General features: G+C 35.0%; 1 protein-coding gene across 1 annotated transcript; it reads right to left on the bottom strand.

Moving 5' to 3' along the window:
* Positions 1-23,841: 23,841 nt before the first annotated feature.
* On the bottom strand, positions 23,842-46,869 carry LOC149224519 (sugar transport protein 7-like). Its single transcript, XM_089388206.1, has 6 exons — positions 46,567-46,869; positions 27,446-27,577; positions 26,633-27,259; positions 26,192-26,200; positions 25,107-25,552; positions 23,842-24,466 (listed from the first exon to the last, which is right to left on the bottom strand). Exons 1-6 carry the CDS (start codon positions 46,867-46,869, stop codon positions 23,842-23,844), a joined length of 2,142 nt encoding a protein of 713 aa, XP_089244332.1.
* Between the last annotated feature and the right edge of the window lie 25,220 nt (positions 46,870-72,089).

A 72,089-nucleotide genomic window follows, 5' to 3' on the forward strand; every position in this document is an offset into this window, starting at 1 on the left:
TTATCACTTATATTCATGCCAATGCTGGGTAACTTTGGCTTTGAAGGAAATAGTTCTATGCCGTTTTATTGCTTAAGCATCACATTTTATCTGTTGTTGGTTTGACATGTTTAATGCTCGAGCAATATTTTCTAAAGTGTTGCTTGTCTTCATGTTTGTTGGAAGAAAACCCCGTCAGGCATGGAATGCTGCATTGTGATGCTGGTAATTACTGGTGTGGAAATGTGAATGCTGGACTGAGCGCTCCACACACACAGCTTGTTATTATTTAATTGGTAGAGTAAAGCTACAGATTTACAGGGGTGCCAGGTTTTGTTGGAACACAAAGTAAAACTTGGGTGTAAATTTAGTAATGAATTGAATCCCCTCTTGCTAAAAAAAGGTAATATTAATAACCCATATGCACTGGTTTCTATCAAACAACAATTTCTGTGGTGGTTTCTCTCATACACGAGTACTATTTGTGAACTTTGAATGTGAAACTACTTTGAAAGAACATTCAAAAAGATTTTATTTAATTTTTTATATTGTCTCTAGAGAGACAATAGTTTGAATTATGGACATTTATAGACAATTATGGACATTTATTTTTTTTAAAATAATTTTTTATATTGTCTCTAGAGAGACAATAGTTTTAATTATGGACATATTGTCTCTATAGAGACAATATGTTTTTAATCTCAGCTATTGTCTCTAAAAAGAAAAAAATGTAATTGTCTCTAAAGAGACACAAATGAAGTTGTCTCTAGAGAGACAAATGAAATTGTCTCTAGAGAGACAAATCAAATTGTCTCTTAATAGACAATAATTCTTGTCTTTATAGAGACAATAATAATATGTGTTCTATATTGTCTTTATAGAGACAAATTTTTGAGACATTATATTTTGCCACACCCGCTTAGAGACAATATTTAAGACAATACACAAGTTTCTTTTTGTCTTAAGTTAAGACAATTGACTCAAATATTGTCTTAAATATTGTCTTAAAACCCCTACATGTAGTAGTATATCTTCCATCATTTTAGTGAAAGCCAATTTTTACCTATGCTGTTTTTTTGGTAAAAATAATATTCAATAACATCGATCTTCCAATGTATTTTCACCATCGTCACCTGGTAACTAAAAAAAGAAAAAGACATCTATTACCTCCTCTTTCTATCAAGAGAAACCTAGTATCCTTAGTAAATCATCTATGCATTATCTCTGGACGATCTTCCAGCCAAACTTTTGCTACTAATGGAATAATTCGTGTAACGTTTACTGGGGTTTTGTGCGTTTTGTAAATATCCTAAATATTTCGTGTGAGCATGATATTTTTCTTTTGTTTTTCATCATTATGGATTTGTTGGATATCAAGTTAGGTAATGTGTGAATTTATGTAGTAGCAAATTTTAGTATCCAAACGAAGTTAACCACTAACTTTTCCTTATACATTTTAAATATATAAAATCTGAAATCATCACAGAATATCTTTTAAATATATAAAATCCGTAATTGTTATAAAATATTCTATATAGAATATCTAAAACAATTTTATAAATTCTTTAAACATGTCACTCTTTTGCATGTTTTTATGTTAATCTTAAAAACTAACACAATTATCTTTACCAATGTAATTGATATAAGTCCATAAATTTATATTAATTATACAAATAGTTATTAAATATATCTTATTAAAGACTAATTATTTAACATTATTAATAACTATATACATAATAACAACTATATTGTTGTATATTTATATATTTATGATTATTATATTAATAGTTATATTTTAACCTATAATATAATTAACATATAACATAATAATAGCATTGGGTTATTATTAATAATACTTGTTTATTTCTCACCATTATGTTATATAGTCAATAACTATTATATTTTTATTAATACAATTGTTTATATATATATATATATATATATGAATGACAGAAGAGGTTCTTTCTAATGACAAGGATGGAGTGGATGCATGTGATTCGAACCTGCACTAAGGTAGGTTAGGGTTTTTCTATTGCATACTCTGTACCGACTACACCGGTGCTCTTCTCGTGAACACCCTGGGATTCCTCATTCCTCTCTGCATTTGTTCCTATCTGGTAGATAGCACGGCCCTTGCTATTACATCACGGTTTGTCAACTAGTCAGCATTATGGATGTCAATCTAGTGGATTATACAGAGGACCCGTTTACCTCAATCCCCATCTAGACGACCACGCCTCCATCGATATTATAAATGTCATTGTCTATGCCCCCTGCATCCTTTTACGGTTATTCTTCATTAGTTACCATGTTGTTTCAGGTGAATCCTAGCTCCTCATGCTTGTTTAACCCTCTGCCTGATGTCTCCCTCCCCTGGCCAGATTCAGACCACCCTCCTCCCTCTCTAGAAACCCTACACTTTTTGGTTACTTGCATCGAATCTGCCTCTCCTATTAACCTGTCGAGTTATACCCTCCCCCTCTTTGCTATTGATTCCCATCTCCCCTCTGTGTCGGCTACCCTACCTCCTGTCTTATCCTCCAGGCAATCTATCGAACAATCGGATAGCCAGCACATTCTAACTGGTGAACTTTCCTTTGGGTTTTTTGAAGGGGTGTCGATTAACTCGGCAGAAGGAGATACATACTAGTGGGCGGATGAACATGACCCTCCTCCCGAACCCTCATCGGTCCCTCGGAATGGCAAGCAAGTGAAGAAAACTAAGAGTGTAAAGGAAAAAAAACAAGGACATTTTGCTCTGCATTGGGGAAGGTATCCAGATGGGGGAAGTAGTGGACACTGTGGACCGAGTTCTGCTAGGGCGGGTTTGAGGTTGTACCTATTCGACAGTTAGACTTTGACAATGGGTTACTGAGATTGGGGGCATATTCTTTCTGAGTTTCCATCTGTTACTACCATTGCATGAGGTTGGTTTGCTCTTTGATTCCATTATATAAACTACACATCGTGGGCTCTCTCCAAATATTGGCATATTGAGCTCACCCCTATCCTGCTCAAGCAATGGAGCCCTATGTTTGATCCAGACTGGGAGAAATTAGGGGTTGGCCCTCTTTGGGTGCGACTCCCTGGTCTACCAATACATTTTTGGTCCGATGACATCTTCAAGCATATTGGCAACATGCTGGGTACCTACCTTGATCATGACAAATCCTACATTATCTCTGGCAACATGTTTCTGGCTTGAATTCTAGTTCACCTGGACACTAAGGAAGGGTTGGAGGAGCAGATAACCCTATACTGGAAACACTTCACCCACATTCAAATTATGGATTATGAAGGGGTGCCTTTGATGTGTCAACTTTGTCATAAGGTGGGGCACTTATATAATGACTACCCATTGGTTAAGCACTCTAACCCTCTTGAAGAATAGAAATAGACTCAGGAGAATGTCTCGGGCCATCATGATCATAGCACTCCTACTAGCTCTACTCACTTAACATCGGCGAAGGCTCGTGAGAAGAAGCGTAGCACCATTCCGATCTGACCTCCCTCGCCTCCTCTCACCAAGTCTCGGGCGGTGGTGGCTACTATGCTCTCTTCAGGTAATCGTCACCCTTGCTCCAATGTTAATTCTTTTTCTATTTCTACATCTTTGATGTTATCCTCATCTTTGCATTGCAACCCTGCATTTATATCTTCATCCACCTCCCTTACTTTTCACTTAACTCGACCCTTCCCTATTTTCTCCAATACCCGTCCCTCTGTTCAAGACCTCCCTCTATCGTCTCCTCTTTCAGAGGCCTCAGATTCCTCCCGTCCCTCTCACTCCTACAATCTTTGATCCTTGGATCAAGCATCAATTAAGGATCCTTGTGGTATTGGAATCATTTTCCCCCATCTTCCCCCTAAGCCTTCCCCGGGTCGCCCATCATCCATTTCCAAAGGCATTCATCAAGTTGGTTTAGCTTTCGTAGCAGGTCGACAACTAGCAATCAATCGGGTTCTTAGAGCACATAATACCCTTGATCCCTCTCCCCCATGAAGTGGCTTTCCCTTAGTTTCCATGGGTTAGCTTGTCCCACTAAAAATCTAGCATTTGGAAGACTCCTGGAAGCTAAGTGAGTGGATGTTATTTTTCTACAAGAGACCCTTGGTTTTATTGCTTAGATTATACCTACATTAGAATCTCTGGTGACTGGATGGAATTTTCATGCCCTTGATGTGTGAGGGAGATGGGGTATTTCTTGTGGATATAACCCTAGATTGGTTAAACTATCAACTATTGGGGGAGGATATGGCTACATTGAGGTTGATATCTTCTCTTCTTAATTGTGCTTAGATATTCGGTTGATTAATGTTTATGGTCCCTGCCATAATAGGATTGCCTTCTGGGAATACCTCCTAAAATTTGGGCCTCTACAAGCTGATAATATCATCTTGGGTGGTGATCTGAACTTCTCCATTGGACACATTGAATCTTGGGGGCATAATGCCCAAATTGATCCCTTATCTGATACATTTGAATCCCTTCTTGAGGAGCACCAATTCATTGACATCCCCATCGCTCGACTTCAACCCACTTGGAGGAACAGAAGGATAGGAGAGGCAATGTTGGCTTGCAGGTTGGATCATTTCCTAATTAAGGAGTGACTCATTGGAAACATCTATAATTATAGACAGTGGGTTGGATGAGGGGGACTATTCAATCACTCACCCATTTATCTTGAGATCTGTGGACTTGAACGTAACTAAAAGCACCCTTCAAATTCAATGCTACTTGGTTGAAGGATCCTAACTATCTTCATTTAGTCTTTGACTATTGGAAGGCACATCCTCTTGTTATGGGTTGCTCTATCTCGGAAGGGTTCTCCGTCAATCTTACTAATCTCAAGTGAATATCTATGGGATGGGACCATAGTAAGCAACTGCAGGATGAAAACACCCTTCATTATATTGAGACTGAGATTGCCAACCTTGAGGATGAAAATGGTAGGGGATACCTGTCTGATGATGCAAAGTCACACCTCATCACCTTAGAGATTGAACGGGATAGAATTTTAAAGGATAAAGAGGAATCTTGGAGGCTACAAAGAAGAGCTATTTTGTTGAAAGAGGGAGGTGATAACACCAAATTCTATCACAAATTTGCAAATGGGAGTCGTGCAATCAACACCATTTGGCAGATGACCAATGATCAAGGTGAGAGAGTACATACTTTTCAACACTTAGCCTCTCTAGGCTCATCTCATTGTAGAAATCTTTATAGAGCTCCTCAAGAAGCATCATTGGTAGAAATTATAAGGGTGGCAAACTTATTTCCTTGCTATGTGGAACAGGAGGATGTTGTGGATCTTCTTAAGCCAATCTCGATGGGGGAGCTAGAGAATACACTTAAATTGTTTAAGAAGGACAAAAGTCATGGTCCAGATGGCTGGCTGATTGAGTTCTATTTAGTTTTCTTTGACATATTGGAGGAGGATTTACTTCGTATCATTGAGAATTATCGTACCATTACACGCATGTATGAGGCCTTCAACTCCACTTTCATTGCTCTCATCCCAAAGTCTGACTTCCCTAAATCTTTCAATGATTTTGACCTATCTCCCTCTGCAACTGCATCTAAAAAATCATTACCAAGATCATTGCCAATCGACTCTGACCCATTCTCTTTGCTCACATATCTCCTGAACAATTCGCCTTCCTTAATAATCTCCAGATTCACAATGTTATTGGTATGGCCCAAGAAGTGCTTCACTCTATCAAATCTAAGAAATTGAAAGGTATGATCCTCAGGATAGATCTTGCAAAGGCTTTAGTTGTGAATGTTATTAACACATTTGGGATTTCCTCTAGAATTTATTAATTGGATCATGTGTTGCATCACTAAGGTCTCCTTCAGTGTTCTCATCAATGGATCAGCATCTCCCTTTTTTCATGCTGAAAGGGGACTTCGATAGGGTTGTCCCCTCTCTCCCCTAATGTTCCTGCTTATTATGGAAGGCCTTAGTCACCTCATCTTTGAAGAGCGCAAATTAGGACGGCTACAGGGCATCAAGATTACCAATAATTGTATCTTAACTCATTTAATATTTTTTGATGATGTCCTTATTTTCCTTAATGGAGGTATTGGGGACCTAACAGATCTACACTCTGTTATGCTTCTTTTTTGAACATCACCTGGAATGGAGTGCAATTCTTGAAAACCTACCATCACTACTTCTGGATGTTCACCTAATGAGATGCAATATGCTCTCCATAGATTCCCTTGTAGTCTCCTATCCTTGGGTGATGGCCTTATGTACCTTTGAGTCAGGTTTAAGCCCCTCCATTACAGGATTGCTAGACTTGGTTGGTTGCAAAGATTGAATGTAGACTCAACATCTAGCATCATAAATACCTTAATTATTACAATATTTTCCTATATTCGTGTTTTAAATAGAATATGTAGCCTTGATTATTACAAATGGTATGAAAGAAGTCACTTTCAAACCTTTTTAAAGATAATATATAACCTTGATGATTGCAAATTATACCAAAGTAGCCATGTATGTGTCCTTTCATATAATATGACATGCATGTCATTAGATATGTCATATCAAAGTAAGAATCTTTGACCTAATTTGTCCCAAAATCTTCTGTCTATAGCAAGTTATTTACCAAAATCTTCTTTCTATAACAAATGGTCTACACCACTCACTATCTTGAAAGATCTATAAAGTAAATGCCTAATAAACTAGGTTTCAGTAGAATCATCACTGCCATCTAACTGGAACTGAATCACAGGATTAAATATTCACTCTATATTCAAGACTTTTGGCCCATATATGTGCATAGGTATCGCTATAAATATATAGCTAGGTGATTAGGGTATATATAGATATATGTGATTAGGTGATGAAATAGATCCAGGTTGGATTCTTGTGTTTTGTCCACGATTCCGATGACCATTGAAGCTCATCATGCTCATGCATTCCATTACCATTTAAAAAAACGGGAGAAGTGAAAAGAAAAAATATAAGAGATATGAATATAGACGATGATGGCGGTCATAGCAGCAATCTCTACTGCTATGAAAAATGTGCGCGCAGAAGGGAACAAAACTAATAAGAAAGAATTGAAAATAACATTACATCTAATTTATTGAAAAAAAATAATCAAATCCTTGCATGAAAAGTAGCAGAACCAAATTTGGAGCAGTTTCAAAGGAGTTTGTTTCCTATTTATTAGTGAGCCCATAGAAAATAGTAACATAGCTGGAGCTAATAAAATAAACTACATGCTTGAGCCAGCAGGTTAGGACGAAGCTAGAATGCAAAAAATTTAACCTTTAACAACATGAAGACAACTATTAAAATAATAAATGGTTACAGCTTTTGATCGAAGTCCAAAAAGAGTCGATCCAGAGGTAAACAACTTGAATGGTATCTAACGCTGTCATAATTGTATTTTGATAACGCTGTCATAGTTTTATTCAACATCTATTTTTATTTTGTTATTTAATATTTAGTTTATTGAATGTCTATGGCTCACATTTTAAGCCACTACTCGCTAGGCTACAATATCTTCCATTGTTTCAATGAAGGCCAATTTCTATCTATGTTATCTTCCATTCACATCAAATGATTCTTGTAACATTTATTTGGGTTTTGTAAATATCCTCAATAGGTTGTGTGACTTTGATAGCATGTTTGTGTTTTTTTTTTTTTTTAATTTAATTATTATGAATTTAGAATATCAATATATGTAATTTATGAATTTATGTTGATGGTAAATTTTAGTATTTGATAAATAATTTTAATTTAACTATTTTATATTTTTGGAGGTTTTTTAAAAGGAAGATTGTCTCAATTTTTATCAGAAAATTTGTTAAAATTACGAATTTGATCCGTAAATTTTACATAATCTTAATATTTTAGAAAATTTTCAATACATTAAATTTATTTATACATTCAAAAATAAATTTTAAATAACTAAAATATAAATCTGATTAAAAATTATTTTCCCAATTCTAATATAAAAAACTACACTGCAAAATTTAAAATAATTAAACAACTAAATATAAAACAAAATTCACAATTAACATTATTTCATACACTTTAAATATGAATATTCTATATATAACATTTAGAGGATTTCTATAAATCCCTAACCAGGCCAGTTGTAGTACTTGGGAATCCAAGCATTGGTAAGAATGGTCCTCCAATTGTAGGACACTTACGATTGCATATACAGACCTAGCAGTTGGTCACCCTTTGACCAGGGTATCTGTCACTACATACTGCATCCTCGTATTTCGTTGTGGCCACACAGTTGTCTTTCTGCATTCTAGCGTATTTTTTAATGAAGTCTATCTTGCAGTCATTGCTAAATAGGGTTTTGCCTGATCCAGCTAGCCCAATGGTGCTTCAACTTTTTAAACATGTTTCCACCACAGGATAAGCAAACACAAGGAATTCCGATGGTGAGTAGAGGGGTGAATTGTTTGATGTTTCCTGATAATAATAATCAGATTCCGGGATATTGTTCAGGGATTCCAAGCTATATTTAAAAGTAAGTTACCATTCATGACTTTGCCATGTATGACTGGTGCATAGCTTGCATAAGGTTCCATGAAGTCGTCATCGGTGATGTTCATTTCCTTGTATACTGCTTACCCGTTAATGTTTTCTTTTCCTTGGGTTTCAAACCAGGGAAATGCATTTTAATGGCAGGCAGATTCCGGTATCCCTCCAAAAAAAACGTCGCTGTTGCTCCTGATATTCTTTTATATAAATTTGTAATCTGACTCTCTGATGGCGACTCAAATTCCTGGGCGGTGGGTTAGAGATGCAAGGCACTGACTGCCTAGTGAGTCAAACCAATGGAAAGTTTTGTTCGTCGTATATAAATGCCTCTCCGAAAATCCTTCAACTTAAATAATTTTCGATGATAAGTTCTCGCCGAATTTTATTTGAACTTTAACGCTTTGGCCACCGTTTCTATGTTCATTAAAATATACGTTAACTAGCATTTGCACCACATGTTGCAAAGGAAACGACGTAAGGCATAAAGTGCGGAAATCCATTATTCATGTAGTGTATGCATTATTCAACAAGGTGGATCTCTCTAAATTTGTTGCAAACATTTATGTTGTTGCATTGCTAATTTATTTAGAATCTACTACTACCTCCTCTTCTTGGAATATTAAATTTCTTATCACAATCCCTCTGATTATTGGCATCACAATTTTTTCCACTTTAGTGGCTTTACCTTCAACCTAAAGAAACATGAATTTGAGTCACTCAATTAAAAAGCAATTGCTATATCTCTATATGAGCTCATTCCTTCTGCCATCAGCTGCCAAAACATGGCTCCTCCACCTACTCTTCCCATGCTAGCAGAAGCATATATTTGTTTATAAACCATATGAAATAAATTGTCTCTCTAGTCGATGCCGAATCCTGGATCTTTAGAGGATTTCCCAAAATCTACAAACATAATTGGTTTCTTCAATATTCTGCTTCCATCTTCTAGATGGTTCTTTATCCAACCTAACCAAACAGTTAATAAATAAGGGCAAACTGCTCTTTGTATTCAGACTGATGCCCTTCCAAATGAACTTGCTTTGTGTACAGAGATATGCAGTGAATAATTAGGAATATGTTAATAAAACAATTTATTTCCCAAAGCTATAAGAAAATAAGGGCAAACTCACTTCAGAAATTCTTAATGCTACCGTTCCATCTTCACTTAGATTGTGGTGGAAATAGGAAGCTTTCACGAAGGATTGTAGGAAGAAAATGAGACAGCATTAAGAAATTCAGTTGAATTTGGAGGAGATGAATGTGATGGCAAGGCAAATCTGTTAAACTTCAATGATCAAATATGTTGAATAAATCTGCCACCATTGGAAGAGGAACATTTAATCCCATGAAGCCACTGATGCGTTGGGCTGAAGGTCCCTCACCAATTTGAAGAATATATGGCTCTCTAATGATATTGCTCAAAGGAAACCAAGAAAACAATGTTCTGACACCACAGGGCATTTATTATTAGCTCCATATTTGCTAAAATTTGCATTTTCTGTTTCTGAAGCTAAGTTGTCTTCTTGCATAGATGCAGACGAACAATTTGCAAATGATGAGAATTAGGGATTTAAAAATATAAATTTGCATGCCTGCTAGTTCCTAAAGAATATCCCAATAACTCTAGCACATATAAAGAGCAAATTCTTTGTAGGAAAAGAAAAGGCAAATCTGTTAAACTTAAATGATCAAATATGTTGCATAAATCTGCCACCAACGACGCTGAAACAATACATTTATATTAGTCTCACGAAGAAGCATGAACCTGCGAAGTTCCAACACTAAAATATTTTTTAAAACATATATATGGAAATGTGTTCATCTCTTTATTGGATGCGTTGTGCATTTGATATTCATAAGTTCTTTTCCTGGGCGCACTTAGTCTTTCTTGGCACGCACTTGTGTTTGATTCTTGGTGACATGCTTGGTTTTTTCAACACATGGATATTTGCTTGTTGCCACTCCCAGTCTGCTGCTGAGATTTGAAAAGTGGGATGACAAAAACCAAAAGTGGAATTGGGTGGGCATGGTTCCCTGGTGGTGAGCTTCACCAATTCACAATCTACACCTAGTCGACTTGAAACCCAAATAAACCATACTCCAAATTAACTTGAACAAAATTTCATATTTCTGGCCATTTATGATCCTCTTAGGTTAGCCATTTTCTTGGCTATTTTCGAACTTAGTTTTTATTTGTGTCTCTTCCACTTTTCTCTGCAAACCATTGCACAAACCACTACCATTTAATGGCCCCTCAAACAGCAGATTCAATGAACCTTTTACCAAGCGAAATCATACCAATTTCCACGGCTAATTTGTGCTAAAATTTACTGTGTTTTGGTTGCTGCTTCCCCAACGAAATCGTGCCTCTGTGAACAGCATTTCATGGCCCTTCAATACAGCGATTTGATGGGTGCCTTGCCAACTAAAAATGTGCTCCCTTTTGTTGCGACTTGGTTGGTAAATTCTCAGCAAAATCATGGATCTAATCCTAGTGAATTCGTCCTCTTTTTATACTGCATTTTGGTCACCAAAACACCTAGCAAAAACGAACCTCTTGGCTCTGTCAACCGTGTCTGCAATTGTAAATTTCTGATATTATCTCTCTGACTTTGCATATTACATTTTTTTCAACCTTCACTAATTTCATCTTACTGGACCCTGGTTGTCCACACATCTGCCTTTGCTCACAACTTAGCCATATTTTCATTATTGGTTTGATCAAATATCACTGGTGATATGTTTCTCCCACTGTCATTGTTCATTGTAAGCAGATTTTTTGCATCTGCATTCAAATATTTGAAGGCAATGTCCTAGTTTATTGTAGAATCCATTGACAGAAAAGAGACACTTGCAGTCACTATAGGAAAAGCGTATCATCATTTGATATATTGATTGATCTAGATTCTATAAGAAGGGGAAGCTGGGTAGAATGTACCATATACATGAGCTCCAGCTTGAATTTCAGAGCCCCAATATCTCAATGCAGCATTAACATATATACAATTACTAAGGTTTGTGGATCTGCAAATCTCTTGATCCTTTCTATAACTTGTTGTCAAGCTTCTCAAAATTAAGCAAATTGAGACAAACAAATAACAAATGTGTCATCCTTTGATCCTTGCAATGTAACTAAGATGGCAGTCGGAATCATGATTGGCCTCTGGAAAATGCCCTTTCAACCAGTGAATTCAATACCAAAACTAAGGATTGTAAGAAGATCCATCCTTGAGTTCTCTCCACTGGTGAATGACTAATTAATTAGAAGTATAGAATATCTACTTCTATTTGGCAATAAAACATATTCCTAGGAGATCTTTGATATGACCAATGAGGAAGTTTAATCTAGTTTCCATTGACAATATCACAATCATAAAACGAAGTGCAAATAGAATATTGCTTGCCCATCCATTCACTGTTCCATCTCATTTCTATGAACATATATGCCTCACATTCATTACAGAACCCTGGCATTGTTATGACTACAATTCAATGACTTTTGTTGGTGCAATTAAAAACATTGTGTGATAGATGCAACAAAAGGTGATAATGCCAGTCATAGTACTAACACTAAGGTATGCCATTGATAATCGTTGAGTAATACAACCCTATAATATCTTGAATACAGCTCGACTGTGATGCAAAGAATATAGTGAAAAAATCTTTGGGCCATATACCAATTGTTATGAGAATAAGAATAGCCAATAAAGCTGGTGGATTTCTGGAAAAGCTAAAAAAATTTAACTGTATTATTTTGCCAAGAAAATGTTACGACATCCCCAATCCAATAAGTCATTCATGGGAGTTTAAAAACCCTAAGTAGCTAGAAGCTTCCATCTTTGACCTGCTTCTCCAATCCATGAATGCCTTGATAAGCATTTCTTCTAGGGCTTCATCTTCCTCAACTTCTTTGGGGAAACTCTATGTTCCGCTCCTTATTACTCACATAATGAATATATGTTGCATCACCAATTCCCTACATCCAGAAGCTTCTTTCAATGGTGCATGCAGAATTGCTACCAAAGGACAGGCTAGATATGTGTTCAACAAAATAGCAACAAAGACTTCATTGGCATGTATGCAGAGGATCTTTAGTACAGATAATGAGGAAGACGAACCCTTCATTATGGCCTTCTCCTTAAGAATGTGTATGTCCAAGCTACGTTGTCTTTTGATTTGGAAACCTTTTCAAGCGCATGACATTCTCACAATAAATACCATCCAAAGGATTACTACACATTCAAAGTCGTTATAGCCATCCACTCATCCTCCATAGCTTATATCTTTATGGGGAGAAGAAAAGATGATACCTCCCAAAAACGAAATCAAGAGTTGTTCCAGCCTTGTACATTAAGAGCAGCTACTGGATCTTCAACATTGTTGCCAAATACAATAGAATTATTACACTGACCATCATCGACAACGACTTCATGACTTCCCACAACCGCATTCAATCTGAAGAAACAGAGTTGAATATCTCGAACAAATGCATTAAATCATCAAACTGGGTGTAAAAATGGTTCCATTATGACATAAATTAAATTGTGTAATTTGTAGGGATTCAAGACTAATTTCCAATTAGCATGAGGCCTTATTATGAATGTAACATCAACACTTTTCAAGTATAAATTTCTATGATAAAATAGTGACTGCCATTCAGGGTACAAATAGATCTGCTGGGAAACTTGACCAGAAATCACTATTAGCAAATTTCACATGAGTGTTGTGCATAAGAAAACTATTAAGTATCTTAACAACACGATTACAAATAGCACGGGAAGGTAAGGAATACATCAGCTGAATAAGATATTTCCCTTGATATCATGCAAACAACATATCCATACTCTGCCATTGCAGAAACAAGTGTTCAATTTTTCTTTCTTTTCTAAAAATGCAAAGAATGTTACCTCATTTTTAAGAGCTGAGTCACATTTTGTAAATGCCAGACCTGGGATCGATAACACTGCAGAGAGCTCTGTTGAAAGCAATAATCACAAATGTATCAATGACATTCCTTTCTTCTGCCTACAAAGATGAGCACCCCAATCACACCTGTATGAAGCCACTGATGCGTTGGGTTAAAGGTCCCTCACCAATATACAGCTCTCTAATGCTATTGCTCAAAAGAAACCCAAGAAAACATTGTTTTGACACCACAGGGCATTTATTATTACCTCCATATTTGCTAAAATTTGCATTTTCTGTCTTACAAACGTTTTGAAGCTAAGTTGTCTTCTCTGAGCATAGATGCAGACGAACAATTTGCAAATGATGAGGAAAATTAGGGATTTAAAAATATAAATTTGCATGCCTGCTAGTTCCTAAAGAATATCCCAATAACTCCAGCACATATAAAGAGAAAATTCTTTGTAGGAAAAGAAAAGGCAAATCTGTTAAACTTAAATGATCAAATATGTTGCATAAATCTGCCACCAACGACGTTGAAACAGTACATTTATATTGGTCTCACGAAGAAGCATGAACCTGCCAAGTTCCAACACTAATTCCTACCAAAGGACAGCCTAGATATGTGTTCAACAAAATAACAACAAATTCTTCATTGGCATATCAAATGGAAACATTGCAAACCCCCAAACCATGAAATCCTGAAAACCATTAAATTAAGTCTGTTGAATTTTGATTGAACTTTAAAATTCTAGTTTCTCCATATGAAATCCAATGAGGTCGAAACCACTCTCAAACATCCTCAGTCTTTTCATAGGAATGTTAAAAATTTCAATAAAAGGATGAAAATGAAAAATAAAGGAAATGCCACTTTTACTTTAAGAATTTAACATTACCATTTGGCATTGATTGCTAGTGTTGCTAGGGTTGATATGTGTGAGGCAAATGAGGGGAGACATGCTTTCCTTAGATGAGTTGTTTTTGGAGGGAAACAACCCCAAATTTCCCTCAAAACAACATCAATACTCACAAATTGCATTTTGTGGGGTCCGTAGTTGGTTTGGCAATAAACCTACCATTTATGGAAAAAATTTGGACCAGTTTTTGTGGTTTTTCCAGTGAAATAGGCCCATAAACTAGGTTTTTTTGTTTGGTTTGACTCGATCGCCAATGAACAGGTTGGTTTGACCAGTTTTCGGCTCAAGCCGACTGGTTTGACCGGTTTTGAGGTCATTGCACACTGTACTCTATGCTGGAGCTCCCCTCAGCAAGGAGTCTGCAAAAGAATTTGTTTCTCGGTTCCCCACAGTCACGCTATCGCAGGTAACTCGTTATTTTCCTAGTTGCAGCAAATTTGAGGACATGTCTGTATGTTTACTTTAAAAAGTTGTCAGAGTTTAAAGAGGCTACAATTTTGTCTGGAAAATAATGGAATTCAATAAGATTCTGTAGAAATTTTTGGAAATCATGGTTATAGCTTTAATTTTTTAAGATTTCGGGTGCCCGATGTTCTTGATGGTGCTAAATTCATTACAATGGAAATTCAGCCAGATTTTGCAGATGTTTGGAAATACTGGTTATAGTTTTAAGCTTCTAAGATTTTGAGTGTCTGAAGTTTTTGATGGTGCTGAATCCATTTCTAACATAAAAAAACCTTTCAAACACTCTTAAAAATAGATTTTATGAAAAATATTCACCCGATTCTAGCGATTCTAGGGTCCAGGCAAAATTGTAGCGCTATAGACAGATGACAGGCGCCAAAGTGACATCCTAGGAGATTCACCGTCCTCTTCCAGAGTTCATATGTAAAACGAGGAATTGTCTAAAATAGGTCCAATTCTTAATACACAATCGCCCACCTAGCTAGACAGCATTGACACACATCATCTGCCAGACAGAAACGCTGTCTGGCAGTCACTGCCAGAAACCATGATGGGCAGGGCAGCAGGGGTGGAAACGACCATGATAGACGACCTCTGCCACATCATGGTTCCACCCTGCCTACAATAATGGGTTTCCTGTGCATCGTTGTTCCAGGTAGTCGATGCAAGTAAATGATGTTTCTGTTTGGAGATTAAGGTTTGTAGCGTCATCGGGCCTGGTCATACGATGCAGGACAGTCTAAACACATTTAACGGGCATGGTGTTTTTTCAGTTTTTTTGGGGTAGGAATCTGATTATCAATGTCAACAACTTATGACTACAATTCTTTTGTTTTTTTGGGCTGGATTTGGAATAAAACCAAGCAGAAGATCTACCTACAAAAGAACCAAAAAGTCACTTCATTAGATTACATCCATTCAATCTCTTCCTCTATCGTTGTCATCGTAAGCATTGACTCCCAACACTCAGATTAAATTGAAAAGAGGTTGGAGTTCCTTATTGCAATTAAGGCACTCCTTATGCCTCAACGTATGCAAATTTTTCACTATGCCATCTCAAGCATGCTGTTATAAGTTGTCGCTTTCTCACAACACAACACTAGTTGCTTTACACCGAGTAAAAGACCACCTAACTAGGCTCTTCACTCTTTTATGTGGCGCAATAGAGTATTGAATCTACCTTCAATGGTAAACAACCATTGTAACCACCATTGAAGTCCAGAATGAATCTTCTATATAATAAAAAAACAATAAAGTCAAGTGCAGCTTCCTTGGTTGGTGAAAGTGGGTAGTTAGTGGAAGCAAGTGGGTAGTTAATATAGCTTCCATTAGAGTTTAAAATCCCGCCCTTGACATGCTAGTGTTTGTGAATGTGCCTCCATCACACAATAGTCACAATAGTTGGGGTTAGGTGCAACTTTCAACCAACTTAGATGTAATATTACTATGATTAGCTCTAAGGTTATTTAAAATTTAAATAAATTGGCTTTTAACCTTGACCATGATGGACTGGTGATCAGCTTAGTGGTTCTCCAATGTTTCATAGATCTTGTGTGCGCATGCAGCATTGTCCATTGTTGCTTCTTGAACATTGTTGACAATTCTAGTATTCTTTCTTCACCTTGGGAATCCTTTCAATATGAACCCAATCACATATGAAACATTTCAGTGTTCTTTCATTTCAATATTCTTTTCCTCTTCCTTATGACTTTTTGTGTATTGTGTCCTACTTTGAGCAATTTGGTTTAGCTAGGGAGCATTGTAGGTATATAAAAAAAATAGAGCCTATAACCTTATTATTGCTTTTTTCCTACTTCCACTTCTTATAAAAATCATCCCAATTCTTTCATTGGTTCTCATAATACTTATCCGTTTGAATTGCCTCATCTACTATGTGGGGATCATTTTGATCTGATTCATGTATTAAAGTTGCAACCCATCAAGGAATCGGTTCACCTTCAACTAACATATTTCTTAAGTTCCCAGGGCAAGGAGGCTCATCCTTCGGGATTTATCTAAAGCAAGATAACCCATTGAATTTATTCATTGCCACTTCAAACCCACTCATTCATCATTCAACTCCATAGCCCTCACAAAAGGCAATAGTGAAAGGTTTGAAAGGTGTAGCCGTTGTGGTGGTAGTGGGCAGCACTGCTATGGGCCCTAGGGCTGCCTCAAATTGGTTCAAGGCTTAACACCTGAAGATGGTGGTTTTGAGAGGTAATAGGGCATTTACTTTATTTTATGGTTTATTGCTATTCAAACTCCCCAGAACCCTAATGTAACCATTCATTTGTAATAATTATTCATTTTATTATCAGATACAATATTATAGCATAACTTCTGGAAATCTTTTAACATCAAATTTGCACTCATGAGAGCTAATATCAACACAGGGTTTTACACCATAATTGTGGCTACTGGCCAGATTAAAAACTCTTGGTGTATCCTCACGCCCCTCCTGTTCATTCCCTCATGGTGGGTAGTTTGACTCTTCTTGTCTAAAATGGCGGTTCTGGTCTTTGGGACTACATTGTTGCATCTTGGATGATTGGGAATTTGAGATTCATAGACTTCATTCTTATTAAAGCAAAATTCTCTTGGATAAATCACATCAAGTTTTAGGATCGATGCGTTTTGAACTTCTACTAAGGTTCATCATCAGGAAAAAAATCTTATTGTGCATATGCCCATCGGGGTTTCCCAATCTAACATTGAATCAAACTGTAAGATAGGTCCTATCATCTTTACCCTTGCTATTCCTGGCATTAGAATCTAGACATAGTACCTAACTATTTTGGTGAGCTTACACCTACGTTATGCTCTTTCTTTAGTAATGTTGCAAGAAGTTTTGCAGGGCTATGGGCTCATGGAAACCACAGCAGTAGCAACATATTTAGATGGTGAAGAAGAAAGTAGGCGCTATGGATTAGTTGGCTTGTTGACTCCAAATACTGAAGCAAAAATAATTGATCCTGATTCTGGGACTCCTCTACCTCCAAACAATAGAGGAGAATTGTGGCTTCACGGTCCCATTGTTATGAAAGGTATGTGCTTCTTAAACATTATTTCCTTCATAAAATGAAAATTTGCTATCATGAAATGTATTTTACTATAAGATCAATGAAACAAACACATCCTTGGACCCAATATAAGTAGTAAAACTGCCATGGACCAAGAAGTAAACTATGCTATCAAAGATATTTACCCTATGGCATAAAACAAAATAGAGCTATAAAATGGGAAGCATCCAATCCTGTTCTATAGAAGTACTCAATTAAGTACTTTATTGTACCAGGAGTTCATGGCTCTGAAGAGGGCTGAGGTGTTAGAGAGGCACTACAGAATTTAAATCAGTAACCAGATCGGGACTAAATTTCACACACTGGCCAAATGCTCTACTACCTGAGACTAAATATTCAATTCGGTCTTTGTCATCATAAAATTAACGATTTTCATGATAGTCCGCATAATGAATTTTAGCATTAACCTTTTCTAGAGAAAACTCCACTCTGAAAAGATACACATTATTTAACTACCCACTATTCTAAAACAAACATGGTGATTTGAACTTATTCATCAATTTTGTATGCATAATATATGCCAAGATGGTGGTCTGTTCAGGCCTTTTTACTCAAACCCTCTATTCCCATTTCTCCCACAAAACTCTATGACCCCATTTATAGTTTCCTTCCTGTTTCCCCACTCTGGGTAACATATATACTTGAACTTAGCTTGATGTTCCTGAGAAAATTATTTCTTTTAGACCAGAAAACTTCTTGAAAATAAGGATTGTGGAGATGTGTTGTTTCCTTTTAATAACGAAATATTTAAGGGTGAGATGACACACCTTCAAAATCTGATTTTACTTTTGTTGCAGGGTTTCTGATAAATAAGTGAAACAACGGTATTTAGCATGATGAATAATTTACAATCTGATCCTTTCCTTTAGGGTTCATTATTCTACATTTTGACGCCGTCATTTATTTTACTGTAGGTTATTTGAACAATCCAGAAGCTACTACTTCTGCTCTGGATGTGGATGGCTGGCTACGAACAGGTGATCTTTGTTACATTGATGATGATGGTTACATCTTTGTAGTGGACAGATTGAAAGAGTTGTTCAAATATAACGGTTACCAGGTGTGACCTACATCTCTTTGAGAAGTCTTAACTTGTTAATATGTGTATTGTGCTAAACTTTTGCAAACAATTAGGTAAATTCTTCTTAAACTCAGCCGTAAGATAAACTTTTATGGTACATGGTATCGTAGGTTGCTCCTGCTGAATTAGAAGCAACAAATTCTTCATTGGCATGTATGCAGAGGATCTTTAATACAGATAATGAGGAAGACGAACCCTTCATTATGGCCTTCTCCTTAAGAATGTGTACATCCAATCTGCGTTGTCTTTTGATTTGGAAACCTTTTCAAGCGCATGACATTCTCACAATAAATACCATCCAGAGGATTACTACACATTCAAAGTCATTATAGCCATCCACTCATCCTCCATAGCTTATATCTTTATGGGGAGAAGAAAAGATGATACCTCCCAAAAACGAAATCAAGAGTTGTTCGAGCCTTGTACATTAAGAGCAGCTACTGGATCTTCAACATTGTTGCCAAATACAATAGAATTATTACATTGGCCATCATCGACAATGACTTCATGACTTCCCACAACCGCATTCAATCTGAAGAAACAGAGTTGAATATCTCGAACAGATGCATTAAATCATCAAACTGGGTGTAAAAATGGTTCCATTATGACATAAATTAAATTGTGTAATTTGTAGGGATTCAAGACTAATTTCCAATTAGCATGAGGCCTTATTATGAATGTAATATCAACACTTTTCAAGTATAAATTTCTATGATAAAAGAGTGACTGCCATTCAGGGTACAAATAGATCTGCTGGGAAACTTGACCAGAAATCACTATTAGCAAATTTCACACGAGTGTTGTGCATAAGAAAACTATTAAGTATCTTAACAACACGATTACAAATAGCACGGGAATGTAAGGAATACGTCAGCTGAATAAGATATTTCCCTTGATATCATGCAAACAACATATCCATACTCTGCCATTGCAAAAACAAGTGTTCAATTTTTCTTTCTTTTCTAAAAATGCAAAGAATGTTACCTCATTTTTAAAAGCTGAGTCACATTTTGTAAATGCCAGACCTAGGATCGATAACACTGCAGAGAGCTCTCTTGAAAGCAATAATCACAAATGTATCAATGACATTCCTTTCTTCTGCCTAGAAAGATGAGCAACTCCAATCACACCTATATGAAGCCACGGATGCGTTGGGTTAAAGGTCCCTCACCAATATACGGCTCTCTAATGCTATTGCTCAAAGAAAACATTGTTCTGACACCACAGGGCATTTATTATTACCTCCATATTTGCTAAAATTTGCATTTTCTGTCTTAAAAATGTTCTGAAGCTAAGTTGTCTTCTCTGAGCATAGATGCAGACGAACAATTTGCAAATGATGAGGAGAATTAGGGATTTAAAAATATAAATTTGCATGCCTGCTAGTTCCTAAAGAATATCCCAATAACTCCAGCACATATAAAGAGCAAATTCTTTGTAGGAAAAGAAAAGGCAAATCTGTTAAACTTAAATGATCAAATATGTTGCATAAATCTGCCACCAACGACGTTGAAACAGTACATTTATATTGGGCTCACGAAGAAGCATGAACCTGCCAAGTTCCAACACTAATTGCTACCAAAGGACAGCCTAGATATGTGTTCAACAAAATAGCAACAAATTCCTCATTAGGTCACATTGGGGCTACAGTTAATAGAACTACACCCTTGGGACATGTTGATAGTACTGCGATTGAAGTAAATGGAACTGTTTTTATGGAATAATGTTGCTTTGGGATCGGGTTGGAGTTAATGGAGCCGCACCTTTGGGACATGTTAATCGGATTGGGTTTGGAGTTAATGGAACTGCATTCCCAGGGCATGTTGCTCTGGCATTGAGTTGGATTGGGCCTAGAGTTAATGGAACTGCACCTTGGGACATGTTGCTCTGTTGCAGGGGCATCAGGTCGGATAGGGGCCGAGACATGTTGCTCTATTGTAGGGGCATCAGGTCAGATTGGGGTCGGGAGTTTCTCTGTTGCAGTGGCATCAGGTCGGACTGGGGACGGAGTTGAGGAAACTGCACTGCTGGGACATGTCACTCCAAGGACTCTTAAGTTGTTTCCTACGCAATTGCTACTGCATGGAGTCTCTGATGGTAACGACTGTGACACAAGTGGTGGCCCAACAACCTGTCATGGATGCATTTGTAGAGGTAGATGTCTGAGATTCTGCAATGGACGAGCCACTGATTGCATTGGTAAGGGGATGTTACTCCTTATGTTTCTAGGAAGGGTTGGGGACTTATTTCTCATGAACTCGCTGCTGGAATTTATTCTGAAAGGATAAACGAATTAACTTGCAAAGAGGTTAATCAATTTCTTTCGTAATCACAGCCACCTTAAGAACTGTTTACGTATGGAAAGTTTAGAATCACATCAAAATTTTCTAAATCCTACCCTACGCAATATTTAATTCCAGCATGTTCAAAAACATTTCTTATGAATCAAATCAAAATTTTCGAAATTCAACCCTACATAATATTTAATTCCAGCATGTTCAAAAACATTTCTTATGAATCTCCAGGGATTTCTATTCTGCAATCCTGAAGTGTCTCAACTGTCAGAAAACCTTAAAGAAAATTTTGAAATCTAATGTCCACAAAACCTAAAACACAGACCATTTTACGCTGAATAGGTTGAAAGCTTGGAACATTTAGTTTGACCCTTCATCTTGAGCTTTGACAAAAGCTTCTTGCTCAACTTTGCGACCAACAACACTTTCTGTCTGACCATAGACTGGTAAATGGGCTTCAGAACTTCCATCCTCTATAAGCTGGGAATGGGCAGCATCTCCTTTATGTAACTTGTGGCGTTTCTTGGATGGCATATCTCTTTCTTCCTTCACTGAATCATCTTTTCTTTTTCCAAGAACATTGACTTTGCCATTCCTAACATGGACAGGTGTTTTTTCCCCTGACATATGCAGCTCATGAAGACTTTCTAGGCTTCCACAGTTAACCTCACAAAGAGAACACCACCCCACCAGTCCTTGTGGCTGCTTTTTTGTGGCTTTACTACATGTTCTGAACCCTTTTCCTTCAACATTTTTAACCTGGACTGGTGCTTCTTCCCAAACACATGTTGTTTGTGAAGAACTTTCTCTGTGCTATAGGTAACATCACAGAGTGAGCACCAACCAGGGATCTTTGGAGTCTTAGCATCCATATCTTTGATGCCTGGGATCTCCCTATGTGCCCTGTTTTTAGACTTTGGTTGCAATCCAGAATCTGAGCTCTTAACCAACCTGGACTTGAAAATCTGAAAAGCATACCCAATGTTAGTAATAAAAATAGTATGCTCTATAATTTCCAATATGAAGATCAACCTCTCTGCATTTTCCCAGCCTCAGAAAGACAGTAGAGAGGTTGTCTTAATGCCTAGTGAATGTGGTATTGCCCTGAACAGTGATAAAGGCTCCCACAATATCAAACATTGCTCAATTTGTAAACAAAAAGAATGGACAAATTACTGAAACAGTAAACAACTTTTCTGGCACAATAAGAAAAGGTAGAAAAAAAATGGATACACTACTGAATCAGAAAACAAAGTTCAAAGTTGAGAGGCTAAGAAGTGAATGAAAAAGGATGGATACATTGCACAATGCGGAATGGAAATTTGAAATAAAAAACAAATACCTCTTGTTGGCATGATTGATGTTGATAGATCTGAGGTGGAGGTGAAGTTTGATTAACAAATTCCTGCTGTTGATATTGTTGAGTTGGATTCATAGACTGGTTCAAGCTCTGCAAATGGCCAATGGAATATCCAATAGGCTCTGCCCCATAATTCATAATATTCAAAGTGGGTTCTCTGTCAGTAATGGGTTGTCTGTAGGGATCCCTAATCATCGTGTCTCTGAGGTCATGGGTACCAATCGAGGAGAAAGGGTAGGCGACATTGCCTTGCCTCCCATGTGAATGGGGACAGATTGGCGGAGAGCAAACACCGAGGAAGGCAACGATGTTGATGAGAATGGTAAGGGGGAAGAGTTGTAATGCCTTGCAGAGATTCCAGTGTGTAATAAGTGTGGCCTAAAGATAACCTTGATAAAGGAGCCCTTGCACTGCCATGATTCTCTGTATAATCCATTTGGGACACTCCACCAGGCACATGAATCCATATAGAAGAGAATTTACCACCAAAAGTGGAAACATCTTGCTCTGTTGGTTGATCCTCAGGGCTGTTCCTCTTTCGGTCATTTGTTCCTGAATTACATCAAAATTGCAACAAAAGAACTTAGTCCACATTAATAAATTTAACTTTTCTGGAGCCAACACGTGAATCTACGCATCTAGGCACTTGCAAGAAATGTTGCATTGGAGACTGTAATGTAAACTGAACACTGAGTACCTGGAGAAGCGATATTTCCATCAAGTTTAGACAGATGAATTTGCTCAGAAGACAATTTACCAGCACAAATGGAAACATCCCGCTCTGTTCGTTGATCCCCGTTCAGTTTTACAGAGGCCCCTTGCTACAGAGAACCTTCTCTAAAAACCTTTCAACGTTGAAAGGATAAACGAATTAACTTGCAAAGAGGTTAATCAATTTCTTTTGTAATCACAGCCACCTTAAGAACTGTTTACATAGGGATAGATCAGAATCACATCAAATTTTTCTAAATCCTACCCTACGCAATATTTAATTCCAGCATGTTCAAAAACATTTCTTATGAATCACATCAAAATTTTCGAAACTCAACCCTACGTAATATTTAATTCCAGTACATTCAAAAACATTTCTTATGAATCTCTAGGGATTTCTGTTCTGCAATCCTGAAGTGTCTCAATTGTGAGAAAACCTTAAAGAAAATTTTGAAATCTAATGTCCACAAAACCTAAAACACAGACCATTTTACGCTCAACAGGTTGAAAGCTTGGAACATTTAATCTGCCCCTTCATCTTGAGCTTTGACAAAAGCTTCTTCCGCAACTTTGCGACCAACAACACTTTCTGTCTCACCATAGACCGGTAAATGGGCTTCAGAATTTCCATCCTCTGTAAGCTGGGCATGGGCAGCATCTCCTTTATGTAACTTGTGGCGTTTCTTGGATGGCATATCTCTTTCTTCCTTCACTGAATCATCTTTTCTTTTTCCAAGAACATTGTCTTTGCCAGTCTCTACTGTCTCCTGCTCCTTTGTCTTTGCCATTCCTAACATGGACAGGTGTTTTTTCCCTGACATATGCAGCTCATGAAGATTTTCTAGGCTTCCACAGTTAACCTCACAAAGAGAACACCACCCCACCAGTCCTTGTGGCTGCTTTTTTTGTGGCTTTACTACATCTTCTGAACCCTTTTCCTTCAACTTTTTTAACCTGGACTGGTGCTTCTTCCCAAACACATGTTGTTTGTGAAGAACTTCCTTTGTGCTACAGGTAACATCACAGAGTGAGCACCACCCAGGGATCTTTGGAGTCTTAGCATCCATATCTTTGATGCCTGGGATCTCCCTATGTGCCCTGTTTTTAGACTTTGGTTGCAATCCAGAATCTGAGCTCTTAACCAACCTGGACTTGAAAATCTGAAAAGCATACCCAATGTTAGTAATAAAAATAGTATGCTCTATAATTTCCAATATGAAGATCAACCTCTTTGCATTTTCCCAGCCTCAGAAAGACAGCAGAGAGGTTGTTTTAATGCCTAGTGAATGTGGTATTGCCCTCAACAGTGATAAAGGCTCCCACAATATCAAACATTGCTCAATTAGTAAACAAAAAGAATGGAAAAATCACTGAAACAGTAAACAACTTTTCTGGCACTTCACTCATCATCATCCCTCATCAGGGATGAAAAGAAAGCATAAATGATTTATTGAGATTGAGAAACAGTGATTGATACCATTGACAAATTTTATTTAGGGTGTAAAATCATTGCAGTCATGTTCGTCTATGAATGATCATTTTGGTGATGATAATTTTGATGTTTTGTATTCAGAAATTCATAACGCATTGAACTCCAGAAACAAAAAAAACCATCAAAGAAAATCCATCACTTTTCCTGAACTTTCTTGACAATTCTCCGGAAGTGGAGACAAAAGCTACTGAAATAGACTTGTAAATTACAATGAACAAATGAAAAACCTCCCAAACTAAGTTATTCTTTAAGTGAATTACTAAACTAAACTAAGTTATTCTTTAAGTGAATTACAGTTCTGGTAGTTTTCCTTTTGGTGCCCCCTCCTCGACGCAAGGAACTATATTCTTCCAAAACCAATGCTTTCTCCATTGAAAAATCATTTCTTCAATGGGTACACCCTTAGTTTCTGGCAAGAAGAGGTATACAAAGACAGTCATGATACAGATCCAGCCTGCAAAGAATAGGAAAATCCCATACTTGAAAGTACATAAAAGAGATAGGAAGGCCTGTGCAATTGCAAATGTGAAAAGAAGGTTCACAGAGACAGTTATGGCCTGTCCAGCAGAACGTGTTTCTAGTGGGAAAATTTCACTTGGCACAGTCCATCCAAGAGGACCCCATGACCACCCAAATGCAGCCACAAATAAGCAGAAGGTTGCCACCAACAACGCTGAGAAGCCTTTGGATAGTACTTTGTCCCCTCCAAACTTTAGGCCCAAGATTATGGCAACAGAAACCTATGAAAAAGGATAACATTATTATTGATGAATCCAACAGTAAACAATCCAACAATAAAGGGAAAAATCTCTATAATCTGCTACTAATTATTTCGGGATCAAATGAAAATATGGTCAACTTCGTTTGTGCAGTGCAGTCAATTTCCCAGATTAATGAAGGGATTTAGATTTAAGAACTCTGGAAACAGATTCATGTGTCCTTGTTGCAACTTGGACGGACTATAAAATCTCTCCTTCCAAGCTACTTAGAAGATGGGGTTACAAACTTACAATTCATCTCATTTTGCACATCCGAGTGGTTTTTGCTGATATAATGGGATGTTATCCCCTCCACCCAATTTTAAATCTCACATCAATGTTATCCCCTCCATTCCATTTTAAATCCCACATCCCAGTAGTTGTGGTTGGTACAATGCAATGCCTCCCCGCAATTTTGAATCACACTGGCTAAGTAAATTTCTAATTTAATTGGAGAATTTATATCCAAGTTTTTTTCCATAAATTACTAGGAATTTCTGTAACAATAACATTTCAGAAGTAATAGGGACTTCTGTGGTGAATAAAGGCATTCATCAATATAATTGAAGCATGTTTGTTCAAGCTCCGTTCTCACCTCACTCAGCTGCTGCAGGCAAGAACTCTGGTTTCCTATTCAGCTCTGAAAATGTAAGCGAGACAGGTCACAAAAGGACTCAGGCATGGAGAGCTACCATGGTTGCAGAAAACTCAAATAAAAAAGAAAGCATGTTATTTGGGGCTTTGTTTAGCTGGTGTAAAAGTAAGAGACCAATGCAATTCCCATGGTTTAAAACTTTTCTGACCCTAATAATCGATAAGAGATCATCACTTCCATTCGGTTTCTAGATTCGAGGAACATGAAATCTCAGAAAATGGACAGGAACTGGTATTCCCTGTCTGTTGGGGACCTCCCAATCCATGGTTAGAACATGGGTCATGATTCTTGAGCTTTGGTAGCTCAATTACCAGGTCTAAGATATATATTGTCATTCTTAAAAACAGGAAACATGAAATGCTGTGAAAAAGCAGAACAGAGACTACCTCTGTGCATTTTAGTCTTACCTTACAGACTATCATCTGAATACCCCCACTAAGTAGCAGGGCTCTGCGCCCCCACCTGTCAACAGTGGCAATAGATACAAGGGTTGAAGCTACAAGAACAGCTCCAGTCATGACAGACGAGTAGAGGGAAGCATTTGCACCAAAGCCCAAACTGCCGAAAAGGACAGGGGCATAGAACAATATTGAATTGATTCCAGTCAAGATCTGAAACATGGGCATACAGATGGCCATCACAAGCTGTGGCCGATTCCTCCTCTCTAAAATATTCCTGAATGGATGCCTGATGAATTTAGCCAGTGCGGCTGCATCGACCATATCCTCATACTCTGCTTCTACATTCTTAGTGCCCCTGATCTTCTCCAGGACAGCTCTGCCTTTCTCCAGATGACCACGTTCTATCAGACTGTTGGGGGTATCAGGAAGGAACATCCCTCCAACGGTCATCAAAAGTGCAGGACCTGCAGCCAAGCCCAGAGAGAGACGCCATCCCCAAGTTTTTATGTGCTGAGTCCCATAATTAACCATATTTGCTGTGAAGATCCCGAGTGTTGTGGCCAACTGGAACATTATATTAAGCCCTCCACGGAATTTTGGTGGTGCTAACTCTGAGAGGTACAGAGGAACACCCTTGACACAAATTCAAACAAAAAGCTCTGTAAACCCAAGGCATTCATATCTAAACAAAAAACTCTGTAACTCAAATCACTCCAATTCAAAGCCAAATGTCTAAAGCTTTAGTAATGCGTGCTTTTATCAATATATCTTGGAGAAACTCTTTCGAAATCATTGAGCCCACAACCCATACAAGCCAACCTGATTTGCGAAGCCTATTCCCACTCCAAGCATTATGTGCCCAATAATGAGCATGCCTAAGCTGATGGTGTCGGCGTTGAGAGCTGCACCCACAAGAAAATAGATGCCTCCGCTTACAATACTGGCCTTGAGCTACACCGCCATGATTCTCTGTATAATCCATTTGAAACACTCCTTGCGCTGCTCACGCGATAGCCAGGGAGGAAACAGTAACGGATTTTTTCTTCGAGCGCTCAGAAAGTTGAAGGCTGATCGAGTAAATATCGTGAACCGTTCCAACTACCTTCCATTGATCGAACGATTAACAATCATCTAATCGTCTAACACATAATCTAACGGCGCATAGGGATGACAAGTGGATTTTAGGAAAGTTCATTTCAGAGGGAAACACCTTACGGCGTAAAAATAATATGTTTGTTGTTGCATTGATCATCATTTTGTTCGACATAATAGGCTTTGCTGTGATTTTTATTAGTGCAGATTTATTTTAAATATGGATTTAATATTAGTTAAGAATGATTTAATTTTTTCAGATGTAATTTTTTATGAGTTGATATGATTTAAATGTTTTGTATAGTTATTTAATTTTTTTTAATTTTTAGAATTTTTATTTTAATTGAGATGAGTAAAATTTCAACTTTGATGACAGACAGAAAAAATTACACGTCAATCATATATATATATATATATATATATATATATATATATATATAAAGACGGAGAAGATATCTATATTCTCAACTTTATATGTTTAAAACTAGTATGTACATTTCAATAAACTATAAAGTATAATAGTTAAATTGTTGCCTTGAGAGTATCTTGTTTAAAGTACTTAAATTATTCCAAGGAGATGAGTCTCTTATCCTATAAAGAAGGGGATCTCATCTATATTCTCAACTTTATATGTTTAAAACTAGTATGTACATTTCAATAAACTATAAAGTATAATAGTTAAATTGTTGCCTTGAGAGTATCTTGTTTAAAGTACTTAAATTATTGCAAGGAGATGAGTCTCTTATCCTATAAAGAAGGGGATCTCATACACCAATTTGTTGTTTAGCTTGACCTTCCCCCTCAACATTAAAACAAGAGGGTAGTACGACGAGTTATACTCACTTATATATATTAACTCATCTATAAATTAAATAGATGAAATTATAAAAGTAGTTACTTTTTTTGGAGGGAGTTGGGTGAATTTATCATTTTAATCAAATTAACAACTATAATAGAAATTTTATTATTATTTAAAATCTATTTTAGCACTCCTAAAATTTCTATATACAAATTTAACAAATTAACTTAGTTCTTGATATTATGGTTTAATATTAGTTGTTTACATCATAGTATAGTATAAGATCTTCTAAATTTAATTATTGTTTCTTGTTGATGCAACTTCATTATTGCTAATTGCCATTAATTGGCTTCAATATTTGCCATGAACTTCCAAATAAATTAAACAATAAAATCTACAATAATTTTAAATATTGATAATGTATTAATATATGTTTGAATAGGTTAATAAATAACACAATTGAAAGAAAAAAAATTAATAGTAATAATATCAATAAATATAATTAACACTTAGAGGAGTAAAAGAAATTACAGGTGACAATTGCAGAACCTAGGGTTTCTATGCCTCTCGACATTTTTCTCGCCTATAGTGGGATAAATCATGATTTTTTATGTCTCAATGTTTTCAGTCCTTTTCCTTGAAAATCCCTCGTAGGGTTCATGTGATAGTCCTCGTTTTGGAATATTTTTGTCCTGCATTACGACTGTTGGGGAGTACGCATGTCACGAGGTTTGTTTTCTATATTTATGTTATTACATTTGTTTATATGGATGAGGTGGAGCTCATAGATTACAAGAATGAAATTTCTCTCTTACTGGGATTTTTGCAATCTCCTTTGGACACTCGATTTTTTCTCTTGTTCGCTCTAGGACCCTTTTGTCCCCCACTCCCAGTCACTCTCATGTTTCATTGGTTTTATATATGGCTCGTGATTCCCCTCCTAATCCCATGGCTCCTATGTTGTCCCCAGATTTGTCAGTCCCTAATCGAGTTATGGACAATTGTCAAGGCTCACAAGGTTGAAGTCTTCATTTGATTGGCCTGATCTCAAACTTGACACCTTCCAGACCACTTTCCATTATGGTTTTTCTTCAAAATAACCAGCAATTTATCGGCCCTAACTCTCGGGTTTCAAAGGGCGATATGGATTTCAATGGGGGTTCTCGGCCAGTTTTTTCTAGTCGGGCCAGTATTTTGATGTTGTACAACAACCTTCTCCAATCTACCTACCTTTTTGCTCCACATCATTCTCATCCTATGACCTCACAACTCCCTGTCAATAACCTTTTTGCTCCACATCATTCTCATCCTATGACCTCACAACTCCCTGTCAATAATATTCTAACTGAACACTCCCAGGGGTTTTCCAATGAAACCCTGTTTTGTGTTCCGTCCAAGGAAAAGCTCAAATTTTGTTAATCCTAGTAGCAAAAAGATTTGATGCATTTGCCCCAAACTCCAACCTCATGCAACCCTTGTTCTAGGTGGTGATGTTCATATAGAGATGGCTAGGGTTTTTTCCTCGTCTTCGCTTGTGGGTCACATTCAATGTATTCATTTCGCTATACAAACCCTTCGTTTGTGGGTTTCACAATATGTTACTCTATTTGTTCAGTATCCTATGGAGGTAGAAATCCTGCACAAGGGGTGGATTCACTTGTAGTTTGCAAATGTGGAGGATGCTTGTGCTACGACAGGTCAATTCTGGCATATCGACTCTTCACCAATTATTTTCAAATTTTGGTCTCCTTTGTTCGATGCCATGAAAGAACGTTCAAATGTTGTGTCAGTCTGGTTTCATTTTCCCCGTCTTCCTTTGGACTATTGGGTGGAAGAGGTTTTCCAAGATTTAGGCAATTGTATTGGTACATATTTGACACATGATTCTTCGTACCTCTCTTTTGTTACACTGTCGATTGTCCGTGTGCTGGTTTTAGTGGACCTAAGGGAGGGTCTCCCTAAGGAAATGGAATTGGGGGATGGAGAGGAGAATATTCAAGAACTAGACTATGAAGGGGTCCCTTTTCGTCATTGTTGATGTCATCGGTATGGTCATCTAGTAAATAATTCCCCCATGACTCAATCAATTATGGTAGATGAAGATAACCTATTTTTGGAGGATATGGGCCTACCCAACAGTCCCCCATCAATAAGTGGTAACTCTATTGTCCCTCTTCGGCACTCTAAGGACTTGGTTTTGATTATTGTCGCTCCTATATTTGATCCTATGGCAGTGAACAATTTCATGGCAGCTTTGCAGGAGCCTCTTGGTCTAGGTATCACTTTATCTCCTTCTTGTATTATTTCAAATGTTTGCAATGTTGACTCTATTGTAAATCATGTTGAAAATACAACAAGAAAAGTCTTAATTTGATTTTTTCCTTAATTAAATTAAGGAAATTAAAAATTCCATATCAGTAGACAACTTGGAGCAATTAAGTGAGGTGACATGGTACTTGTCATTCAGTTAAGAATACTTAATTCTAGTTAATGAGTTGAGGTTCAATTTACTTGTGTTGATTCCTAAAAAATAATTAGATAATTTGTAAGCTCAACATCATCGCAATTCTTCACAGTGGTTTACAATTATCTCACTTCTATTTCAAGACTTTGTTTGCAATTTCACAATCCTTTTTAACACTCATATTTCTCAGTCATTCGTAGCAACAAGAGATCATAGTATTTCTTTAAATCTTGGTGTTTATTAAACCAATGTAGATCCATCTTAAATTCAGATCTACCAAGTGCTGAGAAGCATCAAGTCTAGAGTTATTTTTTAAATTTTAATTATGTTGGAAACTAGATCACTACTAAGATGAGGAGGTGAATTAGTAGTGATGGCATTTATAACAATTTTAAAACATTTTACGACAATATCAAGTAGTCACACACATCCACCATATGAGTTTATAAAACATGAAAGAAACAGTAACCCATAAAATAATAAACATGAGAAACATCAACACAAGCATGCACACATAATAACACAAGTGTTTCTGGTGAAGACCCTTTTGGGAGAAAACCACCCTACAATTGTTGCACTACTCTGATTCTTTTATTAATATGTTGAATTTTTTTTACATGGATTAGCTTACACCCATAAGTCGGAAGACTCGACTTCCTTCAGAGTATGTTAGCACATATTAGACAGGAAAACTATTTCTCTCATAGATCTATGGAAATCTGTCAGCTGGAAGATCCCATGACCAACGATCCTCGCCTAACTACCTTTGGATAATCCAACTCCTATTGGACGGAGAAATATCTTCCTTCTATTGAATCCGCCAAACCATTGTCTACTTTGAAGCCTGCACAACTTCACTTCATCCATGTGAACTGTGTTTCAGAGATGTTTCATACTGGGTTCTCAATTTGGTCAACATGAGCAACTTAACAACACCATTGTTCTGCAACACAAAATCTAAAATAAAAACTTTGTCTAGAGGGGATTACTTCTTCTCTTCTACTCACAACCATCTCTTCTCTCTAACACTCCACAACTAGTCAATTCTCTGCCACACACAACACACAAATTCTGAATCTTCTTCTCAACTCTATCTCTGATTTTTGCATATAATTCTATGATATAGTTATGCAAAAACTATGTGAACAACTGATTCAATCTATACTCACTCTTAGTTCACTCACAATGGCATTTTCTCACGCAATCAAGACAACCAACCAAATAGACTCAATACCTTCCTCTATTTATCATTTTTTTGTGATGATTAACTTCATAAATTCTACAGGTTATGGACCACTCAACAATTCTTTTTTCACATGCTTCAAATTTGGTTTATGTAGAATTCTTGACCAAGTCAAACCACTTACTCCACTAGCCTTTTGATATCCTCAACTTTGATCAGCTTCTACAGACCCCACAACTTGTCTCGACCCTTTTCTGGAAAATTTTGACCATAAGCTTCGCCAAAATACCAAAATTAGCTGAGTTGTGTGAGGAATGCGAATAAATTATCATGAGAAAGCTCAGTCACATGCACAACACTAGAAAAACTCGACTGAAGATCTTCATTCGCTCACAAAGGCCTGTCTCCCAACAACTAGACACTTTTAGTCACTCTCATGACCCATCATCCATGTGACTAGGGTAGAGGATGGTTAAAATCATCTTTCCTAAACTCGAAGCCTACCCAAAATTCTTCTTGTGCTTGACAAGCCTCTATATGACCTCTAGAAGTCACTGGAACCTCTGCAACACTTCACCAAGTCACTACCACATCACTATCATCATCATCAGTCAAACTAGGTTGACTTGGATGCCAAACAAAAACCATACTAACACTTGGGCCATCAAACTTCTCCACAACAACTCTACCATAAATATGAAGTTATAGAACATGTCAAACATCCTCCAACACATGTACAACCATCTCAAGCATTCAATGACACTTGTAGATCCTCTCCAAACCCAATGTATAACATAATCAACATGGGAGACCTAATCTGGGACATGGAGAACTAATTAACAAGGCTCCTCAACTCTAACTCCTATAACAGCCACCAACAAATGTATGTAGCAACATGATCAAGAGGATTATCACAACTACAAGCTAGTCCAAGCTAGTAGACATGCCAAGGACCATCTACACATCATCCATACACAAGCCACTTGGAACCACACATACACATGGATAACCAACTCACCTGCAACTCAAGCAACCAGGTTGACATCAATGACCACCAAAAACACATATGCGACACTCCAACACACTTCAATGCCAATAGTCTCTCCCTTTGGCATTGATGGCAACCCCCGCTGAAACAATCATTTGAAACTATCCTCTGAAAACTTATCTACATCCTCACATTCTCACCCTTTGACATCAATGGCAAAGGGCTAAATATGTCAAGGGAAAATGTTATATGCTTCTCACCATGCAATGGGATCCATCAACAAAAAAATATGCTCCACTCAATATCATATGCAAGTGATGAACAATGGTGTGCAAGACTAAAAGATGATAATAACAACAACAATACTCCCCCACATAACTAAAAAATATGTGCACTAAAATCCCCCTGGACACAAGCTATGCCCAATCAACAACACACAAGAGCAGTATTATACATCTCCTATCAGCAGCAATAATAAACTCTCTCACTCCCAAGGCAACATAACAATAATTAGAAACAACAATAATCGAAACATGTGCTCTCTCCTTCGAAGCAACAACAACATAATCCATGTCATAATAGTAATAGTATATCAAATCACCAATATATCAAATAGTAGCAGCAACATAATGTGACCAACTAGTAGCGACAAATCTAATCAACTCCATAGCAGCAGTAGTATATATCCAGCCAACTCTAAAACAACAATATCAAATACATCCTCTCCACAATGTACTCTGTAATAGTAGAAAACTCATATATCAGTAGCAACACTCACCATCTAGAAGAAGCATCTCTCTGAAGTAGACATGCTAGCAAAAAATACATGACGCCAGGTCACAATAGTATGACCAACCATAATCCATTGAATGCAAACATCTCCATGGTTGAATGTAAACACATATATATAGTTGCCTATTCATCCTTGCCATATGCAAGAGGCTACTCCACATGGACCAATGACTATGACCAAATGATATGCAACAAAGTACAGGGTTTCATAGGCCTATTACATGGCTTCCAAAATGATAATACATGATTGTACAATGACAACATAAGCCCATACATATGGTTGAACCATGACTCACATGACTCTCTCTCAATGCATACATGACTCTAGATAGTCTCTCCATGATAAATGTGAGAGTATACATGAATAATACATGAAATACATGGTTGTACCAACACTACTAACAACCCATACATATATGTACCAGCGTTCATAACTCAGTATACACATATGCCAAACATGGCTTTCAACGTTATGCATGAAACATACAAGAATGACACTCTCTTATACATAGTTATCATAACAATCATCTCATCGATGCATGTCTAATACAATGTCATAATGCAAATATATGAAGCATATGATCCACAACATGTCCTCTTCATGGTAAATTTTAGGGGCGAATTTTAGCCCAAGGGGGGAATTTAAGGGGTTTTTCATTTTTAAGGGGCAATTTTTTATATAAAATGCCAATTTAATATATTTAGCCCAACTTTTATTTAAAAAATAACTATTTTTTTCATTTTAGCGCAAAAAAATGGGCGGATAAACTATGAAAAGACTCATTTGACCCAATTTGCTGCTTTGCAATGTCAAATTCGTTTGCAATCGCCCATTTTCTGGTTTGAGAGGTGGTTTGGGAGGTTGTATTTGGTCCCAATAAATAAAAATATAAATAAAGTGGAGGTATGGTAAATAAATAAAACCTATTTTTATACTTACTCCAAAGGTATGGTAAATAAATAAAAATATAAATAAACTAGAGGCATGGTAAATAAATAAAACATCTTTTTATATTTAGTCCATAACCCTCTTTTTATTTAAGAAAGGCTAAAAAAAGAGGTTTTATTTAAGTAAATCCTATGGGCCATATACCATATTTATAAAAGAGGTATGGTAAATTAATAAAAATATAAATAAATGAGAGGTATGGTAAATAAATAAATAAAAACAGGTTTTACTTAAGTGAATCCTATGGGCGAAATACCATATTTATAAAAGAGGTATGGTAAATTAATAAAAATATAAATAAACAAGAGGCTTGGTAAATAAATAAAACATTTTTTTATATTTACTCCATAAGTCACCTTATATTTAAGAACACTAAAAAAATGCATTATATTTAGGTGAAGCCTATGGGCCAAATACCATAGGACAAATTATTATTAATACCATGCAAAAAAACATTATTAACCCTAATATTAGTATTAATAATAATAAAGATGCCACATGGTATTGACCCATGGTATTCACATGGAATGTAGCCTATTTAAAGGGGGGAATTAAAGTAGCATAGATCCATTTTTATTCTTGATCTACCAAGCCCCTAGAGGGATCTTAGTAGATCCAGAGTAAAGATGGATTTTGTAATTTAATGTCACTTAAACATTTTAACTTGGTTAAAATAAAAAAGTAAAATAAAAATAAATTATTAATTTTATTAATTTTTATAAATTACTAATAGTAGTTTTTAAGCTCCAGGTTTATGATAACCCATGGTATTGACCCATGGTAATACCATGGTATTCATGCGAGCATAGAATATTTAAAGGGGAAATTCTATCATCTCAAATCCATCTTAATCTCGGGTCTACCAAGTGCTGAGAGGGATAAATAGATTTCATCCCTCCAAGAGTGGAAGATGTGGAGTAAAGATTGATATAGGTTGGTTTTTATGATAATGAAGATACTAAATAGACTTAGGAAATTATATTGTTAAAAATATCTTAAGATGAATGGTTAAAGCTATATTTAGTCACTTCACAAAATTTAGTAAAAAATACCAATATCTCCATTAATATTGGTTTTTCTGATTTAACAAAAAAAATTCAAAATAGTGAAATCTTATCACTCTTTCCGCATCACCCTCGCAACAGAAGAAAGATAATTTTTGCCCAGATTTCCAACCATTTTTCAAATGTTTTCAATATGATATCTTCGTGAAAAAGGTTAAGGTACTGATGTTAGATTAGTTATTTGGAAAATATGCTAGTTTGTACAACATTTCATCTTCTCTATTATTCTTAGTTTGTCATAATGATCCGTAGGGGTTGGGCCACTGCACCATATTTTCGTAAAAGGTGGAGATTGTGCACCAAAAAGGAAATTAATCCACATGTTACAATGCTATTAAAAAATGCAAGACATATGAAGGTAGTGAATTATGCTAATAATAAATTTAGGAAGTAATTAAATTTTATTATTTAATTGAATATTTCCAATTAAAATAATAATAAATCTACATATATATATATATATATATATATATATATATATATATATATATATATATATATATAGATTGGAAGGCTTTTAACAACGGTCACTTCTTTCCATTAGATCCCCTTCAGGCCTTTGGGATACCTACTACTTTCTTATATTATATAGTTTGGGCTTGCTACTTGTTGGCATGTTGAGGTAAACAAACTTGATGTGTTTTTCTTTTATCCTGCAGTTGGAGTCTATGGAATAAGAAAGAAATTTGATAGCTTGACAAAAGTGGTAGAGAAAAGATTAATCTCTCCTACCTTGATAGAACTGGTGGTAAAGATCAACACCTACAAGAACTTTTTTGTGGAATATTATCAGAACTAATAGAAGGATAAGAAAGAGTGTATAATAAGAACCTTGACAAACATGACCACTCAAACTTGCAACATTGTTTGTAGGAAGAGAAAATTATGTTTCTTTTTTCCAAACATGAATGCTAGTATATTACAGTTTAATGAATATGTTTTCCTATTATTATATATGGTTTCATACTTTAAAAAAACATTCACAAGACTTCACAATGTTTTATAATTCAGTGAAAGATTTGCCAAGATCTTACAAGATTTTATAATTCATTGAAAGATTCGCCATGAATTTACAAGATAATATAATCTGGTGAGAGACTCACCAAAAAAATTATATATACATATTATATTATTGATAAAATTGCCTCCCTTTTTTCCTATGTATCATGGGGATTCGTCCATTTATTATACATATAAATTTAGGGTGGTTCTTCAAATTTTCCTTGGTCCTCTTCATAGCAGCAAGATAATATCTGAAATATAAATAACATAAGAGACATCTATCAGCCTCCCCAAATCATCGTCCATAAATCAAGATCTCAACAGTAGTAATCAACAATCCATAATAATATGCAGTAGCCCAACAATAACATGTATCAGCAGCATCGTGAATCATAAATATAACATGCCAGTCATCTCTCTATGCAAAAACATAGTAGCAACAACCATCATATGTAGTATGAGTCTCTGCAATATAACTGAACTGGTAGTAACAACAAGCATATAATGATGTAGTGAAAGCAGTAATATCATATTAGCAAAAACATCCTCATAAATATAAGCATCATGTACCATCATCGTACTAATCTCCATGGCACCAACACATGCATAAAATCATCAACCCAAAATGCATGATACAAGCCAACTGCATATGTATCATATTATCCATGCACAACCAAAATGCAAGCTCCTGCAACAACCTTATGTCAAATAAGCACATAGCATGGAACATATAGTAAACTCCTCCAAGGAACCATGATGCCATCAATATCACTGAAAAACATTAGAGGCATATGAGATGCTCCCCCTGAGCATGAAGGCCTCACATTCATTTTGCAGTCTAAAATATCTATCATGCAAGAGCATAGTGCAATATGCGATGATCTCTTCTACTGTGAATCTGAAGATGAATATTACTTGTTTGATCGTCTTCCTTTGCTTGCTATTCACTCCAATACATAAACATTGGAAGGTGTCTTAACTCCTTTAGCAATTACCCTCTTTGATCCTTCTTTCCTAATGAAACAACCTTTGGAGTTGAAGACCACTTCCTTACCTCCATCAACCATTTGGCTCACACTTAGAATATTGTGCTTAAGACCCTCAATGAGCCATACATCTTCTGCATTGGTCCTCTTTTCACCAAGGTTGGCCTTTCCACTTCCCAATATTCTTGTTGGCTCACTTCCTTAAAAAACAACATGACCACTTTTGATTCTCTTCAAGAAGTGAAATTTTCTCCTATCTCCTAACATATGATGTGAACATCTACTATCAATATACCATTTATCATCCTCATCACATGAACAAAGAGAAATACCACACTTTCCTAATTGTTCCTCCTTTTTCTTCCACATAGCTCCTGGTTGGTTCCTTTGATATGCATGCTTCTTTGTTTGTTGCTTTTGTACTGAAGGTCTCATGGATCTAGGCATCTGGAAATCATTGCCCATGTGTCCAAAGTTTTGACACATATAACACTCTACATGACCAAGATAGGAAGCCAAAAAACCTGATCTTTTGTTGTTCATGCTATGTTTCCATCTTCTCGTATTAGATTTGCAATTAATGGCATTATGGAAAAAAAATTTACAATCATAACATAAACCTTTAAACAAAATTGTATACCTAAAGAAGATCATCTTCTTTGTTGTCCAAGTTGTTGCATAGATGTATCCAATTTTCTCCTACAAATAGCTGCCACATGTCCAAACTGGTTACAATTGAAACACTCATTCTCATTCAACAAAAGGATGTATCCAATTATCTCCTACAAATAGCTACCACATGTCCAAACTGGTGACAATTGAAACACTCAATCTCATTCAACAAAAGGGAAAATGAGTTTTGATTTCTCCTTTTAACTCTACTACTATCATCTCAAGGAATGTATGATTTTCTTGAGCTAGAAGCTCCTTTTCATTCTCTTATTTACTGTAAGTGATCAATTTGTTGCCTATTTTATCCAATATTTTCATTGTTGCTCACAATCTTCATTGTAGGCTTGTTTGGTTCTATTGTGTTGATCTTTCCTACATCTGAACTTGTCTCTCCTATTTGAAGGCTAGGGCTAGATTTGTTCACTGTTATGCTACTTTTAAATTTTTCTAGCAAGTGGTCTTTTTCTTCAAGTTGCTTTCTTAATTTATCTACTACATTTTTTAGTGCTTCTACATAATCTTTCTTTTCCTTTTTCTTGTTGCACATCACTTCTTCAATTCTTTTTTAGTCTGCCAGCTAGGTCCTCAAGGTAGTGAGCTCCTCCTTGAGATTTTTCTCCTTCTCATCACAAATTTGCAATAGCTTCTCATGATCTCTACATGCAGTTGTTAGTCTATCCACGTGAGAAGTTAATTCTTTTATTACAAACATTGTTGATTCATACTCAGCCTTAACAAGAGAAACACCATTTTCTTCTTCACTATGTAACTCAACTAAATCATCAGAATCATAATTCAAAAATTCTTTCATTATATTAACTCGTGACACAATTTTTTTGGTTGAGATTTCAGAATTTGTTGCTTTATTTGCAATGGACTGATTTTCTTCCTTCTTCAAACTCTTTTTATTTTGATACATCCTCTTCTTGCTTTTGGCCAAGATCCATGATCTACTCTCCAAGCAGCCAAGCTTCATTGAAGAGCACCATCTCTAATACCAATTGTTGGAAACTAGATCACCACTAAGAGGGAAGGGGGGGTGAATCAATAGTGATGACCTTTATATCAATTTTAAAACTTTTTACCGCAATATCAAATAGCCACACACATCCACCATATTATTTTATCAAAATATGAAAACAACAGTGGCTCAAAATAATAAACATGAGAAACATCAACACAAGCATGCACACAAAAGAACACAAGTATTTATTGTGGAAACCCTTTGAGGAGAAAACCACCCTGTTGTTGTTGTGTTGCTTTGATTCTTCTATTAATCTGTTGAATTTTTTTTACATGGATTAGCTTACACCCATAAGCTACAATGCTCAATTTCCTTCACAGTATGATGGCACCTATAAGACCAGAAAATTATTTTTCTCATAGATCTATCGAAACCTATCCACTTGAACCTCCCACAACCAACGATCCTCGCCCAACTACCATTGGACTATTCAAATCCTACTAGATGGAGAAATATCTTCCTTCTACTAAATCCGCCAAATCAATGTCTACATTGAAGCCTCCACACATTCACTTCGTCCATGCCAGCCACGTTTCATAAATTTTTCACGTTGGGTTCTCAATCTACTCAACGTGAGCAACCCAAAAACATCATCGTTCTGCAACACAAAACATGAAACAAAAAGTCTGTCCGGAGTAGATTACTTATTCTCTTCTACTCAAAACAATCTCTGTTTTCTAAAACTCCACAAGCAGCCAATTCTCTATGACAAAGAACACACAAATTTTGAATCTTCTTCTCAACTCTATCTCTTATTTCTACATATAATTCTTTGATGTAATTCTGCAAAAACTATGTGAGCAATTGTTGCAATATCTACTCACTTTCAATGCCCTCAAAATGGCATGCTATCACACACTCAAGACAACCAACCAAGTAGATTTAAAACCTTCCTCTATTTATCTTTTTTTATGTCATGATTAACTTAGTAAATGCTACAGGCTATGGACCACTCAACAATTCTTTTCACACGATTTAGATTTGGTTGAGATAGATTTCTTGACCAAATCAAACCACTTACTCCACTAGCCTTTTGATATATTCAACTTTGATCAGCTTCTAGAGACCCCACAACTTGTATCAACCTTTTTATGGAAAATTCTGACCATAAGCTTTGCCAAAATACCAAAATTAGATGAGTTGCGTGAGGAATGCAAAAAATTATCATGAAAAATCTTGATCGCACACACAAGACTAGTAAAACTCAATTGGAGCCCTTTAGTCTCTCCCTTGGGCCTATCTCCTAGTGACTGGACACTTTCAGTCACTCTGATGACTCATCATCCATGCGACTGGGGCAAAGAATGGTCAAAATCATCTTTCCTCGGCTCAGAACATGCCCACACTTCTTCATGTGTTTGAAAAGCCTCTGTATGACCTATGGAAGTCACTAGCACCTCTACAACACTTCACCAAGACACTGCCACATCACTATCATCATCATCAGCGAAACTAGGCTAACTTGGATGCCAACCAACAACCATACTAACACCTGGGCATTCAAACTGCTCCACAATAATTCTTCCATCGATATGCATATCCATAATATATCATACATCCTCCAACACTTGTACAACCATCTCAAGCATTCACTGACACTTGTAGATCCTCTCCAACCCCAATGTATAACACCATCAACATGGGAGACCTAATCTGGGATATGGAGACCTAATTAACAAGGCTCCTCAACTCTAACTCTTGTAGCAACCACCAACACTTGTATGCAACAACATGATCAAGAGGATCATCACAACTCCAAGCTAGTAGACATGCCAAGGACCATCTACACATCATCCATACACAAACCACCTGCAACCACACATACACATGCATAGCGAACTCACCTACAACCCAAGCAATGGGGTTGACATCAATGCTACCCAACAACACATCTGCAACACTGCAACGCACATCAATGCCAACAAATTATATATAAAATTATTATTTCTTCATTTTATTTTTTAATTTTCTTAGGTTTCAATGTTGACTGAGTCAACATAACATTACATAATGCCTTATATAACTAACGTTTTACAACATTGTTGCCATATTGGGTTGTAGGCGCAATAAGCCACGCTATTGACCCATGGTATTGTAGCAAAGTCTATTTATAGATTAGGAATCTACATGGTAAAGTTAGTGGTTAATCACCATGGTTAAGGATCTCGCTCGAATTTTTTTTAAATGTATATATGTTTAACTTATATATTGATTGTTTTTATAATAATAATAATTTTTAAAAAGTTATAAATGATTTTTTAATTTTAGCAACATGAAACGAATCATGAAGTGAGCACTAAGTGTTTCGATTCTTATATGGATTGATGCCTATGGGCACTAGACTATTTTATTACTAATATAATTCTTTTTCTTTAAATATTACATGTCAACTCAAGATAGAATGAATTATACATCATGTTCTATCACTAATATTATTTTTACATGTTATCTGTAAAGTGCATATAAGTAGTGAAAAAATTACACAACCGGTGCATACTAAAAAAGTAAATTTATTTTATTTTACTTTCAATTACTTTATCTCTTTATATAAAGTTGATGTCAAGTTAAAATGAAAATTGAAATATTTTATTATGGTGGACATTAATTTTTTTGTTATTACTCTTATTTAATTTGTTAATGTAAGTATTATTTTATTATTTTAAAATGTAACATTAGGTGACAACATCTCCTTCATAATAGGCTCTCAACTCAATAATAAGGCATTATTTTCCGAAAGAGAAACAACTTCCTCACAAAAGAAGAGCAACATTCTCCTACTAGTTATTAACTATCTCCAACTATGTAATCTTCTTCTTCGAACCATTAATTTCTATATGAGCAAGGTGTTTAAAATCCTCCAAACTATTAAGTGAATCTATTTTATCCCTAAATACATATGTGATATCTTTCTATATTTTTCATCATATCTTTAGAAGAGAGCAATATGTAAGAGAAACCTCATCCTTTAAATTAGATATGGGTTGTCTTTTATTGATCCTTCAATAATATGGGTTCTCTTATTTATTCTTCAATCTTCTATTCTACTATCCCAATAATAATGTATCACAATAATAATTTAGAAGACATTAACATCTCATTGAAATGAATCATAAATGTTTTTGCAAAATAATAATTTTTTTGTCACAGATTTATTTAAAAAAATCAATTCTTCATCTTTATTAAATATACCCAATTTTAAATAAACCTTAAAAATTTCTTTAAAACATATATTCCAATTTCAATATAATAATAGTAAACTGCCTATAATACAGAATTATATATCCTAACACTACTACAAGAATATGTATCCTAATATTCTTCCCATCAATACACATAGCAAAACAGGCCACCTTCATGCCTCTTAACTATGCAGTCCCCACACAGATACATATAACTGGGAGGAAATAGAACAAATTAAATAATGAGCAGTGCTGGAAAATTCCTTCGAAAAATTGAGCATCATAAAGCAACCAACGCATCAAAACAGGTATACAACCACTGCAATACAATATATCTTCAGCTAAAGGACAATTTGGCCAATATGTCTTCAGCCTGAAGGGTCATGCATAAAGGGAAGGGTCCTTGATTTCCCATTGCCGAGCCCTACGATATAGCCAATCAACTAGGGCCTTCTAACATGAAAAGACAAGTCAAATAAATGTGATCCAAACCTGTTGGAATAGTGGTCAACAAGCCGCTAGTCAATGCTACTGTTGCGCCCTAGTCTATCCACAAGTGTGATCCGCAATTTTGGAAATTTGAGTCACATGTTTTTGTCTATTAAAAAATTAAAATTTGCAATTAAAAAAATTCAGTATGTTATTTAGAAATCCAAAAAGACTACCCCCAAGACTTACGTAACCAAACAACAACAGTGGTTTCAAAGCTGATAAAAAACGGAATAGAACACAGTGCTATATATGCATAGATATTATTTTTACAGGAACGTCATTACAAAGTTTTCTTCACGACAGCAAATCTTAATAATCCAAAGGTCGTTGTCTACCGAGTCCAAGGGTGAAATCCAAAAATGAAATTTTGGTCGGAATTTGGTAAAAAAACATAAAAAAGTTTACAAAGTGTTTGGATTTTTTTAGAAATTTAGTAGTGTTTGGATTTTTTTATCGTGGAAAAATAAATTCAGCTCCATAAAAAAAATGTTAGAGACACCAAAAAAACGTAATAACTATGACCAAAATTTCTAACAATTTCTGTTTATGGTTTTCAAAATCTTATAAAAATTTCTATTAATTTCCAGAAAAAATTATAACTTAGTTAAACTACCTTAATCAAAACCACAAGCATAAGTCGAACCCACATTTTTGAGAATCAATCCATTGCAAACTAGTGCCATTGGGAATTGATATATCAATGCACAACAAATGATGCACACTTTCGAATTAGCAGTACCCTCTCGTTAGCAACTCACCAGGTTCAACGTACCAGGAGAGCTAGTCATATCAAATCTATCGAACTTCATCCGAATCTTATGATCAGTCAGAAATCAAGTATAATAATAACCTTACATACAAGTATATGGTTGCTTCGACTATTGCGTACAAATAAGCGGAATAACCACAATTTGCAGCAAGGGTTTATCTGACCAGGTGCCTTTTGCTTTTAGTCGATCGGTACGCTGCAGGATCCGTCAATCAACTCACTCAAACAATTAACTTTAATAATGTTTTCAACTTCCAGACTGCCCTACCATAGTGTTCAGGGACATTCTTATCTTCATTGCTTGTTTCGAGAATATTTTAAAATATTATGGAGAGGAGCTAGGTCAAATAATTCAAAATATTTGTGGAGTTTAGTGTTCAAGTACATTTTTATTTTTATTATCCGTTTTGAAAATATTATAAAACATGATGAAGAGTAGTTAGGTCAAATAATTTGGAGTTTCTATTGTCAACTTCTAGTCTGCCACCTAAGGGACATTTTTATCTGGATATAGGATTTGGAAAATATTATAAAATTTGATGGACAAAAGTGAAATTAAATCTGAAATCTAGATAAGTTCAGAAAACCTCAAATCTATAGCAGTGATCTTTTAAGCCATGCTCATCGCCAAAGTATAAGCTAAAACGCTGAATCTCTAAAATATACTACGGTAGACAAGGCTTAGTCTTGGCATATCTCTACGACACCCACTTATCTGCTAGCCTCCCCAAAAGGACTTCAAATCAGGGCACCTTCACCAAACGATTTTACCTCGGTCTGCTTGTTCACGGGAGATCACGCTGTAGCTATGCTCAAACAACCAAATATATTCATCACAGGTTCTTATCATACACAATTAAAATAATGCACGTCAGTCGTTCAGACTTTACCAAACAACGTGCCCAATAAAGACTCCACGAATCTGGAAAAAAAAATGATACATTACCGAAGATATTTCCTTGTCACGCCAAACAAGGTAGGGCACCCACCGTCAAAGGTAGGTAGCTACAGTTTCATTATAATACTTTTTTTTTCCAGTAAAGTTTCATTATAATACTTACCTCACTGCAAGAACACTGTGGCTCATTAGAACTCACTTCACTCTGCAAAACCCTTGATCATGACTTAGGAGATTTGAATATCATGTTGAAAGAGGTGAATCAACAACAGTGAATATAAAAAATTCTAAGAACAAAACTCAATAGATACCTGCATTGTGTTAATAGATACCTTCAGTACTTAAGCATAATGAACAAAACTCTACTAAAATATAGTATGATATACTGAACAACAAGCTCATCTATACATTCAGGTAAATGAACTAACATTCCCTGCAGAGGACCACACACCCATAACTATCCTTAAAAAGGATTTTCGGAAATGATAACTGTGGACATCATCAATTCCATGTGCCAGTCAGTCAAATCCTTTAAGGTCGGTTTCGTATTCAAATAAATTAAGGTTATATAAAGATGGGCATTTTTTTTAATGTGAATTGTAGATTTTAGATTTCAGGAATATCTCAAAATTTGAGAATCAAAAGAAAAATCAAGCAATTAACTATTTTTCTGACCAGTAAATTCTAAATATTTTAAAAATCTGCAATCTACTTACGTGCAGGACACAAAGCCGGGCTGAACTATATAAAAGTAAAAAGAAAAACCCAAAATCAAAATGCAGAAAGACACTCCATCCCGAACAAGCAGTAATAAATATAGAAATAGGTGATTAGTGATGAAATAGACGGTGGGAAAATAGATACATGTTGGATTCTTGTGTTTTGTCCAATGATAATTACAGCTAATCCTAATCTAATTCCAATTACATGTTAGTGTCAAAACTGTCTTTCCAAGTGTTTTAGTTTCAGTTAATTCTAGTTTAGTCTAGTTTGACTCTAGTTATTTATGACTGATGTTTCTAATGTAATATAGTTTCAGTTAATTTTAGTTTAGTCTAGTTTGACTCTAGTTATTTATGACTGATGTTTCCAATGTAATTTTATTTAAGTGATTTGTAACACTGAGAAGAGATTACTGAGGTTTCCACTGTAATCTTATTTAAGTGATTTGGAGTACTGAAAACAAGTCCTCTTCTCTACATTTTGTTCTCTTTAATTTTTTTCATGGTATCAGCTCAGAGTCTGTGTAAGACTCCATGAGAGCAACATAGAGATGAGTTTGCATAAGACTCTGTGAGAGAGCAGCAACCTGAATGAAGAGAAAGGGCAAGCCTCTTTGAGAGAGCAGCAACATGAGTGAAGAGAAAGCGTAAGCCTCTTTGAGAGAGCAGCAGAAATTTGAAGAAGCCTGTGAAAAAACGGCAAGAAAACCAAAAAGCCATCTACAGCAAGGCTAAAGAAACAATTTAAAGAATTTTTTTTTGAGGAGATTAAGGCTTTCTATGCATTAAAACCAGTGTATTAATAACACCACTAACGCTGAGCAGTCAAGGTCGACAGTGATGGGCAGTGCGTTAGAACACTAACGCTTGCCGTCAAGGTCGACAGAAGAGTTAGAACACGACCTTTGCTCATCCCACAGAGCGTTAAGTGTGCAAAATTCGTCCGGTTCCTTCGTAAAAGACCGCAGCGGATGGGGGCAATGATTTCATCGAAAAGTCGAGATGTAAGTTTGAAGAAATTCGTAAAAGACCTTAGCGGCAATCTCCGGTTCCTTCCGTCGGCTCGAATGAAAGACCGACTTCTGTCCATAAGAGCGCTGACGGCATTCCAGCCAACCAGCGACTTGCCTGGGGCCGAAGCTTCGTCCCGAACACCAAGGACAACCATTCTCGTCCATGGTTCATTCATCGTTAAAACTAAATCGAAGGTACAAGGTGAAAAGTCAATTTTTTTAAAAGGTTTTAAGAGGGATCATGTAAAGTGTCCTTCATATGATTTGGAAGATTTGAAAACCCTTGTGATTTAAGAAAAAGAAGTGATCATGTGATATTTTAAAAAGGCTTATGAAATTATTTAAAAGAAGTTTTTCCCATGTAATTTTTTTATATAGGTTCCAACTGATTTGCAAAAGGGATTATAATTTTAATATAAAGTTTTTATATAAAGGAGGTGCATGTAATGTTTAAAAAGGCATTATATGGGGTAAAATAAGTTTTTTAAAGAGAGAAATAAAAAAATGAATTATATAATTTTTATTATTATTATTATTATTATTATTTTGTTAAAATTTGATTAAGAATTGAGAAAAGTTAAGAGATTGAAAAAGTCAAAGCGACTACATGACATGTTTGAGATCTTTTTAGATATGGAAGTGAAGAAGCAAAAAGATGCATTCACATTGAAATCCATAAAAGAATTTGTAGATGACAACATTCTACCCTTGATTTTAGAAGCCAAGACAGCTAAGGACGCTTGGGATACTCTTGAAAGGTGTTTTGGTCAAAGGGAGAGTATTAAAGTTGAAGATCAAGGTGGATCTACAGTGATAGATCTACAACGAGATGAAAAGATTGTTGAATCCCACTGTGATCAGGCACACGTGGATAATGTCTGTGAAGATGTTGGAGAAGAAAAAGAGAAGGAGCACATAGATGCTCGTGAACCCCACTGTGCACACAAATTTGGTGATTCCAACAATAGAGCTTGCTGATGAAAGTTTGGTGAATCTAGCACTAGAGCTTGCTGATGAAAATTTGGTAAATCCAGCAACAAAGCTTGCTGATGAAGATTTGGTAAATCCAACAAGAGATCTTGCTGATGAAGATATGGGAAAACCGGCAACAGATCTTGTTGAAGACAATGAAACTGTCAATGGAGCAGTCTATACTAAAGTGAATCCAGCAAAGAATATTGTTGATTTAAAATTTGATAAAGAATTGTTGGGTAATGATGAATGGTTGATTTAAAATTTGATGAAGAATTTTTGGGTAATGATGAATGGTTCCCGATTATGCAACAGAAACATCATATTGACATGATGTTATTTGGTGAGAAAGTTGAAAACAACCTGTTTACAGCAGCACACGTTAGTACAGAAGTCAAAAAGACAAACACAAAGATAGAGGCAAAAGAAAAGAAGGAATCTCAGAAAGAGAAAACAGAGACAAATGCAGAAGCAATAGTTGAGAAAGAAGTGCAACAAGAAAAGACTCTCATTGCAGAGGAAAATGAACAGAACCAACATGGTTCTCCAAATATTTTTAATTCTAATGTTGATTTCCAGTGTGCAGGACCACAAAATGACTATGAAGAAGAGTTAAAGTTACTTGAAGCATGACTTGCAACACCATGTCTAGATGAGGTCTGCATAGAAGATGCATAAATGAATGTTGAAGACAACGTCAATGATGAGCAAATCAATGAAATTTTTAGGTTTTTGAGTAAGAAATATTATTTTATGATAATCTTATGTTGCAGCAGATTGATGGTGAAAAGAGCACTACAAAAGATAATATGTGGCGGCAGCCCACATACACGTCAGTTTTTGAAGGAGTCCACTGTATGCTTACAAAACCTAAAAGAATACAAGTCAGTTTTTGAAGAAGTCCATTGTATGCTTACAAAACCTAAAAGAATGGAAGACCTGCACCAGCAAATGAAAAAACTGAGGTTTGAAGGATACAACAAAGATAAAAAGTTGAAACAATTTAGAGGCTATAGAATCTGGAAAAAAAGAAAAGAAAAGATGAAGTCAATTTTTTAAATTGTAAACCTAGCTTAGACTAAAGGTATCTTAATTGAATTTTTTATGTGGTTGTAATTAAGGGGGAGTGTTGGAGAATCTAATCCCAACCACATGTTAAGTGTCAAAAGTGTCCCTCCAAGTGTCCCAATTCAGTTAAGTCCAGTTTAGTCGAGTTTGACACTCCAGTCATTTATGACTCAGGTTTCAAATGTAATCTTATTTAAGTGATTGTTTCCAATATAATCTTGTCTAAGTGATTTGTAATACTGAGAAGAGTAAGTAGAACAAGTCCTTTTCTTTCACATTTTGTTCTCTTCAATTTTTGTCAGCTCGTGGATTTGAGTGATTAGGAAAAAAAAAAATATGAAAAACAATAAATATGAACGGAGACAATGATGGCGGTCATCGCAGCAATCTCTATTGCTTGGCTTCATTTGCTATGAGATCCCAGGAGCTTATTCTCTTATATGAAAAATGTGCACGCAGAAGGCAAAAACATTTAAAAAAGAATTGAAAATAAAGTTACATCCAATTGATTGGAAAAAAAAATACCTACCATGAACGGTAGCAGAACCAAATTTTGAGCAGTTTCACTGGAGTTCGTTTCCTATCTATTCCTAGGCCCCATGGAAAATAGTAACATAGCGGGAGCTAATAAAATAAACTGCATGCTTAAGCCAGCACATTAGGATGAAGCTACAATGCAGGAATTTTAATAATATGAAGACAAGTTTTAAAATAAAAAAATGCTTACAGCTTTTGGGCGAAGCCCAAAAAAGAGTCGACCCGGAGGTAACCAGCTGGAATGGTACTGCATTTTTATTTTGATAACGCTGTGATAGTTTTATTCAACATGTATTTTTATTTTGATATATAATATTTAAATTATTAAACGTCTCCGCGGCCAATTTTCAACGACCACTAGATAGCACGGTTTTAGTGAAAGGCAATTTTTACCTCTAATGTGTTTTTTAACACATTATAAGTAAAAAAACGCTTGTGGAAAAAAATAATCACAACAACATAGATAGATCATTTACTGTATTCTCAACATCACCACCGGGTAACTAAAAACCTAAAAGATATCTATTACCTCCTCTTTTTATCAAGAAAAACCCAGTATCCTTAGTAAATCATCTCTGCATTATCTCTGGACTATCTTCCAACCAAACTTTTGCTGCTCATGAAATGATTCTTGTAACATTTACTCGGGGTTTGTAAATATCCTAAATATTTTGTGTGAGCGTGATAGTTTGCTTTTGTTTTTCATTATTATGGATTTGTTGAATATCAAGCTATGTAAGATATGAATTTCTGTATATGGCAAATTTTAGTATCCAATAAATATGAAACAAAGTTAACAACTAACTTTTCCCATACATTTTAAATATATAAAATCTGAAATCATCATAAAATATTTTTTAAATATATAAAATCTGCGATCGTAAAGTATAATCTAGTATATATAGATTATTTTATAGAATATCTAAAACAGTTTTATAAATTTGTGAAGCACGCAATTTTTTTTATGTTTCTATAGGTTTATTATTTGTCATGCAATCTTAGAAATTAGGACTATTATATTTATTAATATATTAATAAATATTTATAAATATATATCAATTATATAAATAATTATTAAATATATTTAATTAAAGATGAACTATTTATGATTATTATTAACTATATAAATAATGAAAAGTATATTATATAAATAATGAAAAGTATATTATTATATATTAATGATTATTATATTAATATTATATTACATATTAAAATAATATTATATTATATATTATATTATATTATATTATATTAATATATTAATAGTTATATTTGAAACTATGATATAATTAACTTTATAATATAATAATAGCATTGGGTTTATTATTAATAATACATATTTATTTCTCACTATTATATTACATAGTAAATAAGTATTATATATATATATATATATATATATATATATATATCTCAAAAAGATAGATTTGAGGAGAGTTAGGGTTTCATATGGTGCAATCTTCACTGCTATAGAGATCTTGCATGTCCCCAGTTCATACGACGATATACTTTTTTTGGATTTCAATTCTAATTGGGATACGGTGGAAGGCTTCCTCCATACGTTGGATCTCTGGCACAAAACACCAGATCCATCTTCATTCTACGAATTTCCTTCTATAGTAGGTATAATCAACTTAAGTAAGGAGAGAAGGGTCTTAGGTGGTGTGCATCTCTCTAGTGTGATAGATCTTGCTCTGACACCCACGGATCTTTGATTATCATTGTGTCTTCTTACAGTTTTCGACTTTACTTAGGAAACAACAGGTAGGTTTTTATGTTGAAGTTAGGTTACTATGTCATGTCCGCCAAAAAATCTTGTTAACAGATGTTTGGGATTCCTTTTTTCCTTGGAATTGAAGGGAAGACAAGGATTCATGGCAAATTGATCTTGTTATTGTTTGGAGATTGGCGATGCAGGGAAATATAGGGAGGGGAAATTCCAATAGTTTCCTTGGTGGATCAATGGATCCTTTCAACCATATGCTGACTGGATCTGAGGCTGTAAGAAGCGAAATCGATTGCCCAAAGCCAGATCTAGCAGCGAATGCACTTTTACTAAAAAAAAATTCCCTTGTTGAGAAATTTGTCATCATAAGGGTTTAGGCCAGGGATCTCGTGAAAGATATAAAGCATAAGATTTAAGAAAAGTTGGAGATTGCAACAAAACTTCAAAGTTTTCTCTATGCGGGGAAATCAATGCAAGATGACTCCAAGATGCAATATTATGGAATTAAATATGATTTGTCTTCGTCCATCATGTTAAACCTGGGGTTATGTGGAGGATGTTCTAGGTCTAGTAACCCTAAATTTCTAGTCTCTTTTAAGAATGTGGTAAAAGGAAGGGATGAAATGCACAAAAATACTAGTCACCTCCCCAATATTCCTAGTCCCTATATTATGGAACATATGAATCAAGTGCTAGCATTGACAGTAAGCCTACCAGAGGTATATGAGCTTTACTTTGAATTTCATTCCAAAGAAGTCATATGCAGATTTAATGGTTTCTGGCCCAAGAAGGGGGATTTACATCATTGGATCTTTTTCCATTTGGACTAAAAACTGTTATATTCACTTATGCTCGAGGGGATTCTTTATTATCAAATTTGATACTTCAAAAGATTTGGATTACGTTTTAAAAGAGAGACCATGGTTTTGGGGTAGTGCAGGTCTTTTTATGATCCCTTGGTTTCTGAGATTTGATGGAAATACCATGTTGGTATCCAAAATGTCGGCACTGGTCAGGTTACATAATTTCTCCCTTACATTTTTGGCATCACAAAGTGTTAGAAGGAATCGACAATTCTTTGGGAAAGTTCCTAAAGGTGGATGTGGATAGAGTCACAAAAGGAATTTTTATTTTTGCTAGGGTCTATGTAGAGGTGGACCTTAGTAAAGGTTTACCTGATTGCATTATTCTGATTCATAGTAATTTGCAGTGGTCTCAGTCTCTAGATTTTGAAAATACGACATTTAGATGTCGTATTTGTCTTCAAACTAGACATCTTCAAAACTCATGTCCTCAAACAAAGAAAGACCCCAAAAGAAAAAAGAGACAAGCCCAAAAGCCAAAGGGATGGGAGTTCTCAGATTCATAGGATGATGAAGTAGAGGAAGAAGAAACCCCAAAGAATACTACAAATATTGTTGAACATAATTCCCAAGAAATTATAGAGAAGAGAGGGGTGGAGAAGGTAGTTCTGATGGTTCAAGTAACAACAACTACATCTCATCAACAACAGATTGAGAAGGCTATCTCTAAAAAGGAAGCAAGCATAACCAAAAGAATTCATGCATCAGAGAGCTCGGACTTTGATAAAGAAACTTCTATAAATGTAGAAGCAAATCAAATGGTCATTGTATCTTCCACTCCCAAATTTGGTGGTTGGCAAAAAGTGGAGAGAATGAAGGGTAGAAAAGAATAGGTATGTGTTATTTCTTGTTGAGTTTTATTTTTTGGGTACCTGTTATGACTCGTCTGATCAAATACCTTTTAGCATGTTTTTTTGAATAAAATTGTGATTTTCCTTGAAGAAAAAAGTAACTATATATAGACACTATATATTAAACTAATATATATATATCTATCTATCTATATATATATATATATATATATATATATATATAGATAGATATATATATATATATATATATATATATATATATATATATTAAAAATTTAATATTATTACAATGAATTAACTTAAGGGATTAATAAACCTAAGGCATTAATATGGCAAACCCAACCAAAGGGATTATTAATATTATAAGCCCAAAAGATTAATATTACAAACCCAAAAGATTAATAAACCCGAGGGATTAATATTATAAACCCAAGAGATTGTTAACATTATAAATCCAAGCGATTAATAAACCAAAGGGACTATTAATATTATAAACCAAAGGGATTATTAATATTATAAATGAAATAAACCAATAAACCCAAGCGATTAATATTAAAAACCTAATGGATTAATATTATAAACAAAAGGGTGTAATAAACTGAGGGGATTATAAAACAAATGGATTAATATTATAAATCCTAAGGTTAATATTAAACCCTAGGAATATAAACCCTAAGAATAATGTTATAAAACCAAGGAATTAATATTATAAGCCCAAGGAATTATACACCCTAAGATTAATATTATAAGCCCTGAGATAAAAATATCAAACATAAGATTAATATTATAAACCCTAATATATATTATTGTACATATTAGAGATTAATATTATAAACACAAGGGATTAATATTATAAACCCAAAGGGATAATAAATTGAAGAAAATAATATTAAACCCTAGGATTTATATTATAAAACCCATGGATTATAAACCTTAGGATTAAAATTATAAGCCTAAGGGATCAAAAACCCTAAGATTAATATTATAAAACAAATGATTTTAAATTTCAAGATTATAAATCTAAACCCAATATTATAAACCAAAATATTAAACTCTAATTTATTCAATGTTGCAATGCGACATTTAATAAATTGCAATGTAACACATCATTGTGACAATGATTGTCACACGGCTTGTTACATTGCGACGATGTTTTGCCACATTGCGACATTGGATATATATTAATAATTATATATATATATATATATATATATATATATATATATATATATATATATATATATATATATATTATTACAAGGTATTAAACCCGAACCATTAATATTATAAATTCAACAGATTCATATTATAAACCAAACAGATTAATATTATAAATTCAAGGGATTAATATTATAAACCCTTAAAGTTAATAAATCCAATGGATTATTAATATTATAACCCCAAGGGGTTATTAAACCCTAGAATTTATTTTTTAAAACCAAGGCATTATAAACCCCCATGAATAATATTATAAACCCAAGGGATTAAAACCCCTAGGATTAACATTATAAACCCTATTATTATAAAATTTATTTTTATAAATCCTGAACCCAATATAATAAACCAGAACATTAAACTTTAATTTGTTCAATGTCGTAATGCGACATTGAATAAATTGCAATGGAATGTATCATTGTGACAATGGTTGTCACACTACTTGTCACATTGTAATGATGCTTTGCCACACTGCTACGTGTTATATATATATATATGTGTGTGTGTGTGTGTGTGTGTGTGTGTGTGTGTGTGTGTGTCTGGGGGGGTGGGTTTAACATTATAAACCTAAATGATTAATAAACCCAATGGATTGTTAATATTATAAATCCAAAGAATCAATAAACCTAAAGGATTATTGATATTATAAACCCAAGAGAATCCGAGGGATTATTAATATTATAAGCCTAAAAGATTAATATTATAAACCCAAGGTATTAATAAACCCAAAAGGATTAGTAATATTATAAACACAATGGATTAAAAATGATAAGATTAATATTATAAACCTTAAGATTATAAACCCTAATCGCAATATTATAAACCAAAATATCAAACTCTAATTTATTCAATGTCGCAATGCGACATTGAATAAATCACAACGTAATGTATCATTGTGACAATGATTTTCACACTGCTTGTTGCATTGCGACAATGCTTTGCTACACTATGATGTTATATATATATATTTGAGTTTATAATTTTAATCCCTAATATGTATAATAACATATTAGGGTTTATAATCTTAAAGTTTATAATATTAATTTTAAGTTTGATATATTTATTTGAGGGTTTATAATATCAATCCTAGGGTTTAATATCAATCGTGGATTTATAAACCCTATATTATAAACCCAATATTATAAAACCTAATATCAAACCATATTTTATAAACCCTAATATTATAAACTCTATAATATGACCATAATAGTTGACCAATATGGTTGAACATAATGGTTGACCATTTATGACAATAATGGCTGACCATGGTTGAGCATCAGGGAAAATTTTAAGAACCCCCCCTAAATTTATAAATATAATAAGTGGGCGAATCTCCATGGTATATAGGAAAAATGAAAGGCGATTTTATCAATAATATAATATGTATATATAATTTTTTGGCGAATCTCTCACCAGGCATGGCGAATATTTTACTCAATTATAAAATCTTGTAAGATCTTGGCGAGTCTTTCACTAAATAATAAAACTTTGTAAAGTCCTAGTGAATCTTAGCATAGGCTACAGGCTGGTTTAATTCCCCCATTTAAATAGGCCACATTCGAGGTGAATACCATGGGTCAATACCATGTGCCATTTTGGTGAATACCATGGGTCAATACCATGTGCCATTTTTATTTTTATTAATTCTAATATTAAGGTTAATAATGGGTTTTTGCATGGTATTAATAACAATCTAGTCCATGGTATTTGTCCCATAGTATTTTGGCCATAGGTTTCACCTAAATATAACCCATTTTTTGAGTGTTCGTAAATATAAGGTGACTTATGGAGTAAATATAAAAAAATGTTTTATTTGTTTACCATACCTCTCGTTTATTTATATTTTTATTAATTTACCATACCTCTTTTACAAATATGGTATTTGGCCCATAGGATTCACTTAAATAAAACCTCTTTCTTGAGCCTTCATAAATAGAAGGAGGGTTATGGACTAAATATAAAAAGAGGTTTTATTTATTTACGATAAATCTAGTTTATTTATATTTTTATTTATTTACCATACCTTTTGAGTAAGTATAAAAAGACGTTTTTTTTATTTACCATACCTCCACTTTACTTATATTTTTATTTGTTTACACCCTTACATGTATATAAGGTGACTTATGGAGTAAATATAAAAAATGTTTTATTTATTTACCATACCTCTCATTTATTTATATTTTTATTAATTTACCATACCTCTTTTATAAATATGGTATTTGGCCCATAGGATTCACTTAAATAAAACCTATTCTTGAAAATGGGCGAATGGATTCACTTAAATAAAACCTATTCTTGAAAATGGGCGAATGGAAGGTTGTAAGTCCTAATTTCAAGGGCTAAATTTACCTTTTTTACCCTCTCCCTTAAAATAAGGTGGGCTATTTGAGGTGATTTGTAAAAATTTACTATGATACAAAATATTGGCCCACTAAAAATTTAAAACCCCTTAATTTCGCCAAAGGGCGAACATTCACCCCTAAAATTATCCTTGAATATTAGGGTTAATAATGGTTTTTTGCATGGTATTAATAACAATCTAGTCCATGGTATTTGTCCCATAGTATTTTGGCCATAGGTTTCACCTAAATATAACCCATTTTTTTAGTGTTCGTGACTTATGGAGTAAATATAACAAAATGTTTTATTTGTTTACCATACCTCTCGTTTATTTATATTTTTATTAATTTACCATACCTCTTTTACAAATATGGTATTTGGCCCATAGGATTCACTTAAATAAAACATCTTTCTTGAGCCTTCATAAATAGAACGAGGGTTATGGACTAAATATAAAAAGAGGTTTTATTTATTTACGATATGTCTAGTTTATTTATATTTTTATTTATTTCCCATACCTTTTGAGTAAGTATAAAAAGACGTTTTATTTATTTACCATACCTCTACTTTACTTATATTTTTATTTGTTTACACCCTTACATGTATATAAGGTGACTTATGGAGTAAATATAAAAAACATTTTATTTATTTATCATACCTCCACTTTACTTATATTTTTATTTGTTTACACCCTTACATGTATATAAGGTGACTTATGGAGTAAATATAAAAAATGTTTTATTTATTTACCATACCTCTCATTTATTTATATTTTTATTAATTTACCATACCTCTTTTATAAATATGGTATTTGGCCCATAGGATTCACTTAAATAAAACCTGTTCTTGAAAATGGGCGAATGGATTCACTTAAATAAAACCTATTCTTGGAAATGGGCGAATGGAAGGTTGTAAGTCCTAATTTCAAGGGCTAAATTTACCTTTTTTACCCTCTCCCTTAAAATAAGGTGGGCTATTTGAGGTGATTTGTAAAAATGTACTATGATACAAAATATTCGCCCACTAAAAATTTAAAACCCCTTAATTTCGCCAAAGGGCGAACATTCGCCCCTAAAATTATCCTTGTTGAGCATATTCAACCAGGTTTGACCATGGTTAACTCTGGTTCACAATGGTTGATAACAATTGACCATGGTCGGCAAGGGTTGACCCTGGTTGATAATGTTTGACCATTATGGTTAACCATTATGGGTGACCATTATGGGTGACCATTATGGATGACCATGGCTAACCATTATAGTTGACCATAATTGGCCATTATGTTTGACCTTGTTTGACCATGGTTTACCATGGGTGACCATTCTAACCATTCTAACCATGTTGATATTGGTTTACCATAATGGTTGAGCATCGTTGACCCATTTATGACAATAATGGTTCATCATGGTTAACCATTATGGTTCAACATAGTTGTCAATGGTTGACCATGGTTGACCTAAGTTAATCATGGTCGACCATAGTTGACCTTGGTAGACATTAGTTGACCATTCTAGTCATGTTGATCTAGGATGACCTTACTAACAATCATTAACCATCATTGTTCATTTATACATAAACCCTATATATAAATTACATTAGTGTAAAGGTTGACAATGATTGACTATGGTTGATAATGGCTAACAATGGTTGATCATGGTTGACAACGGTTAACCATGTGACCATATTCAACAAGTGTCAATGGCTAACAAGGTTTGACCATGGTCAACCATGATCAACCAAGGTCAATATTCTACCATGGTTAACCATGATCAACCATGACCAACTATGTTTGACTATGTCTGACTAATGCAAGTTCACTATGTTTAATTATTAATAATATTAATAGGTGATTATGTTTGACCACCATCAAACATAATCCAAAATAGTCAACCACATTAGTAAATGTGGTTGACTAATTTTGTAATGTCGCATTGCAATGATAGATAAATTGAAATATAATGTAACATTGGTTATATTATCATCAACCATCATATTATATTAATATTTATATTTATATAAATAGTATTTATATTAACAATATTAATATTAATATCATTAATATTGTTAATCATATTGTTAGAATGAGTAGAATTTTTACATTTTAAATTTAATTAATAATTCTATTGCTTTTCTTTTGTCAAGATGTTTGTGATCCTCCAGACTTGACTTGTGGCTTGAGGAGTCGTGACCCAGGGGTAATTAAGCTGTCAAAGTCACCTGGGGATCACACCAAGCCGAGGCCACACAAACCCTTAGTTGACTAGATTTTTTAGCATGTCTCCTCCCCCTAGGATAGGGCATAACCACCCCCCATGAGGTCTGATCCTGGGCTGCCTTGCTAACAAGGCCCATCCTCAATTGGTTATGCTAGTGCATGGGACTTGACGATAATTCTATTGTTAATTATTACAAAGTAAATATTACTATTTTTATTTATCAATATCGATGCTAATATTATTTTTGTTGTCCTCGTATGTGTCGGTCCCTAGTGGGGTTATGTACAATCGTGAAGGCTCACAAGGTTGGAGTCTTGGTTTGTTTGGTGAATCAGTAGTGATGCCCTTTATATCAATTTTAAAACTTTTTACCACAATAGAAAATAGCCACACACATGCACCATATTATTTTATCAAAATATGAAAACAACAATGGCTCATAAAATAATAAACATGAGAAACATCAACACAAGCATGCACACAAAAGAACACAAGTATTTATGGTGGAAACCCTTTCAAGAGAAAACCACCCTGTTGTTGTTGTGCTACTTTGATTCTTCTATTAATTTGTTGAAATTTTTTTGCATGGATTAGCTTACACCGATAAGCTGCAATACTCAACTTCCTTCATAGTATGCTGGAACCTATAAGATAGGAAAATTATTTCTCTCACAGATCTATGGAAATATATATGCTTGAAGCTCCCACAACCAACGATCCTCGCCCAACTACCATTGGACTATCCAAATCCTATTGGATGGAGAAATATCTTCCTTCTACTAAATCTGCCAAATCAATGTCTACACTTCCTTCATGCAAACCACGTTTCATAAATTTTTCATGTTGGGTTCTCAATCTACTCAACATGAGCAACCGAAAAACACCATCGTTCTGCAACACAAAATCTGAAACAAAAACTTTGTCCAGAGTAGATTACTTCTTCTCTTCTACTCAAAACAATATTTGTTTTCTAACACTCCACAAGCATCCAATTCTCTGTGACAAAGAACACACAAATTCTGAATCTTCTTCTCAACTCTATCTCCGATTTCTACATATAATTCTTTAATGTAATTTTGCAAAAACTATGTGAGCAATTGTTGCAATCTCTACTCACTTTCAATGCCCTCAAAATGGCATGCAATCACACACTCAAGACAACCAACCAAATAGAATTAAAACCTTCCTCTATTTATATTTTTTATGTGATGATTAACTTAGTAAATGCTACAAGTTATGGACCACTCAACAATTCTTTTCACACGCTTAAGATTTGGTTGATATAGGCTTCTTGACCAAATCAAACCACTTACTCCACTAGCCTTTTGATATATTCAACTTTGATCAGCTTCTAGAGACCCTACAACTCATATCAAACTTTTTATGGAAAATTATGACCATAAGCTTCGCCAAAGTACCAAAATTAGCTGAGTTGCATAAGGAATGCGGAAAAATTATCATGAAAAATCTCGATCGCACTCACAAGACTAGTAAAACTCGATTGGATCTCTTTAGTCTCTCCCATGGGCCTGTCTCCTAGCGATTGGACACTTTCAATCAGTATGACGACTCATCATCCATGCGACTGGGGCAAAGAATGGTCAAAATCATCTTTCCTTGGCTCAGAACCTGGCCACACTTCTTCATGTGTTTGAAAAGTCTCTGTATGACCTATGGAAGTCAATAGCACCTCTACAACACTTCACCAAGTCACTGCAACATCACTATCATCATCATCAGTAAGACTAGGTTGACTTGGATGCCAACCAACAACCATATTAACACCTGGGCCATCAAACCACTCCACAACAATTCTATCATCGATATGCATATCCATAATATGTGAAACATGCTCCAACACTTGTACAACCATTTCAAGAATTCACTGACACTTGTAGATCCTCTCCAACCCTAATGTATAACACCATCAACGTGGGAGACCTAATCTGGGATATGGAGACCTAATTAACAAGTCTCCTCAACTCTAACTCTTGTATGTAGCAAGATGATCAAGAGGATCATCACAACTCCAAGCTAGTAGACATGCCAAGGACCATCTACACATCATCCATACACAAGCCACCCACAACCACACATACACATGCATAATAAACTCACCTACAACCCAATAAATGGGGTTGACATCAATTCCAACCAACAACACATCTGCAACACTGCAACACACATCAATACCAACAAATTACATATAAATTTGTTTATTTATTTTTTTGTAGGTTTCGATGTTGACTAAGTCAACATAACATTACATAATGCCTTATATAACTAACATTTTACAACATTGTTGCCATACTGGGTTGTAGGCGCAATAAGCCATGGTATTGGCCCATGGTATTGTAAAAAAGCCTATTTATAGATTAAGAATCTCCATGGTAAAGTTGGTGGTTAATCATCATGGTTAATAATCTTGCTCAAAGTTTTTTTAAATGTATATATGTTTAACTTATATATTGACTGTTTTTATAATAATAATAATTTAAAAAAAAAGAAGCTATAATTTAGTTAAATTTAGGATTTTTAAATTTTAGCAACATGAAACGAATCATGAAGTGAGCACTAAGTGTTTTGATTCTTATTATGGATTGATGCCTATGGGCACTAGACTATTTTATTACTAATACAATTTTTTTTTTTTTAAATATTACATGTCAATTCAAGATAGAATGAATTACACATCATGTTCTATCACTAATATTATTTTTAAATGCCATCTGTAAACTCCATATTAAGTAGTGAAAAAATTACATATCTCCCTCATACTTAAAAAGTAAACTTAATCTATTTTAGATTCAATTACTTTATCTCTTTATATATAGTTGATGTAAGTTAAAACGAAAATTGAAATATTTTATTATAGTGAACATTAATTTTTTTTTGTTATTACTCTTATTTAAATTGTTAATGTAAGTATTACTAAAAAAGTAAATTTAATATCTCCCTCCTAATAAAAAAGTAAATTTAATCTATTTTACTTTCAATTACTTTATCTCTTTATATAAAGTTGATGTCAAGTTAAAATGATAATTGAAATATTTTATTATGGTGGACATTAATTTTTTTTGTTATTACTCTTATTTAATTTGTTAATGTAAGTATTATTTTATTATTTTAAAATGTAACATTAGGTGACAACATCTCCTCCATAATAGGCTCTCAACTCAATAACAAGGCATTATTTTCTGAAAGGGAATCAACTTCCTCAAAGAAGAAGAGCAACATTCTCCCACTAGTTATTAGCTATCTCCAACTATGTAATCTTCTTCCTCAAACCATTAATTTCTATATGAGCAAGGTTTTTAAAGTCCTCCAAACTATTAAGTGAATCTATTTTATCCCTAAATACATTTGTGATGTCTTTCTATATTTTTCATCATATCTTTAGAAGAGAGCAATATGTAAGAGAAACCTCATCCTTCAAAGTGGATATGGGTTCTCTCTTGATACTTCAATAATATGGGTTTTCTTATTGATTCTTCAATATTCTATTCTATTATCCCAATAATAATTTAGAAGACATTAACATCTCATTGAAATGGATCATAAATTTTTTTGCAAAATAATAATTTTTTTGTCTCCGATTTATTTTTAAAAAATCAATTCCGCATCTTCATTAAATATATTCAATTTTAATTAAATTTTAAAAAATTCTTTAAAACATACATTCCAATTTCAATATAATAATAATAATAGACTACCTATAATACAGAATTACCTATCATACAAAATTATATATCCTAACACTAATACAAGAATATAGATTGTAATATTCTTCCCATCAATACACAGCAAAACAGGCCATCATCATGCCTCATAACTATGCAGTCCCCCCAACACATATATATAACTGAGAGGAAATAGAACAAATTAAATAATGAGCAGTGCTGAAATATTATTTCCAATAATTAAGCATCATAAAGCAACCAACGGGTCAAAACAGGTATACAACCACTGCAATACCATATATCTTCCGCTAGAGGACAAATTGGCCACTATATCTTCAGCCTGAAGGGTCGTGTATAGAGGGAAGGGTCCTTGATTTCCCATTTCCGAGCCCTACGATATAGCCAATCAACTAGGGCCTTCTCACATAAAAAGGCAAGTCAAATAAATGTGATCCAAACCTGTTGGAATAGTGGTCAACAAGCGGTTAGTCAATGCTACTATTGCGCCCTAGTCTCCGCAATTTTGGAAATTTGAGTCACATGTTTTTGTCTGTTAAACACTTAAAATTTGCAATTAAAATAAGCCCAAAATCATTAAAAAAATCCGGCATATTGTTTAGAAATCCAAAAAACATTACTCAATAGACTAAACCGCCAATAGCGCTTCATTTCAGCAGCCAATGATGTATCTGAAAACTTAATAACCAATGGCATAACCAACAAAGACTACGCCCAGACTTACGTAACCAAAGAACAACAGTGGTTTCAAAGCTGATAAAAGACGGAATAGAACACAGTGCTATATATGCATAGATATTCTTTTTACAGTAATGACATTACAAAGTTTTCAGCGAGACAGAAAATCTCAATAATCCAAACGGCGTCGTCAACCAGTCCAAAAGGTGAAATTTTGGATGGAATTTGGTAAAATAAAAAAATTAAGAAGACTAAAGTGCATTCAGTATCATTAAAAAAAAAAGTCCTCAAGCACCCAAAAGAACTTAATAACTATAACCAAGATTTCCAAAAAAAAATTTCAATAATTTTCAAAATTTTACAAAATTTCTATTATTTTCAAAAAAAAAAAATTATAACTTCATTAAAATACCGTAATCAAAACCTACAGGAAATTTCCATTATTTTCCAAAGGAAATTGTAACTTCATTAGACTACCTTAATCAAAACCATAAAGGAAATTATAACTTCATTGGACTACCTTAATCAAAACCATAAATGGAACCACATTTTTTATGGGTCAATCCTTTGCAGATTAGTGCCACTGGGAATCGATATATCAATGCACAACAAATGATGCACGCTTTCGAATTAGCAGTACCCTCTCTTTAGCAACTCACCAGGTTCAACGTACCAGAAGAGCTAGTGATATCAAATCTATAGAACTTCATCCGAATCTCATGATGAGTCAGAAACCAAGTATAATAATAACCTTACATACAAGTATATGGTTGCTTCGACTATTGCGTACAAATATGCGGAATAACTACAATTTGCAGCAAGGGTTTATCTGACCAGGTGCCTTTCGCTTTTAGTCGATCGGTACGCTGCAGGATCCGTCAATCAACTAACTCAAACAATTAACTTTAATAATGTTTTTCAACATCCAGTTTTCCGTACAATAGTGTTCAGCGACATTCTTATCTTCAATGTTTGTTTTGAGAATATTTTAAAAGATGATGAAGAGGAGCTATGTCAAATAATTCAAAATATTTGTGGAGTTTAGTGTTCAAGGACATTCTTATTTTTATTATTCGTTTTGAAAATATTCTAAAACATGATGAAGAGTAGTTAGGTCAAATAATTCAAAATATTTCTGGAGTTTCTATTGTCAACTTCTAGTCTTCCACCTATATTAAGGGACATTTTTATCTGGATTGAGTATTTGGAGAATATTATAAAAGACGATGAACAATTGTGAAATTAAACTTGAAATCTAGATAAGTTTGTTGGAATTTAATTCCAACTGTAACATAAACAGTTGGACAAAAATCTGATTTTCCGTAGATATTCCAAGTTGTTCGATATATCAAGTCGCGCTTGATATTTTTCCATATTTATGTGCATTAAATTTTGAATTGAATTCCCCTGCAACCGACGACTTAATTTTTTGAGAAAGGCATCACCACTTTGCTGCATTCAATACGCAAATAAGTGTTAGAAGATATTTGTATAATTTTATTGTTTAAACTCAGATATGTTTTTTCCTATAAATGTAATGAACAACAGTTCTGTTTTAAGGTTAGAAGAATGTAGAAAAAGACAGAGAAGCAGGCAGAGCAGAAAAAACAACAAGAATACAAAGTCGTTGTGTTTTGGAGCAGCAATGCATTCTACAGGCTGTAACAGCAACTGTCTGTGTGTTTCAGCAACAGACTGTGTGGCTGAAGTTGTAATTCTCTGAGATAGTGAGAAACTGTTTTGTGGAACTGAAGCGTTCCTGATGTAATCCCTCTGTCAAGAGGAAGATGCTTTTCAGCATAAATCTTTTGTGAAAATCCCTCTATGTGAGGAAGACGAATTTGTATCAGTTGGTTTACTGTTTATAAATAAAAGTTATTTTTACGTCGCTATTACACCGTTGCACGTTGTTGTTACACTGTAAGTAGAAAAATAAACTTGACATCAAAACAGAGTGTTGCTGATACACGAGTTTCAGCATTGCTGAAACACCGTCGCTGTTACACTGCAAACAACAACTGACGAAACTGCGTTGCTGAAACACCGTATTCCGCAAACGATTTTTATTTCCGCTGTGTTAAAACAGAGTATTGTTCCGTTTTTCAATTTTGTTCAGAATTATCAGAAATTCCAACATGGTATCAGAGTTGGTCTAGGCACTCAGTGAGTAAAAAACAGAGCTTGTTTTTCACTGTAGGAGCTGTAAGAAGCTTGTTGAGCAGATTTTTTCCAGCAAAGAAAATTTTTGCTTGTTTTTCATTTTACAGATAGTATCTCTTCTTTACCTATATGGAGTTAAGATAGCAGATGCTGGAACAGGTTTGACAAATTCCCCACTGCCACAGTTTAATGGGAAAAATCACAGTTATTGGTCCATGACAATGAAAGCATTGTTTGCTTCTCAAGGAATATGGGAGCTGGTTGAAACTGGATATGCTGAATCTGCAGATGCAACAGCGTTGGCTGCTTTAATAGTAGCAGAAGGAGACCAGTTGAAGAGCGACAGGAAGAAGGATGCCAAAGCCCTCTTTTTTCTCTTCCAATCAGTACATGAAAGTGTTTTTCCATGGATTGCAGTAGCAAAAAAATCCAAGGAAGCATGGGATATTCTCAAAACTGCCTATCAAGGCATGGAGAAGGTGAAGACTGCAAAGTTGCAGATGTTGAGGGGAGACTTTGAAAATCTTAGCATGAAGGAATCTGGAACAATAGGTTCATTCTTCACTCAAGTTATTGGGTTGATAACCCAGATAAGATCTCATGGTGAGATTCTTGAAGAAAGAAAGATTGTAGAGAAGATCTTGAGAATTTTACCCTCAAGGTTTGAATCTATTGTGGTAGCAATAGAAGAAACAAAAGATCTCTCACAGTTCACGGTAGATGAGCTGAGTGCTTCTCTTATGTCTCATGAACACAGAATGAGTAGAGGAACAGATTGCTCTTTTGAGCAAGCATTCAAGACTCAGATGTCTTTTGGCCGATGAAAAGGTCGAGGCAGAGCAAATAATAGAGGTCGTGGAAGAAGCCAAAACAGAGGCAGAAATTATCCTGCAAGCACGAGCGGAAGGAGCTGCAATCAGAACCAAGCTGAAGGTTCAAGCAAACAGCAAGCTCATGGACAAAGGTATGACAAATCCCAAGTCCAATGTCATTATTGTAAGAAATATGGGCACTATGCCAATGAATGCAAGAAAAAACAAAATGACATGAATAATAGACAGAATGCTAATTTTGCAAATAAAGAAGATAAGAACCCAAAGAATGTGCTGTTAACATGCAACATAGCACAAGACAAACAAGAAGATTTTTGGTTCTTAGACTCAGGTTGTAGTAATCACATGACTGGAAATATTGCAATGTTTGCCAATCTGGATGAAAATGTGAAATCTGAGGTAACAACAGGGACTGATAATAAGATATCTGTCAAGGGTAAGGGCAGAGTAAGTATCCGAGCAAAAAATGGAGAACAGATGATTGTGCTAGAGGTATACTATGTACCTAGTCTGAAATGTAATATTTTGAGCATTGGACAACTCATTGACAAAGGTTACAACGTGTTCTCAAAAATGATACATGTACAATCAGTGACATACCTCCAAGTAAGAAGATCATTGCACAGGTGCAGATGACCAACAATAGAATGTTTCCTCTCAAACTCAGGGCAGATTTGAAGGAAGGAAATACTATTGCGACTGTAACATAAGAAGTCTTTCAGGAACAAGTGAAAGATTAGAATTGGTTGTGGCACTTGAGATTTGGACATCTCAATTTCGGAGGCTTGAAGCTGTTACACAGAAAGGGAATGGTAAAGGGATTGTCATTGATTGAGAAACCGGACAACATTTGTGAAGGCTGCATCTTGGGCAAGCAACACAAAGAAAGCTTTCCAGCAGGAAAGAGTATAAGGGCAAAAGCACCCTTGGAAATTGTTCACTCTGATGTATGTGGACCGATGCAAATACCATCATTTGCTGGAAATAAATATGTTTTAACTTCCATTGATGATTCCACCAGAAAGACATGGGTGTATATGCTGAAACAGAAGAGTGAAGTGTTTGAGAAATTCCGGCACTTCAAAACTCTTGTTGAGAAGTAGTGTGGGCATTATATCAAACTGCTCAAAACAGATAGAGGAGGTGAGTACATCTCCAAAGATTTTCTGCGTTTTTGCAGAGAGAATGGCATACAAAAGCAGTTTACCGCAAGGTATACACCTCAGCAAAACGGTGTTGCTGAAAGGAAAAATAGGACCATTCTTGACATGGTCAGAAGTATGCTAAAGGCAAAACACTTGCCGCATGAGTATTGGGCAGAAGCTGTTACTTGCGCAGTTTATATCTTGAATATATGCCCAACTAAAGCTGTTATGAAAAAAATACCAGAAGAGGCATGGAGTGGTCAAAAGCAAACTGTCACTCACATGAGAGTATTTGGTTGTGTAGCATATGCACATGTATTAGATCAGCTAAGGAAGAAGCTTGACAGTAAGGGGGAGAAGTGTGTCTTTATTGGCTATTGTGATGAGTCAAAAGCATACAAACTCTATAATCCATCCACCAAGAAATTGATAGTAAGCAGAGATGTGCAGTTCATTGAAGATGAAGCTTGAGATGGAAGCTTGGAAAAGACAGTGAATGTGAAGACAATAGTGTCTCATGAAGAAGAAGAGGAAGGGACAGCAGCAAATAATCCTTCCTTGGTGGCTCCTCCTCCACCACAGCAAGTACAACAAACCACACCACAAGCTAAAATTCGAACAGCCTTGAGAAGTCAAGGAAGAACAGTTGTTGTTACACCACAAACAGCTGTTGCTGAAACACCACAGGGATCGGAAATACCCTCAAGTTCGGATGGAACTCCAAGCACACCAATAAGACCGAGATTCAGAAATCTGAATGAGATTTATGAACAAGGAGAGGTAAGTAACAATACCGGTCTGAATTCATTATTCGCTTTGTATTGTCATGTTGATGACCCAATTCATTTTGAAGATGCTGTAAATGAAGATAAATGGATTGAAGCAATGAATGAAGAAATTGGTGTAATTGAAAAGAGTAAAACATGGGAGTTAGTGGACCTCCCTGAAGGCAAAGATGCCATTGGAGTTAAGTGGGTCTATAAGACCAAAAGCAACGCGAAGGCAAGATTGACAGGCACAAAGCAAGGCTTGTTGTGAAAGGCTACAAACAGCAACAAGGCAAAGACTATGATGAGACATTTGCACCAGTAGCAAGGATGGAAACAGTCAGAACAGTGTTGTCTATTGCAGCACAACACAAATGGAAGATTTATCAGATGAATGTTAAATCTGCATTCCTGAATGGAGTGTTAAAAGAAGAGGTTTATGTTGAACAACCTCCGGGCTATGAAGTTGAAGGCCAAGAGCATAAAGTTTGTAAACTGAAGAAGGCTCTTTATGGGTTGAAGCAAGCTCCAAGAGCATGGTACAGCAAAATAGATGCTTATCTGATTGAGAATGGGTTTGATAAGTGTGATGGTGAACCCACACTCTACATAAAGCAGAATGACGGTAAGATTATTATTGTTGTTTTATATGTAGATGATTTGATTTTTACTAGCAATGATGCTTCTCCCATTGCTGATTTTAAAGCAATCATGAAAAGTGAATTTGAAATGACTGACTTGGACTTCTTAAGATATTTTCTTGGAATTGAAGTAGATGAAAGTGAAAATGGTGTTTTCATTTCTCAAGATAAATATGTAGAAGCAGTGTTGAAGAGATTTAACATGCAGAATAGCAAGACAGCTGTGACTCCAACTGTAATGGGGTTGAAATTGACCAAAGAAGACAACGGCAAGGATTTTGATCCAAAATTGTACAAGAGCATAGTTGGCAGCCTTATGTACTTGATTGCAACTAGGCCGGACATTATGCATGTTGTGAGTTTAATCTCCAAATTTATGGAAAAACCGAAAGAGACTCATTGGCAGGTAGCCAAGAGGATTCTAAGGTATGTGAATGGAATGAAGGGGTTTGGTATTTTATACTCCTCTTCTAAAAGTTTCATGTTGACAGGTTACACTAACAGTGATTGGGCTAGAAGTGTTGATGATAGGAAAAGCACATCGGGATATGTGTTTCATATGGGTTCGGGAGCCATCTCATGGGCTTCCAAGAAGCAACCAGTTGTGTCTTTGTCAACAGCAGAGGCAGAGTATGTGGCAGCAACAGCAGCAGCATGCCAAGCAGTGTGACTGAGAAGAGTTCTCAGATATTTGTGTCATGAACAAGAAAATGGCACAACCATTTACTGTGACAATAGCTCAGCAATAGCATTGTCCAAAAACTCTGTTTTTCATAAAAGAACAAAGCACATAGACACCAAATTTCACTTCATACGTGAATTTGTTAACAATGGTGAGATTGTTTTGCAGCACTGCAGAATAGACGATCAGCTAGCTGACATCTTGATAAAACCATTAGCAAAGAAAAGTTTTGATCATTTCAGAAAATGCCTGGGTATGCAACAGTTGAAATTAAGGGGGAGTGTTGGAATTTAATTCCAACTGCAACATAAACAGCTGGACAGAAATCTGATTTTCTGTAGATATTACAGGTTGTTCGATATATCAAAGTCGCGCTTGATATTTTTTCATATTTATGTGCATTAAATTTTGAATTGAATTCCCCTGCAACCGACGACTTAATTTCTTGAGAAAGGCATCACCGCTTTGCTGCATTCAATACGCGGATAAGCGTTAGAAGATATTTGTATTATTTATTGTTTAAACTCAGATATGTTTTTTCCTATAAATGTAATGAACAAAAGTTCTTTTTTAAGGTTAGAAGAATGTAGAAAAAGACAGAGAAGTAGGCAGAGCATAAAAAACAACAAGAATACAGAGTCGCTGTGTTTTGGAGCAGAAATGCATTCTACAGGCTGTAACAACAACTCTCTGTGTGTTTCAGCGACAGACTGTGTGTCTGAAGCTGTAATTCTCTGAGATAGTGAGAAATTGTTTTGTGGAACTGAAGTGTTCCTGATGTAAACCCTTTGTCAAGAGGAAGATGCTTTTCAGCATAAATCTTTTTTGAAAATCCCTCTATGTGAGGAAGACGAATTTGTATCAGTTGGTTTACTGTTTATAAATACAAGTTATTTTTACGTTGCTGTTACACCGTTGCACGTTGTTGTTACACCATAAGCAGAAAAATAAACTTGACGTCAAAACAGAGTGTTGCTGATACACGAGTTTCAGCATTGCTGAAACACCGTCGCTGTTACACTGCAAACAACAACTGACGAAACTGCGTTGCTGAAACACCGTATTCCGCAAACGATTTTTATTTCTGCTGTGTTAAAACAGAGTATTGTTCTGTTTTTCAGTTTTGTTTAGAATTATTAGAAATTCCAACAAAGTTCAGAAAACCTCAGATCTATAGCATTGATCTTTTAAGCCATGCCCATCGCCAAAGTATAAGCTAAAATGGTGAGTCGCTAAAATAATACTACGGTAGACAAGATTTAGTCTTGGCATATCTCTACGACACCCACTTATCTGCTAGCCTCCCGAAAAGGACTTCAAATCAGGGCACCTTCACCAAACGATTTTACCTCGGTCTGCTTGTTCACGGGAGACCACGCTGTAGCTATATATATGCTCAAACAACCAAATATATTCATCACAGGTTCTTATCATACACAATTAAGATAATGCGCGTCAGCCGTTCAGACTTTACCAAACAACGTGCCCAATAAAGACTCCACTAATCTGGAAAAAAAATGATATATTACCGAAGATATTTCCTTGTCACGCCAAACAAGGTAGGGCACAAGACCGTCAATGGTCGGTATACCAGATTGCTACAGTTTCATTATAATACTTAGCTCACTGCAACAACATTGCGGCTCATTAGAACTCACTTCAGTCTGTAAAACCCTTGATCATGAATTAAGGGATTTGAATATCATGTTGAAAGAGGTGAATCAATAACAATGAATATAAAAATATTCATAAGAACAGTGATGGTGTCAATAGATAACTTCATTGTGTTAATAGATACCTTAAGTACTTGAGCATAATAAACAAAACTCTACTAAAATATAGTATGATATACTGAACAACAAGCTCATCTATATATTCAGGTAAATGAACTAACATTCCCCGACGGAGGATCACACACACCAAATGATAAGTTTGGAGATCATCAATTCCATGTGCCAGTTAGTGAAATCCTTACAAACAAATATTAATAAGGTTACATAAAAAAGAGGGTATTCTTATGTTAATTGCAGATTTCCGATTTTAAAAAATATCCCAGACTCTGACCAACAAGAGAGAAATCAAACAATTAACCATTCTTATGATTATTAGATTCTAGATATTGCAAAAATCTTCAATCTACTTGAGTACAGGACACAAAGACCTGGTGAACTACATAAATGTAAAAAACAAAACCCAAAATCAAAATGTAGAAAGACACTCTATCCCAAACAAGTAGTAATAGATATATAACTAGGTGATTAGGTGATGAAATAGACGGTGGAAAAATAGATACAGGTTGGATTCTGGTGTTTTCTCCATGAATCCGATGACCATTGAAGCTCACCATGCTCATGGATTCCAGCCATCAGTAAAAAAATAAAAATATGAGATATGAACAGAGACAATGATGGCGGTCATCGCAGCAATCTCTACTGCTTGCCTTCATTTGCTATGGGGTCCCAGGAGCTTATTCTCTTATATGAAAAATGTGCACGCAGAAGGCAACAAAACCAATAAAGAAAGAATTGAAAATAACGTTACATCTAAGTTATTGAGAAAAAAAATATTAGCAGAACCAAATTTGGAGCAGTTTCACTGGAGTTCGTTTCCTATTTATTCCTAGGCCCCATGGAAAATAGTAACATAGCTGGAGCTAATAAAATAAACTGCATGCTTAAGCCAGCACATTAGGATGAAGCTACAATGCAGAAGTTTTAAAATAATAAATGCTTACAGCTTTTGGCCGAAGCCCAAAAAAGAGTCGGCCCAGAGGTAACCAGCTGGAATGGTGTCCAAAGCGGTCATAGTTCTATTCAACCTGCATTTTTATTTTGATAACGCTGTGATAGTTTTATTCAACATGTATTTTTATTTTGATATATAATATTTAATTTATTAAATGTCTCTGCGGCCAATTTTCAACCGTCACTAGATAGTGTGCATTATATTCCATGGTTTTAGGAAAGCCAATTTTTATCTATAATATTTTTTTTAAATAAAAAAAGACTATGGAAAAAAATAA

The sequence above is a fragment of the Pinus tabuliformis genome, chromosome Q (genome assembly GCF_031772625.1).
Source record: "Pinus tabuliformis cultivar Carrire ecotype Pingquan chromosome Q, CPIR1, whole genome shotgun sequence".
In the NCBI taxonomy this organism is placed as follows: Eukaryota; Viridiplantae; Streptophyta; class Pinopsida; order Pinales; family Pinaceae; genus Pinus; species Pinus tabuliformis.

Bases quoted from the DNA above. Each gene is read 5' to 3' on its own strand.
- LOC149224519 (XM_089388206.1), bottom strand. From the start codon at position 46,869: ATGGTTGTCCTTGGTGTTCGGGACGAAGCTTCGGCCCCAGGCAAGTCG. The intron at 27,578-46,566 runs GTTAGTGTTCTA...ATGGCGGTGTAG, and splicing joins TGTCGACCTTGACGGCAAGC to CTCAAGGCCAGTATTGTAAG. The intron at 24,467-25,106 runs GTAATTCACTTA...TTTCAAGTCCAG, and splicing joins AAAGGAAAACTACCAGAACT to GTTGGTTAAGAGCTCAGATT.